This window comes from Camelus dromedarius, chromosome 18 (assembly GCF_036321535.1).
Source record: "Camelus dromedarius isolate mCamDro1 chromosome 18, mCamDro1.pat, whole genome shotgun sequence".
Lineage (NCBI taxonomy): Eukaryota > Metazoa > Chordata > Mammalia > Artiodactyla > Camelidae > Camelus > Camelus dromedarius.
This window is the reverse complement of record NC_087453.1, coordinates 10174761-10246849: the sequence shown is the minus strand read 5'-3', so window position 1 is coordinate 10246849 and position 72089 is coordinate 10174761. Positions and strand designations below refer to the sequence as shown.

General features: G+C 47.0%; 1 long non-coding RNA gene across 1 annotated transcript; it reads left to right on the top strand.

Moving 5' to 3' along the window:
* The first annotated feature begins 51163 nt into the window (after window positions 1-51163).
* Window positions 51164-55733, top strand: LOC135323417 (uncharacterized). The gene is made up of 3 exons (XR_010385025.1): window positions 51164-51409; window positions 55091-55280; window positions 55541-55733. It is a non-coding gene; the product is annotated as an uncharacterized LOC135323417 (long non-coding RNA).
* Window positions 55734-72089: the final 16356 nt, after the last annotated feature.

The following is a 72089-nucleotide window of genomic DNA, read 5'->3' as shown; positions in this document are numbered from 1 at the left end:
GACCTCGCAGGCCCCTGAGAGGACGCTGGCTGCGGACGGGCCTGAGCAGAGGAGGGACGTGCTCCGGGTGTACTTTACATGGCCCCTTGGAGCGCGTGTGGGGACCGACTCTGGGGCCGAGGGCAGAAGCAGCTGGACCTGTGAGGAGGCCACGACGGGGTGGGGCAGGAAGGTGCCGTCAAAGTCACCTCGGCCCCGCTTGGGGTTTATCTGGGAAGGTCGGGCTGATGGGATCCGCTGATGGACGGGACGGCGGCGATGAGAGGAAAACAGACAGATCCGAGTTGACTCCAGGGATTTGGCCTGAGCAGCTGGAAGAACAGAGCTGCTGTTGAGCCAGGCGCGGGGTCTCAGGATGAGCAGGTGGGGGCCGAGGAGGGGCTGAGATGCAGAGAAACGTTCTGGAAAGGACTGGGGGCCTGAGCGGACCTGCCCTGGGCTCTAGAGCTTCCTTCATTTGAGCTTCAAGGACGACCACCTGTGTCATCACGGAGCTGGTGAAGCCAAAGTGTGCATGTGACTCCCTCCGAGGGACAAAGGTCAATGTCACAGCAGTCTGCTCTGAGGCTGGCTTCAAGCCAAGACCTTAATATTCAATGAGAAATCTGCATTGATGAAATTTTCATTAAAGAAACATTATCCCTTTCACTCCCCTTGTTATTCTTGGCTTTGAGTATTGAGCTAATTTGGGTTTGATTACCTGATGATCTGAAGAGCGGAGCATTATTAAAAATTTAGATGAGCAATGATGTGTCTGGCCTCCCCTTCCTCTCTCAGCCAGAGCAAGGGGCTCTGCTAATGATCACAACGAAGTTGGGGCCGACATGGCAATTAGAGAATTATCTCTAGTTTGAGGGAGCTCTGACCCCTGCACCTTCAACGGAAATTAGCTGCTTGGCTTCCAGGGCACCCAAATTTAATCGATGAAATGCATCAAATGGAAATTCCAGTCCTGGATCCAGTTTTAGGACTAACAAACTATATGCTTGCAGGTCTCCTCCCTTTTCTGTGCCCCGAATATGCCCCCGTCTGTAGAGAAAGGCGGTTGGACCGGGGCAGATGCATAAAAATGGTGCCTGTGGGCTGAAATCAGCTTAAAGAGGGAATCTGTCCTGCAGACACTTTCATTTGATTAATGAACCCTCTCCCAGACTTACGATTTCGGATTCTACACGTTTCATGTATATTCATGTGTCTAATTCTCCCACCCACCCCATGACATGGAACTCTTACCACTCCCAGTTTATAGACAAGGAAACTCTGAGCAGGAGGGTTAAAGATGTATCCTGGATTCCATACTCAGGAGCAAAGGCAAGATTTGAACCCCGTGTTCTGGCTCTAGAATTTAGTTCTAAACACTACCCCTCTGTGCCAAACTGCTTTTGTTATTATCACCATTTTGGGAAGAATAGTGTTTAAAAAGTAATTAATTGCCAGAATTTTTAAAGTGCATATTTGATATAAAACATAGCTTATGTTAAAATAAATTGAGCTCTCTTAATACTCAGTCCATTTGTTCACCTTGCCACAGGGAGCTAGGACCAGTATCCTGTTAGGATGGAGCATTCCTCCCCTGGTCTACCGTAGCCCCACCAGGCCCACAGTCGCCCCATCTCTGAGGCTGAATGTCATTTGTCTTTGATGACTGACTTTGCCCTTTTAAAGATGGTTGGACTGCTTCCCTATGTGACTTAGCTGCCCAGTGCTGGTAGGCATTTAGGTTTGTAGCCTCTAAGCTAGATGTTGTCTTAGTCTTTGTCTGTTGCTGGAATCCTGCAATTTTTGGTTTCATGTGAAACTAGCAACAAAACCAATTTACCATTTATCTAGTTAAGAGACCTGGAAAATCTCTTCAGCTCGCCTTTCTAGGTGTTTATATGTAGTTCAACCTGCAGGACTTCTATATTTAGATATAATGGAATAATGTATATCCAGCCAAGGGAACACTGCAGAGCCTAATAAGCCAAAAGAAGGAAAGAAAGGGAAAGGAAGTTATTTGGAAGCATCAGAAAGCAATCCAGCTGCCAGGACTTGAGGGCCCACAATTTCAGAGAGAACAGAAATATGCTGCAATGAGCCCCTATTCTCATTCCTTTTCTCTGTGAGCTAGTTGTCACCCTGGAAGTGGGGAGAGCCCAGAAATCAGAAAGTGGCAATTCAGAGCTCAGTGCTAAGATCTGGAGAGACAAAAGTTGATATTCAAGGCTACCAAGAAAGCCAGCATTCGAAGACCCAAGACATCTGAGAAAATAGACCTCCTGGCGATGAGTCTGACTCTCTGTAGTGTTTTTCCTCTTGAGGTGTTTGCTGGTTCCTAAGCTGTACGGAGTGAGATGCCCAGAAGCCACGCTGAGCATGGGCTGCAGAGCAGCTAAGGAACTAAGCAGAGTTTTCGCCAATGTCATGTTGCCATAACAATAAAATTAGAATTCAAGGCTCAAAAAACAGGGGTCCTGGAAAATACGCAAGTCTTTCAGCTGAGATTCTCAAGGGGACTGTGCCTGGGAGTCAGTTCAAACCAAAATAAAGCAGGTCTTATAAAGACTGGAAGTCAGCCTTAAATGATCTTAATCCCAGATTTGTTTAAGGAAATTTGCCCTGGCCACAGTGGCTGTTGGAAGAATGTACCCTTTAGGAAAAGATAGTATCACCAGGAGACAATTTTCCAAATAAAATATCCAGTATTCATAAAAAGTTACCAGCCATAACAGGAGCAGGAGCCAGTGACCAAAAACTGAGGGGTGGAAAACAGACAACAGGAAGACCCCCACCAACAACTAGGTGCTAAAATGATCAGAGACAAACCTTGAAATTATTATTCACATGTGCATTAAAAAGACATACAGTGGGGCCATTTATAAAAAAAAATCAGAGGAATAGTCTCAAACTAAAAAATAAGCAGAATTAAAAACACAAGAGATTGGTATGTCAGCAATTTAGACATAGAAGAAAATAGGTTTGTTGAAAATATCCATGTTTTAGAAAAACATTTCAAGAAAAACACTGAAAATATGGAAAAACACATTTGAAAATATGGAATATTGTGAAAAGTTCTAAATTTATAAATGTATAATTTAAGTTTCAAAAAGAGAGAAAAGAGGGTATATTGCAGAATCACTATATGAAGAGATGTCAGTCAAGGATTTTTTCCAAAGTAGATGAAATACATCAAGTTGCAGATTCAAGAACTCCCGGCATGATAAAAATGAGGAAATACACTTAACTACATCCTAGTGAAACTACCAACGGAAAACAAAGAGGAATTCCTAAACACAGCCAGAGAAAAACCATGCATTTCCCTCAAAGGAGAAGAATAAGAGCTAATTTCTCAATAAGAACAATGACACCAGAAGATAACGAAGTGATTGAAGCACTGAAAGAAAACTGCCAATTCCCAATTTTATACCCATCAAAAATACACTTTGAAAAGAGATGAAATAGAGGCATTTTCAGACAAGCAAAAACTGAATTTCTAACTACCAGATCTGCATGAAAATAAACACCGAAGGGAGTTATTTAAGCAGAAGGAAAATGCTTCTAAATGGAAGTGCAGAAATAACACGAAAGAATAAAAAGCAGTAGAATGGGTACTATGTGGGTATATTTAATGAGGTCACAAAACAATAGTAACAATGTCCTGTGGGGTTTATGATATATACAGAATTAAATTACAGGACAGTGATGACACAGATACCCAGAGGGATGTGAAGCAGCCTTACGGCGTTCATTCACCTATTGAAGGATACCTTTGGCTGCATCCGAGGTTTGGCAATTATGAATAAAGCTGCTCTAAATGTTCGTGTGCAGGATTTTGCAGAAACTTAAGTTTTCATCTCTTGTGGGTAAAGGAAAAGAGCATGATTGCTTGATTATAAAGTAAGAGAGGTGTAGTTTTGTAAGAAAGAACCCAACTGCCTTCCAGTCTCCTTTGTCTTTAGCAGGACTCAGAACACATTCCTGGAATGAAGCAGTGCCTTCAGACTTCTTGGGAAATTTACTCCCAGTGTGGATTATAAACCACAGCCACTGTATAGGTCAAGGGCAAGGACAGAATAAAGACACTTCAGACCTGTAGGATATTCTCTGGGCCCTTTCTCGAGAAGCTGTGGGAGGTAGGATTTGCTCCACCAGCAAGGGGCGGGTCAAGAACGTAGACGCCGTGGGAGCCACGGACGTGGGAGGTCTTCCCGAGGGAGAGGGGCAGAGTCTCCAGGATGAATCCGGAGCTCCAGGGGAATACTGGGATCACAGCTCTGAAGCAGATCTTGAGGGCGGCCGTTCCCTGCAGGGGTGCTGCCCAGAAAAACCATAAACCTGTCCCCTCGTGCGATGGTGTGATCGTATTGAGAGGAGGGTTAGAGGCAGGGCCAAGAATTTAGGGATGGATTAGTGACAGCTGCGTAGAAAACTAAGGCAGTGGGAGAAAATCAAGGTAATTACTTATTGGAGAGAAAAAAAGAAACAAAAACTTTAAGGAGAAGCAATTACATTTCACATCACAGAGCTCATCTATGGACGCTCTTCACCCCGTCACGGTAGCGTGAATGCTGCACTTTTTTTATGTGCTGTGAAGTCTTGATGTTACTCTCCCAGGATGATGAGGGAGAGGGAAAGTGTGAGCAGGGCTGGTCTAAGGATGAAATCCTGATCATTTTGTTTCAAAGCAGAAAGGCAGTAAATAGTGAGTTAGGAAAAATAAGTGGCAACAGAAACATAGTACTTAGAAACACGGAGGTAGAGAAAAAGGTGTAGCTCAGTAGTAGAGGGTGTGCTTAGCATGCACGAGGTCCTGGGTTCAATCCCCAGTACCTCCATTTAAAAAAAGTTAAAAAATAAACCTAGTTACCCCCCCCCCACCAAAGGTACAGAAATACAGAGGTAAATCCTTATAGAAATACTAAAATTGATGAAAATGGTTGCTTCTGGAGAGCAGGAATGAGGGGAGGGGCAGGGATCTGCAGTTTTATATCATCTGCCCTCTAATCCTCTATGGCTTTGATAAAAGCTATAATAAAATAAAAAATAGATATTTCTCGGTGTAGTTTTTGCATATGTTACCAAACCAGGTTCATTTTGCCTGGTGTGCAGCAAGCCAAAACGCCAAGGTTTAGTAGCAAAAAGAGGGTTTATTCGCATGGTCAAGCGAGGAGACAGGAGAACCAGCCTCAGCCCTGCCTCCCCGAGGGTGAGGAGCTTGGGGGTATTTAAGGGATAAGGAATAAAGCAGCGGGGCGGGCCGAGCGTGGGGAGTGTGGGGAAAGGTGATTGGATAAAGTTGCAGTAATTGTCATTCTGGGCAGGTGCAACCAAGCTACAACCTCTGCACGTTCCAAAGGGCACGGAGCGTGGACACTGGCGCATGCCCAGTTGGAGGGCCAGTGGTTCCATCCAGCCTTAACCAGCGCAGCTCAAACCAGACACAGCTGATTCCAAGTTCCTGGAGAGCAACTCAGGCAAACATCTTATTTAGGCCAGGTGCCACTTGGAGGAGCTGCAATCTTAAAATGACCTTAAATCAGTGAGGGCCGGTGAAATGGATTTAACCCGAGTTTCACCTATAAATTAAAACATGCTCCAGTGCTTCCATAATTTCTTTCCTCGCTCGGTGTTTTTGAGATTCATGTTGATACACACAGCTTTGAATTTTTCTTTTGTTCACTGTGTAGTATTCCTTTGTCCTACTATCACTGTCATCTTGTTTGATAACATATATTTGGGTTGTCCCCAGGTTTTCCCTCTTAGAGACAAGCCTGCCATGAGCATCTTTCTGTGCGTGTGTCTCTGTGTGTTTGCCCCAAGTTAGGCTCCTAAGACTGTCTTTGCTAGAGCAGAGGGGGTCACTGCTTCGTTTTAATGAATGATGCCAAGCCGCCAAGCACTTGTCCAAAACAGCCATAATGACAACAAAACACATTTAAAAAAATGTATTGGACTCAAGCTAGATTTTCTTTTCTTTTCTTCCTTTTTTTTTTTTATTTTATTGGGAACTTTATGGTTGGTTGCATCCACCAGATGTCTGCTCAACCTCTCTGTCGCCTCCATTTATTTCTTCCACAGACATTGAGGAGTGAGTGCTCTATTTTCCTGGTCCTGGCTGTGACACCAGCCACCTGGTGACTGAGGGCACAGGGATCGTCCTTGAAAACCCAAAGCTGGGAAAGAGATGTGTCAAGAGATGATGAAAGTACAGGACAGAGAGGGTCGTGGTCGAAGAAGGAACAGCTGTGGGGTCACACGTCTGAGTGATCGGCTGGCCTCTTTCTCAGAACATCTTTATCTCAGAACTCCCTCCTTCCAGAAGCCTCCAAGCCAGTCATCCCTTCTTCCACTCCCTCTGTCCCTCCCCAACCCCAATCTGGCCACAAATCCTGTGGGCTCCCACTTCAGAAGCAGCCTGCTGGTCAACATTCCCGCCTCCACCACCGTGGCCTTGCCCATCACTGCCTCCCATTGGGTTCTCGTGGGCACCTCCTCACAGGCTTCTAGTCCCTCCCTGGCTGCCTGCAGACTGCTCCCCATGGGCCGCCAGAGGCCCTACCCACGGCTGAGTCATATCCCCCGACTCCTCAGCTCGGGGCGGCCAATGACTTTCCATCTCCTCCAAGTAAAATCCTATGGCATTACAAGCAGTTGTGGACTGAATATTCATGTCCCCCCAAACTCCCATGTTGAACCTCTACCCACCAACATGATGGTGTTGAGAGGTGGGGCCTTTGGGCGGCAATTAGGATTAGGTGAGGTTATGAGCACAGGGTCAGTGCCCGCCTCAGAGTCACGAGAAAGCCGGCCTCCCCTCTGCTCCCTACCAGCCAGGATGCAGGGAGAAGTCGGCAGTCTGAAACCTGGAAGAGGGCTCACACCAGAACCTGACCAAACTCATCCCCTGATCTTGGACTTCCAGCCTCCAGAACCGTGAGAACAAAATGTCTGTGGTTTGTAAGCCACCAACCTCTGGTGCTTAGTGACAGCAGCCCAAACTGACCAAGACGCGAAGGTCTGCAAGGCTCAGGATGATCGCCCTCTTTCCCCAAAGTTTTTCACCTGTCCTGGAGTCTGATGCCAGGTCAGGGCCGAACAGAGACAAAGAGAGACATTCTGTCGCCTGGAACACAAGAGGAGCTTGCCGCTCAAACACAGGAGAGCTGTGGCTCAGGGCAGAGCATTCTGCTTCTCAGTGACCAAGTGCAGTGGGCGGTACCCGCCAGCGCAGTCACGGTGAATGAACATCGTTACTCTCGGACAGTGAGCAGGTGGGACATCGCTGGCTGGTTTGGAGTCTGGTGCTGGATTACCGTACTTTTTGAGTGGCAGCTTTATACACGGGACTCAGGTTCCAGCCACTTCTTCTCTCCCAAGGGTGAGACCTTTTCAGCTTCTGCGTTGCACGTCTGAGTACCCAGTCTGCCTATTGCCTTTCAGTTTTCTTCATTTGTTAGAGGATGTTTTGTATTAATTAGAGCCCACTTAGAGCAATGTGAATATTTTAGATTTTTTTCCTGTTAATTTTAGTTTCACAAGTAATATAAAAACATATTCTTACTGAAATTGAAACAGTTTGGAAGTGTCCAGCGTATGAATACTCTCTTTTTCTACAATCCCACTCTCTTTCTCATAATAAATGCTGTTATTTCCATGTAAATTCTTCTGGACTATGTTCTATGCACGTATCTCTGTAAACATGGGCACGCGAATATATATATATATATATACAGTGTGTGTAAGACATGCATACATATAAATATTACTCTTTACTTTTTTCACAAAAATAGATGTCTCGGGTATAATTCTCTGAGTACATACTAGCCTACTTTATTCCTTTAAACGATGTCATGGTAGGTATATCGTATGGATGGGCCACATTTGACTTGACCATTGTGTTGTAGTTATGTGGATAGTTTCCATTTATCTATTGATTCATTCACTCACTTTTGCTGTTATAAACATTACTGTAGAGAACATCTTTGGGCATATGTCTTTAAATTTTTTATGGCATCCTTCATTATGCTGAAGTTTTTAAAGTTTAATGTAGTACTCTCACTAATTTAGCCAAAAGTAAAAAGTATTGATTTCTGTAGCAAAGGACTTAGGAACGGCTCCAGGTGCTGATGGATTCAGGGGCTTACATGATGTTACCAAGATTTCGTTGATTTCAGCTGTGTTCATGATCGTGTCATTCTCGGGCTTTCAGGGGTGTGAAGATGGCTTCTAGTAGCCCTGGAAACATCCGTATTTTTAGTTCACTTAAAATAATTTGACTACAATAATAAAGCCTTAGTCTAGAAAGTGGCTTAAATGCTAGTTACCTCCCTCTGCCCCACCCCACCCACACACAGAACAAGCAGACTAAAGGTAGGGAGTTCTGAGAGGACCGAGGAGAAGTCTGGGTAGATTTCGTTGTGACTCTCTTAGTCCTCCTGGTATGGTCTCCACACGGCTGCTCTGTCCCTGGGTATGTTTATACTCACAAGCCACATCCGGTGGTGTCAAGCATGTCACTCTTTTCCCAGAAGGGTCAAATCTTTCCCGGGACCCTCTCCACCTCCCCAACCACACCCTGCAATAGATGCCCCCTCAGATCACTGGCAGGGACTGGGTCATGTGCCCACAACTCACTGCAGAGGAGGACGGGAGAGTAGGTATTGCCCTCTCTGCCTCTAGACTGGGGACCGGGCTCTGCTAGCAGGGATAATGGCTGGGGGAGCTGGTGGGTGGACATCCAGCAGTGCCTGCCCCAGAGAGCATCTCTCCTAGTCACTCCCACCCCAGAGACAGGATTCACTCTGCTTGGACCAACTTGTTATGTGCTCATCCAGAACCACTTCCGGGGGTGGGGGATCTGCTAGCTGATTGGCCAGGCCAGCTCACACGCTCCACCCTTAGACCCAGACACGGCGCTCATCCTGAACCCCATGGATGGAGAGTGGGAATGTGATTGTTTATGTATCAGGGTAGGGTTACCAGAAGATGGGGGGGAAACGTGTGCTCAAAACTCAAAACTGAAAATTGGTACTCAGAAGCCACATGAACATATAATACTGATTGCTCAGAATGATGTCAATTTGAGAGTGAATTTCTGGTGATGCTGGACTCTCGCTCACTTCCTCTCCATTCTCTCATCCTCTTGAAGTGAACGGTGAGAAGGACTTGTTAATGAACTCTTTTCCTTTCCCTCTGTCCTCAATCATCCCACCTGTGCCAGTCGCCCCTTTGAAAATGATTGTCTTTTAGGTGAGAATCCAGGGAGCCCTAGCCTGGACCATTGTCACTGTTGGCTAAGGTAAGTGCCCATTAAAGCCAGAGATGTCTTTACAGATCTCACTTCCAGCCTGTGTCTCCATAGAGCCTCACTAGAGGTAGGTGTCCCTCTGAAGGCGAATGACATCTCCCCATCTTCTATGGGATGTTCTGTTTTTACCACCCTAAATGGAAGACATCCAACCTCGCCTTTACGCTCCCCACATACCTATGAACAGCGTATGAAGAATCCGAGGGACACAAAGGCTTGAAATTATTATGTTCCCGCACGAGTTCAGCTATACAAATGATTTGAATGTTCACAGCTTTAAAACGACTTGGCAGTCTGTCTATAACAAGTCCTGTGGCCTGAAAGGGAGTGACAAGTGGACTGATGCCCGCATAAGTTAGTGATCCATTGATTGTTGCTGGAGGTAGGTAACCTTTGCGAACAAATTGAGAGAACGGCTCAGACCTGAGCCATCAAACCAGCCATTAAGACTCCTGCCTGATCCACAGGCCTGCTCTGTCTCGGGTTCCTGGGGAGCAAAATGAAAAGGGAAGGGCTTTAGCCATAAATGCAGGGAACATGCAGACAGGCTGGACAAAGGTTGGTGAGGTTGGGGAATGTTCACCGCGCTGGTGGTTTGTAACTTTCCCTAACCCCCTCCTGGGTTCAATGCAGGGGAGCAAAATGCAAAGTGACATTGGGGCTCTGACACCCAGCAAGGTGACTGTCCTGCCATTTCCTGCAGCTGCAGATCTAAATGCAACAGAAGGGGCACGTTTGCCGATGGTCAGGGCAAGTAGCGGGCAGGGGGTTGGGGGTGGTGCTCGGTTCCTCTCTTCTCAGCAAGGGGGTCTCTGTGAGTTCCTTCAGGCCAGGTCTGAGGACTCTCCGTCCGTGGCCAACACCTGTGCCCGATTCAACATAAACGTCCTGGGGAGAGTGGAGGGTGGTTACGCGGAGCTTTGTATTAAACTGGGAGGGCCGGGTAAGTAAGCACTGTTGTGCATTTAATCTCAGACGTTTCAGAAGTTTTCAATGACATTTTCTTTAGCAGAAAGCATATTTTCACTCTTAAAAAAGATAACGATTTTGCAGGAGGCATTCTTGTTTACAAATCTAAATCTGAGGAGCACCCACACACATCAAAGCGCTGTGGGGAAGGAGGCTCCTTGAAGCCTCGTTTGTTTTACAGAAAGCGTCGGGGGGCATATCAGTTTCCTATCGCTGCTGTAACTAATCACAAGCTCATCGTCTTACAACACGATTGTATTCTCTTACAGTTGTGGAGGTCAGAAGTCTAAAATCAGTTGGCTCGATGGGAGAATGCGTTTCCTTGCCTTTTCTGGCTTCGAGAAGCCACCTGCCTTCTATGACATGGCCCATCCCCCATCTTCACGCCCATGGTGGAGCATCTTCCAGTCTCTCGCTCTCCCTGTGTGGTCACATCACCTGTTTTCTGACGCTGATCCTCCTTCCTCCCACTTACAAGGAACCTTGAGATTACATTGGGCCCATCTGAATAATCCATGTTAATCTCCTTATCTCAAGACCTTTACCTTGGTCACATCTGCAAAGACTCTTTTGCCATGTAAGGTAGCATGTTCACAAGTTCTGGGGCTTAGGATGTGAATAGCTTTTGTTGGGTGGGGGGTGGGGTGGCATTTTTCAGTTGACCACAGAAAAATTTGCATCTGTCAGGACAGACAAGATGCTGCTGCAGTAACAAACAGCACCCAAACCCCCAGGGCTTAATTAAACAGGCAGAAAGGCTTCTCATCATTGTTGTTCCACTTTTACAACCAGGGAAGGGTCACCAAAGGCCACACATCTGGAGAGAGGGCAGCTGGACTTCAACCGAGTCCACAGCCGTGACTTTTCCTCAAACCTGCTGCGTCCTTCCCATTCCCACCCATGCTGCTCCATTGCTCTAGAAAAATAAATGAGTCAGGCTGAGCTGGTTGGACGCCCTCTGCTCTATTTTCCAGCATCTGCTTCATAAACCATGGGATGTCCACGTTCATTTTCCTTATTGCTGTTAACCTCACCTTCCAATTATGCAAACTGTTCCAGCAGAGTGGCCTTCTCACAGAGCCCGCTTTGGCTGACATTTGGTGCTGTGTATCTTGGCCTTGCCTGACAAAGGCAGTGGCTTCTCACTTTGGCCTCATTTTCTCCAAAGTGCAAACAACCCCGGGACCAGACAGGCATCTGGGGGACCCTGGAGCTCTAGTGGCTGCTGGGCAGGCACAGAAATGCTTATTTTAAAAAAAGTCAAAGCTGATGAAACTGTGTTTACTTGGTTTCTTCCAAAAAACATAAAGACTGGGAGGTACTTAAAAAGGTTTCATAGAACTCTGTGGTTTTGGCTTTTTCTTTTTGTGGACACTTTAAAGTTCATGTGGCCCATTTCACTTGGCATTTGGGGCTCCCACGACTGCTCTGTTCTGCCTGGTTTCCCAGCGAAACCCTGGATCATTCATTCATTCATTCATTCAAGAAGTTCTTGAGTGTCAGTTGTAAGTCAGGCACTGTTCTGGGCTCTAGGGGTAAAGCAGGGGATGAAGGAAGGTCCTGACACTGTGGTGCTCACCTCTGGTCAGGGGACCATGGACAAAAAGACAAAATGTATTTGGAATGAACCAGGAGGTGGCTGGTGCTAAGAAGGAAAGTGAGACAGGAAATGGTGGGGTTGGGGTGCAAGGGGGCTCCTCAGAGGACATTGACATGGAGCAGAGACCTGAAGACTGTGAGGGAGGGACACAGGCTAATATCTGGAAAGACAGTGTATTCCAAGCAGCGGAAACAGTAAGTGCAAAGGCCCTGAGGCAGGAGCATGCCCAGCATGCTTGGATAGCAGAGCATGAACAGTGTTGTCACAAGAGTGAAGGAGGGAGTTGGGTGTACAGAAAGGGCCAGAATGCTGGGGGAGACCAGACCATCCCTGGCTTTGTAGGTCATTGTGAAGATCTAGGTTTTATGCAAGTGAGGTGGGAGTACTTTGGAGGATTTTGAACAGAGGAGAGGATTTTCTTTTTCTATTACTGTGTGACAAGTGACCACAAACTTATTGGCTTAAAGAAACAAGAATTCATTATCTCATAGTTTCTGGGGGCTGGGAGTGACGCATGGTTTAGCTGGGCCCTCTGCTCGAGGACTTACAGGCTGACATCATGATAGTGGCTTGTTTAGTCCCCATCCATAGGCTGCCCTAAGACAAGACCCCCTTCCAGACCCCTCAGATTGTTGACAGAATTAATTTCCTTCTGACTGAAGGACTGTAGCCCTTGTTGTCTTGCTGTCAGCTAGACACCAGTCTCACAGCTCACAGAGGTCTCTCTCAGGTCCCTGCCATGTGGCTGGCTCCACAGCTCCTTCAGGAAGATTTAGTTCCTTCAAGGGGCTCACCCGATTAGGCCAGGCCCACCCAGATACTGTTCCTTTTGATTCACTTAAAGTCACATAATCAAGGGGGTGAAACCCATCATATTTCCAGTTTCCGACCATACTCTAGGGGAAGGGATTATCTACAAAGGAGCAAGAATCTCAGGGCCATCCTAGATTCCTACCTGTAACAGAGTGAGTGATTGGACTTGCAAAGGATCACGCTGACCATTGTGTCTAGAATAGACTGGGGAAGAGATGGGGCTGGGGGGCAAGTGCAGACCCTGTGACATCAGAGAGGAGACAGTTTTAATAGTGGCTTTGACTCAAGTGGTGGCAGTGATGGGGTGGGGGCGGTGACAGAAGTGGTTGAAGCCTGGTGAAAGCTGTCATAAAACTGATCGAATGATTTTGTGAAATGGATTGAATGAGAAAAAGAAAACCTTGACCTGGGTTCTCCAGGATGACTCTGTCCTTGCTGGTCTGGGGAACTCGAATTTTGAGCTGGGACAGCTGATCAAGTTTATCAGGAAGTGTACAGATATCCAAAGAAGCAACTCTGTGTTTGTGGAACTAAACGTGGACACTTTGTCCTGCTTTGTGGCTTCTTTATAAAAATAATGATCTCTTATCTACGCAGAGGAAATGTGCTGTCTCATCAGGGTCCCACGTTGCCATTTTCATCTTTTAAGAAGACAATAGAGAAAAGAAAATAAGATCTCCTTCAACTTTATCAGTAATTTTTTCAGCTGTTGGTTCCTGAAAGAAAAAAAAATCTTAGTGTAGGCAAATCAGCAACAGTAATTTGTGGAACAGTGACAAACAGGCTGGGAACTGGCTCGCTTTACTGGTTTTGACTTGAATTAGATGGAAGACAGATGAGAGGAGCCAGGCTGTTATGCAGAAGAAAGTATTGCAGTGTCACACGGAGCAATAAAGGTGCAAAAACTGAGCAGAAACATATGTTCTTCAGAAATTAGCTGTTAGCTACGCGCCTCTCTCTTGTTGATGTTATCGGTATGAAATCCAATATTATCCCAGGGAAAGGAAACAAGGCCACTTAACTGTTGGATGACAAGCTGTCTTACACTTCATCAAATCCACTCGTTAACTTGACACATGGCTTGTACGGCTTGGGAAGACAAGAGAAACTGTATCTCTGCTTTCCCTCGCGGCGCGTTATGGAAGAGATGCCAGTTCGGTGCGCGGACCACAGCACGTGTGGCCGTTCAATGCAATGGTTTGCATTTTTTCTAAATACAGAAGACACATGAGTATCACCACCACCACCCCCCGATGGACTCCAGCGCCTAGGGCTCCCTCCAATGACCAGGAGAGGCTCCTGGGCAGAGAAGTGGTGCCTTTGCTACCTGACATCTTTCTCCGTTTTGCAAAATGATGCTTCTGTTTTAATTTTGAAGTGAAAGTTGTCGGGAGTGCACCCTGGTGATCCACTCCATCAAAAACAGGACTTATCAGAGTGGATATTGCCTGAAACCCCTCTCCCCAGTACCCCACCCCACCCCCCGCCGACCACCCCGCCGGAGTGTTCAGTGGGAGAGGGGGAGGCAGGCTGAGCCTTGTCTTTTTTCCATCCCTGCCCTCTTCTTGACCCAAAAATGATGGGTTTCCCTCTCTAAGCCTCCTGGGCTGAAATTCTCATCATAGAGGGACAGAAAGCAGCTCAAATAGTAAACCACAGATGGCCTGCCGTTTGTACGTGATGTGCTGGAGTTTTTCAGGAAATGCTGGAGGAATGGAGGAGGTCAAGTCAGTTGTGCTCAGCAATCCATCACCGCCAGGTTTTACTGAACAAAAGCAAACATGGAAAATGTGATCACAAGTCAAAGGGGCAGCCGAGCAGGTGAGCCTCACCTGTGGTCCTCCCCCCAGCATCTTGTGCCCCCACTGTGGTTTTAGGTGTTCGTGTCTCTTACTAAGGCAGTGAGCACCGCTAGGGAGGGGCCTGTGCCTTCGTGTCTTATTCATCCTGGGATCCTCTGGGCCCACCTTAGGGCCTACCTCTTAGGACGCTCAGTACTGAGGACGAGCCAGTGTCCTGGTCTGAGTGGGGAGGTCCCCGAGCAGGCCTGTTTACCTCCTTAATTTGTTTATAGCAGCCCCTTCCAAACTTCCAACCTCTCACTAAGCCTCAGAACTGCCCTCTAGCTAACAAGCAGAGGAAATTCATTGCAAGGATACAAAGTGCTTTTATTTGGAGGTAATTTCTTGCCTAGGGTGATGAAAAAAACTCAGTCATGAGTGGGGAGGGCGTAAGTCCCATCTGGCTTGTATGGTCCTCCTTTATGCCCGTTCTGACGTAATTGTGGATGGGGCCCCTTTTTGCTCTCACACGTGTCCTCGGTTGGACAGTAAGTCATCTTGGGCACAAGCCAGGCCCGGCTAAATTCAGACATCAAATGCAGATGTCATCAGAGCGTATAGGTGTTGGCTTAACTCTTGGGGACAAGATGGGAGTGAAATAGCCCCATTTTATGTTTTCAAACAACGGGCTAAGGTCACCGGTCTTCCTAGAAAGCACCGTCCAAAATCTTCCATCACAAAAGCCCGAGATGAACTCTAATTGGATCAGGTTAGGTCACGTGCCCACCTGTAATGAATTCCTGTTGTCAGAGCAACGCTGGCGCTGTTAGGTTTAACCTGGATCGTAGGTGCCACCTCCTGAGTTGGGGCTTTCTTTCCCTGCGCATCATCTCAGCTGGGTTGGGGAGGGCAGAGTTTTCTGAATGAAAATCAAGTTGTTGCCATAAACTCTGCCCCCTCCACCCACCTATGAGCTCTTTTGAGATGAAAATTTTTGTCCATCTTGTCCAATGCTGTATTTCGAGCATCAAGAACAGCATCTGCTCATAACAGAGGCTCCTTAAATATCTGTTGAATAAATAAATTGAATAAATAAATACTGAGGAGACAAATGGGAAGTTTTCCTGACACAGGCTCTAGTGTGAAATATGATACACTTCATTCCTGCAAATGCTCCATGAAGCAGCCTCAAAATAAAGGTAAGCACAGTGACCTCGCTGAAGATGATCAACCTTTGGTGTTGGAAAACCATATCTGAAGTCGCTGTCCCATGGCTTATGTCTCCCCTACACTGATGACACAAACCGTCCCGATATGTCGAGCGCTGGACTCAGTCAAGCCATGTTTGTAGGAATTCTGATGCCTGCCTTGTAAGGAGGGGGTGTTCCTTCTCCCAGTGAAATCAGGGTCCCGGGGATGAGGGCTCCCCGAGGAAGCCGCGTCTCCCACAAGCCGCCACAGGACAGATTTAGTTTCCAGATGGAGCCTTCCTTCCTGTGTGAAATGTACGCAGTGGGAGGATTTTCTCAACTGAGCCAGTGCTGATGGACTCTGGTCCCCCTTGGGAGTTTCGCTGAGTCATTTACTAGAAGCTCTTCTAGGGCGGGTATTACATCATTCTCTTCCTAGCATGATGCCTGGCGCCCAGAAGGGGCTGACAAGTGTGGCTTTGTGTCTGAGAATGGTGAGTTCTCCTAGCTGGGATTTGTCCATCTCTGGAAAGAGCCCTGCCATGTCCCCTCTCCAGGGTTTGGGCTGTGAAAACACTGGGAAAGAGGACGGGGAAGGGGCGGCCAGGCTTGTCTCTGATGCAAACCCACCTACACGTCATCTGTGGCACATTCCATGGGTGGGCTATACGGCTTTGGTTGTGAGCAACAGAAGCTGGCTCTGGCCAGCCTTATCCAAGAAGGAATCTATGGAAGGATGTGGGGTGACTCTGGGAACAAAAGGAAGGGCAGGGGGACCAGGCTCTGGAGGGATAAGACTAAGGTCTGCTGTGGGGTGTAGGGGCCAGAAACTCCTGAGAAGTCCCTTCAGGGCTTATGTTTTGGGGCGATAACCCATCAATCTTATTTCTGATGTTACTCATCTCAAGATAAAATTTCCCAGGAGAGATCTGAGTTTGAGTCTCACGTCCACCTTCTAGCCAGAGCATCCTGATCATCTGCTCTATCAAGATGACAACAAACTGGGCATGGAATCCTCAAGGGAAAACTGAAGTTCCAGGGGCAGAGCATGGGGGACGGGTGCTGGCCAGCTCACTGCGCCAGAAGCCCAGCCCAGCCAATTTCCACACGTTACCCACCCAAGGATTTTTGCAGCCTGGGGTGTGTCTGGCACTTGGTAGGTCTTCAAGCGATGTTGAACTTGCCTAGCTTACTTCCGTTCCCCACACTTGAGCTGCTCCCTCCTTCCCCTCTATGCCGACAGCACTTTGCTGTTACTTCCAACAACCCAACGAACATACCTTGTTACAGTTGATTTCAGATTTTTTTGCCTCTTTGGGTTAAATTTACATCTAGTTTACTTCTGTTTCCTCTGTGGCCAACTGAGTTCTTGACACAGAATGGAAGCCCAAGAAATGTGTTGAATAGACGAATGATTATCAGGTATGTGTATTCAGAGGGGAGAAAGCCCCGGTCAAACCAATATATTCACCTTTGAGGTAAAGGAGAAAATTTCGTAAATGTTCAGAAAAAAAATGTCCAAAACTTTGAAATAAAGTATAAAAATGATTATGAGACGTTGTAGTGTCAGGGTAGAGAGGGTAGTGTAGCAAGCCCACGTCACGGACATCTGACTCTGTTGGGCAATGAAACTTTAGCACCCTGGAAAGTTAGAGGTTAACACAGAGGAAAATCGTAAAGGATGATATTTTTCTTTTCCGATAGGACTAAAGATAACTCCAAAGTTAGAGGTTTATTGCCAGTGCAATACTGAAGTTGTGGTGTCTCACTTAGCATGGCATTCCTTCTTTTCCACTGGCTGCATGGAATCCTTGTTCTCAAATCCTATTTTGAATCAGCTTAGCCATCCTGTTAGCTCCATCATTAATTAGTTAAACAGATTTGACTAATGCTCACCATCTAGTTCATGAGAATTATGCTCTCAACATTTTGAGAATTTTACTTTGATATACCCACACACACACACACGCATGTGTGCGCGCACACACGCACGTGCGTGCACACACACACATACACGCACACTCACCCCTGGGAAACTAGCTTTCTTTTCTAAAACAGAATGTTTTTCATTACATTAAAATAGCAAGTTCATGCCAGAAACACCTTTTCCTGGAAAAACATCTGGAATTTATACTGTGACTTTTCTCAACCAAGCATTAGCTCCCCCTTCCCGACTTCTCCATCAGGGAGTTGGGAATTTAAACACTGCATTTTTCATACCTCCTTTGCCAATTTTTAAAAGTGATGTAACTGTGGTCAAACGGAGGGCTAGGATACCTAGGCTGAGAGAATAACCGGGTAGTGGATGTTTGTCGTGATTTGTGGTCTTTCAGAATCTTCTGAAAATCCTTTACATTCAGGGGCATTTCTCCCCTTATGTGTCTGCTCCTCCTCAAGGAAGTCAGAAACCCACCTTCCTGGTCCCCCTCACAGCTAGAGAGCAGACACGTGGCATGGATCCCACTGGTCAGAGGGAGACAAAGAAGATTCAACGCAAAAGAGAGGAATGTGTGAAGCTGACAGCACGCCAGCTCATTCAGAGCAGGGGACTGGGGAGCTGTGGGCCTTTCAGAGCCACAGTGTCAGGGACTCAGCGTTACTGGGACTCAGTGTCAGCGGTGGGAACTGCAGGATCTGTGCCCAGCAGCACAGTGATGGGCCTGCTTGTTCCTGATGATAACCTCCAAGTCTGATTCTCCGGTCTTGTGGAGGCCCTGGGGCCACTAAATACATTCTTATTTGGCCTAAATAAGTTAAAGAGTTTCAGAACATGCCACACGCAAAATATCCCACATTGGCAGTTGCTTCTTTTGAGTTGAAGGTGTAGCTAAGCAGGTCCCTATTGTCATCAGTGACCATCTGATATCTGTAATGGTGTTTGCAACTGCTTAATTGTGTAATGGGTTAAAGACTTTTTCTCGTGCTGACCAGGATTGGGCTGGAGAGGAGGGAGGCTTGGATAGTTTGCCCAACCCCCTCCTGGTGCTGGGTATAGGGATCATGCTCAGAGCCCTGGTTTTGCCCTGCACCTGACCCCAGTGCCCTCATCTTGACCCCTTGTGGTTTCCTTGTATCCTGTTGTTCAAGCTGCAGGCCTCAGCCTGCTTAAAAGGCTAAAAGCATTTATCAACCTGACTTTAAACTGTGCAAGTCTTTCTCTAGGGCTCTTTTCCATGGAGCCCTTTCCTATCCATCCTTTATTCTGGGTACAAGAATATTGAGTCCCAAAGCCTGAGGTGAACTTCATACCCAGCAGAGGGAAGGGGGCCATTGTTTCTACAAACACAAGAACAACTTGCAACAATTTGTTACCCTGTATGTGATCTCTATGGAAACTAGCTCTGCCCTTTGAGCTCCTGAAATTTTACTATAAAACATCCTGCCTTCTGTCCCCAGCAGGCTCAGTCTTAGAGGCACTAGCCTACTGTGACCTCCCTTGCCTGTCAAAGAAATAAATCTGCCTTTTCTACTTCATCCAAAACTCTGTCCTCAAATCTCAATTCAGCAGGTGGGGTAAGGAGGCCGTGTTTTGGCAACAAAGGCACTTAAGAAACTGCAGATGCAGGAAGGACTGTTTGATGTGCCATTTCTACCTAAAAACAGGTCATAACATTTCTCAGGAGAAAGGTGCTTTCCCTGCACCAGGAGGAGAAGTGCAAACTTATCTTCAGAGACTGGGAGTCAACACCAAAATGGATCTGTACCAGCAAATTCCTAAAATAACCCGCATCTTCCACTGTTTTCACCCACATATTTCCTAGTCATTGTCCCATGTGTACTGCCCCAGCCCAAGCCCCTGTGTCGTGTCACATCCCCACCGTCTATCATTCCTTGTTTAAAAAGGTAGATGAGCTTTGGGGTCTAGCAGCTTCTTCAGGTTTTTATTTTCCTTTGGAAGACTCCAATGTGCACATGAAAATATTAAATAAAATGCGTATGATTTTGTTTTATTAATCTGTCTTATGTCAGCTTCATTCTCAGGCCCAGCCACAGAATATAAGAGGGTAGAAGGAAGTTTGGCCTCCCCTCCATTAGGTTAGAGTAGATTCTGTTTGCAGTTCAGACCCGTGCCTGATCCAAACTATGAATAATCGGGGTGTGGGGACCTCAGAGATGTTTGGATCAGCTGCGTAGAGGGACAGGAAACTCACTCTCCTGGATGTGTTCTAGAATATCTGTAGTTTTTCACAGGACTGAGCAAAGCTTTGCAGAGCCCACAGATTACTTTGCTGACATCATCTGCAAACTTTTGTCCTGTTACATAAGCAATATCTCAACTCTAATTATTCTTGAAGTTCCATCCAGCTTTGATTTCCTGATTCTGTGATGCTTCTTAAGAGGGGCATACAATTGAAGGTTCTCTGGAGTCTGACTTGCATCAGTCTTAGAAAAATAACAGTGACATCTCCAGGGATTAGCATACTCACCAACTGGCATGCCAGAAGGGGTTGCAAATTAAAAAAATATATATCCAAAAATTTGATGATCAGTAAATTTCTCCTGAGATGAGCTTTCTTGTTATGGACTTCAAAGGAGGTTTTTGTTAGTATGGTGAAATCAAAATGATACCTTATAATGTGATGTTTTTCATGCAAATGGAAAAGTAGTAGAAATATCTGTCATTTGAGTTCAAGGAAGGGCCCACCTGGAAAGAGGAGACATATACACACTGTCACATCAGGGGGTGGTTGAAAAATAAATTTTCTTGAGGCTAGCTTTGGCTGCAAGATATAGAAACCCCCAACTCCTTCCCGCCTCTTAGAAGTTTATTTTTCCTCATGTTAAATAAGTCTAGAGGCAGTTAGTCCAGGGCTAGAATATTGGATCCATGATAAAATCAGGGACCCAGGTTTTGCATGGCTTTCCACTTCTCTATCTGTATTATTGGTCTAGCCCTCCTGCTCTCAAGATGGCTGCCAGAGCTCCAGCCAACATGAAAGGCGATGGGGAAGGGCACCTGCTTGCTGAGTCACCTTCTTTTAAAGAGTTTCCCTGGAAGCCCCACCCAGCAGCTTATGTTGAGTAGCCACTGGCTAGATCTATATCACAGGAACATTAGAAGCAAGGGAGCCTGGGAAATTTTTTTTAGCTGGGAATGACAACTTTTTAAAGCAACATCAGGGTTCAGTGAATAAGGAAGAAAGATCTGTCTTTACATGGAGTTTCCCTGAAGAACTGGCAGAGCATTTGACTTTTCCCTTTCCTCCTTGCCAGTGCTCCTTTTATCACCTTCATTTAAAAAAAAAAAAATTGTCTTTCAATTTCTATCAAAAAACCCCCCCAAAACAGCAGCAGAACCTATTCCTGCCTTACTGCCCTTCCTCCTTCCATCCCTTGAACGTTTATGTTAAATAGGATCTGGGTTACAGAGACCCCATGGTCTCCTAACTGAGAGACACATCAGGACAATCATAAATACTGCAGAAAAATTGGAAATTTTAGAGTTCTGTGATGGAAGACCAGCCTGAGAAATCAAGCACCTTTATTTTTGAAAATTGCATTTCCATATTTTCTGAAACCTGATTCCTTTACATATACATTTAGTTATATAAGTAAATATTTTTAGTCACTCAAATTGAACTAAACCCTTAAATGAATCATGCTAATTGGCTGGAATGCCATCAGAATCAACCCTCTGCATGTTACATTTTATTCTCTGATCCCCTCCAAAAAAGAATCAAGTCACTCAAGAATTGAATATGCATATTTTCTTTCACAATTCAGCTTAACAAAATAGCACCATCACTAATTATCTTCCAAAGAGCTTCTGATCCAGAAGATTCATTTCAGAGTCTTGGAATTCAATTTAAACCAAATAAGTTTTGAAAAAAAAATTATTTGATTAAAAAAAAGATCATATAATGAAATAATCTTTTCATGGGTGTATAGGTCTATGGATTGTAAGACACATGGAGATCTGTGTCCACTATCATGATCAGGATATGAAACAGTTTTCTCACCCTCAAAAATTCTTTGTGTGGCCCCTTTGCAGCCAACTTCTCTTCTTTTCCCCAGCTGCTGGCCACCACTGGTCTGACCCCCAATCTCTACAGTTTCCTTTTCAGGAATTTCATATAAATGGTATAATTCATATTGACTTTTAAAGCCTGGCTTCTTTTGCTTAGCATCATGTGGGTGAGATTCATCCAGGGGATGGTATGTACCAATAGTTAGTTTGTTCCTTTTTGTTGCTGAATAGTATTCCTCAGTATGGCTACACCACGTTTTCTTTTCTTCTTCTTTTTTTTTTTTTTTTTTTTTTGAAGTATATTCAGTTACAATGTGTCAATTTCTGGTGCACAGCACAATGTCCCAGTCATGCATGTACATACATATATTCGTTTTCATATTCCTTCTCATTGAAGGTTATTATAAGATATTGAATATAGTTCCCTGAGCTATACAGAAGAAACTTAAAAAAAAATCTATTACACTACCATTTTTTCTTTGTTTGTTTCTTTAATCCATCCACCAGTTGCATGGATATTTGGACTGATTGCACTTCTTGGCTATTATGAATAACACTGCTGTGAACATTCATATGCATATCTTTGTGTGGACATATATTTTCATTTTTCTTGGCTTCCAACTGCAGGGTAGGCAGTGGTCTCATGGAAAATATATGGGGAATATTTTGTTACTAAAAATAGTATAAGTGTTGGTGGGGCCAAAATCAATATTTGTCTACTATACTGAGCCAAGTTTTTTTTTTTTTTTTAAATAAAATAAAGCCAGTTTTGGTGTTTTATACTTGCAGTTCATCAACTTTCTCACATCTCTTTAGAGCTCATTCTTTACAGGAACAAAAGCAATTGGAGTTCTTTTGATTTCTGTGCTTGTGGTTAAGACATGTTGACCAGCCTCTCTTGAAGAATGTATTTCCTTTATGTTGTCTCCTCCACTTCTTAATAGATTTAAGATGAAGTATACTCACACCATGGATGACAATCATGTAGCTCAAACAATCTGCAAATGGCACTGAGCACCCAGGTCCCAATGATCTCTTCCTACCTGTCACGGGACACTTTCTGTTTCTAAATTTGGATCTCCTTTGACATAGCCACTCACACATCCACCCCTGATGCCAGCACTTTTAAATACTTCTTTCCCTTTCATCAGATCCAATACTCGGGCAGTAGTTCTGATTTGCTGAAGGCAGCAGCTATCTCATCTGAAACACTTCTGATTTTTTTTTTTTTTTTTGGTCTGGATGAATTTGAACGCTAATATTCTTTTGTATGTACATTTAGAGGCAGTCATGGGCTTTTACTGTGTCCGTTTATAGGACATCATGGTGGAAGATGTTCGGTATGTTCGTCAGGACTGCAGTTACAAAGAAGACAGAAATCTCCATGGCTTAACACAACAGAAGTTTTCTCACTCGCACTTCCTGTCCAAAGGTGGGTTGTCTGGGGGGCTCTGTTCACTGCAGTCACTCAGTGATCCAGTCTGACGGAAGCTGCACCATCTCAGTACATGCCCACCCTGACCACCATGGCATGGGAAGGGAACACAGCAAGTCACACCCCAGCTCTTAGATGCTTCCACTTGGACACAGCGCCTGTTCACTTTCTCTCGGATTTCATTGGTCGGGAGTGGTTGTTATTACAGAACAAATCTGACTCCATGTTGGATGTGTCTGTTACTTTCACCTCTGTATTCTATTGCTTTTGCTACAAACTAAAGGGATGCTGTCTACAAGCTTAAATTATGCATAATGGCCCATCGCTGGGAACCCTGCCTCCTAGGTAAAGAGCATTAAGCTAAAATACCTTTGTTTAGCTCACAGGGAACATCCTGACCAGGCCCACCTATGAATGACTGCAGGCAGGAAGAAATGAACACATCCCCTTAGGAGGCTGACCGGAACCAGGAAATGTTCGATTTTACTCCCTCCCTTTTTAGTGTAAAAGAAGCATGAATTCTAGCTCAGGTAAGATGGTTCTCTGGAACACTAGTCTACCATCTTCTTGGTTTGCTGGCTTTCTGAATGAAGTCACTATTCCTTGTCCTAACAACTCATTTCTCGATTTATTGGCCTGTCATGCAGAGAGCAGTGCGAGCTTGGACTCAGTAACATGGTCACATGTCTATGTGTGACCCTAAGGGGTGGGGAGGTCTGATCCTCCTGTGGGATGAGAAGAAGTGGGGAGCTAGGGACACTGGTGAGCTCTGGCAATGACCAAGCAGAAGAGCAGGAGTGTGGGGAGGGAGGAAAAAAATTGACTTAAAAAATAACTTGACTCATGTGATGGTTTTCCCTTTGACTCTTTGGATCTCAGCAAATTATTGGTTCTCCCTGTTGATGGATTAAAGAGAAGTATCATTTAAGGTTGGGCATTTTTTTTTTGCACTCAATCTCCCTATAATCTTATTTTCGTCTGCATGAAAGCATTAGCATACATTTTCTGGGCTCTGAGCCAAGATGAGTCATTTTGTCTATTTCCACGTCTCCATGGTGCCCTGGTCTTTGCCAGAACCAAACAGCCGCCTCAGTCAGAAACTGCTCCAGGAATTCTGAATTCCCCCAGGCCTGGTGCCCACTCACCCCTCCTGTTCATTTGTTGGAGCCCACCTTCAACAAGTGGCCCCAGCAGGGCAAGGCACCAGGGACGATGCCATTTGCAATCTGAGAAGTAGTAACACTTGGTGCCGTGCCCAGATCAACTTTTCATCGCTTTAGGAAAGAGATGGGCTCGGGACATGTCAATGCCCAATGAAACCCTCAGGCATGCCTTTGTTATTACTGGGTGGGATCATTGGAACTCTGCTGGATGGACACACCCCCACCTTGGGTTGTGTGAGGATTAGAGAGGGCGAAAAAGCAAAATGAAAATGTCAGATTTCTATTAAGGATTAAGAGGCACTCAACACTAGCTAAATTTTATTTTTTCCATTCTAAAGGCGGAAAAAAAATAGTACACCCTGAATTTTCCCGCTGTCGCAGCATGCTGCAAATGCACGAATCAGAAAGAAAAAAATTAAATAAAACCTTGAAAAAAAAAAAAAACCCAATGACCAACCAGCCAAAGGTTTCTTTGCCTGAAATGTTTTAGTTTTCTGTAACTTTGAGGTCAGCACACTCAAGCGTTTCTAAGACCCATCTCTGGTGTGCATGAGGCATGAATCCCAGAGACAGGGGCCCCCTAAAAAGTGGGAAATAGAAGAAAATACAGTCTATTAACCAGCCACAATTTATTCTATCAACTAGAACAATCTGGTCAGAATATTTGCTGAGTACACTAAAAAGAATGAAATAAGGCCATTTGCAGCAACGTAGATGGACCTGGAGATGATCATACTTAGTGAAGTAAGTCAGACAGAGAGAGACAAATAGCACGATATCACTTATACATGGGATCTCAAAACATTACACAGATGAACTTATTTATAGAACAGAAACAGACTCACAGACATAGAAAACAACCTTATGGTTACCAAAGGGGAAAGGAGGGTGGGGGAGGGACAAAGCAGGAGTTTTGGATTATCAGATACAAACTACTGTATATAAAACAGATACACAACAAGGTCTCATATAGCACAGGGAACTATATTCAATAGCTTGTAATAGCCCATAATGAAAAAGAATATATCTATATATCTATAACTGAATCGCTATGCTGTACACCAGAAATTAACACAATATTGTAAATCAACTATTTGTCAATAAAAAAAGAATATTTGCTGAGTAAAATAATTATGTCGATGGTTCTTCTCAGACTGAAAAAGGCAGTTTTGGATCCCCATAACTCCTGTCTAGAATCAAGTAGTCATTCTTAACTATTTCTAGGTATAGACATTTTCATCAAAGAAAACCTTTCATAAAAACTCAGTTTGTAAAGTGCACCAGAAACTGAGCTGGTCTGAGGGTGGGCCCTGCCCTCAACACACCTCAACCATTGTCCCGGAATCTTGCAGGCACTATTCACACATTTTAAGATCCCCTGGTACAGACTGGGACAGTCTCGCTCATCAGAGAGCATTTGGAAACATGTCATAATAACTTATGGCTGGTGTCCTTTCTAGCATTTAGTGGGGTCAGGGATGCTACTGTATGACCTGCAATGGATAAGACAGCCTCACAACAAAGAATTATCCTGCCTGAGTGTCTAAACAGCCCACAGGAAGACATCAGACCCAAGACTTTAGCTGCCTTTCAGAAGCGGGAGCTAAGGGTCACCAACCCAGCCTTAGCTCCCATTTCCCTGCCCAGAGGAGCATGAGACTCCTCCTACTGTAGAGCACGAATATGCCAGAAATTTCTTGCCCAGCCTCCCCTGCAGCAAGGAGTGGATGGTGGAATCCAAGTCTGACTAATGTAACAGAAAAGTATATTTATTCTGGGGTCTGGAGAATCTTCTAGAAAAAATGCTCATCTTCCATAAAATAGATGAACAAGAAGAAACTATTTCCTGGCTTTGAAAATAGTTGGTTGAGGACAAGAGGCTGGAACCAAAGCAGCTATTATGTGAGCATGAGGAGACATGCTTAAGGGCCAAGCCAAAGCAATGAGAAAGGCAGAGCAGAGAAATGGATGGGGTTGAGCTGAATTAATCATCGCTTCTGTTAGAGGCAATAATGAATATGACTGTTTAAGTTTGTTGGGTATTTGGTTACTGATATCCAAACACACTTCAGTGGACATACTTCTTCCCTTCAGATTCCCCTAGATGCAGAGAGCAGAGCTCTGAGGAAATATTCTGCACGTACATTGACACTGATTTTCACTGGGGTTTTTCTTGTTGACTCAGAGTAAACCTTTCCCTCCCTTGTAATTCATCTTCCACTTGTGCCCAAGGGCGATTATCTGTGTTCTGTGAGTAGAGCAGGAGCTTCTGGTTATTAATGGTCATTCTACACCTAAATGCTTTAGAATCATTTATCTGTTAAGTCCACCCCAACTTAACCAAAAATACTCAGTGATAGGAGGTAACATTAACTATTTGAGATAAAGCAATTCTCCCCCTGACCACCAGCACAGACTTGTGTGAGCTCCCAGGAAAACCAGGAGGATGGCAGTTTGTGCAGCATCTAATACAGAGCTTTCTCCTTCCTTCCAACCCCTGCCCCCCACCCTGACTCTGCCCAAAGTCTTTCCAACCCCAGAGATAGACCCACATCCAGAAGCCCTTGCTAGTCTATGCAGACATGGCTCTACCTGCCATCCCACCAAGAAGGGAAGGGTAGCAAACCTCGAAGGATGGAATCTCTGAAGATGGAATTCCAGCTGTGAGGTAGGCAGGTGGGCTGATGGGCAACCTTACCCACCCCATCAGCCTCTGTGAGGAGGACTCAGGGCGGGAGATGGAGATGGGGTAGGGGTACCAGGTCCCCACCTGCACCTCTCATTGTAAGTGTCAGACCTCCCGCTTCCTGCCTGCCTATTCTTGCCCAGACTTGCGGGCCCACGCAGATCCCAGCACAGATCAGACCTGAGCATTGATCGCCTGGTTCTGTGCAGCTAGATGATGTCCCAGTCCCCATGGGGAAATAGCTGTGCTGGCAGCTCCTTCCTGATTCCTGACGGATGATCAATAAAGAAATTACAATGAGACGCAGTGCCGTGGGGAGGGGGGGGCATCTTCTCTAACGACACCGAAAAATTCCAAAGGAATCCTGAAAGGTGGAGCTGGGGAGAGCCGCCGCTGAGTGCAATCAGCGAGACTGCTCACATTTCTGAGACCATCTAAGAAAACGTTCAGACTCAAGGGTCAGAAATCCTTTCAGGGCAGAGCAGACAATGGCTGGGGCATGGGTTATACACTTACAGCTTGATTTTTTTCTCTTTAAGGAAGCATCTTATACATCAGGAAAGTATTAGGTCACGAGCATCTGGGTACTCACCACTCTATCATCAGAAATCTGACTCCAGATGTGCTTTTGAACCTTCCTGCACCCCTTCTCCCATATATTTCCTCCCTCCCCAAAAAGTAATCACCCCCTGTTTTCTTACCATGCTTATGCATATTATCCTTTTAAGAATTTGTTTATACTCTCAAATATTATATAGATATTACTTGGCATTTTAAACATTTTTATATTAATGATATTTTACTGTATGTATCCTTCAATATAACCTGCTTAGTTCCGTTTAACATCACATCTTTGAATTTGATTCTTACTGATGTCTGCTTTTCCAGTTTATTTTAACCTTTGTAACCATGTAACTGTCCCCAGCGGAAAGATATTCTCGACGCCGCCCTGCTTTTCACTATCACAGACAAAGCGTCAGTGAGCATGATGGGGTATGGGCCACTGGGCGTGTGTCCGAGACAGTCTCTCAGGTCTCCGGATTAGGACTGGAAGTTGCAGAGCAGAGATGGGGAGCTGGGGCACCGGGAGGCCACTGTTTGCCCTCTTGGATGCTTTGCAGGTCAGCTAATGGGCTACCCCCTCTTTTGATAAACACTTGGATTTCCTTTCGGAAAATTATTCTTCCCCATTTAGGTATATCCTTGGTGGGACTATTTGATTAAGACGGGCTTTGTGTCCCCACCCTGGCCAGGGTGGGCTTGAGATCCTGGCTGGACCAGTCATGGTCAGTCTGTCTGTCTTTCTGCCTGTCTTTCTTTCTCTCTCTCTCTAGGGAATTTGAATCTGGGGAGAAATAAAATGCAGACTGGAAGGCACTGTGGTGCCCTGGAAAAATTGTCTTTACTCAGTTTTTGCCCTTCCTAAGGCTGGTTCCTCCTTTTATTGAGCTAACTTACGTCCTTCCAGAAACTCTCTCCTACCCCCCTTTTTTTGCTTAAGTTGGCTGCACTCAGTGTCTATAGGAGGCAACCAAAGACCCTGGACTCATGCGGCCACCCAGGGAATATGCCAAAGATGGCAGGCGGGCAGGTTTTCAGGGTACCCAAGACAAGAGATGCCTTTCCTGCTCTCTCTCCCAATGTGTTCACACCCCCTGCCTTGGATCATCTGACCCTGAAGAGGGTTTGGGGCATGGCTGTTTTGTGTGGTAGCCAACCCCAACATTGGAATATTCATTTTTAGCCATCAATTCACATTTATCTAGCACCAATGTCGAGCAAGGCACTGTGCTGACACGGAAGACATATTTTTTACCCTTGAAGAGTCCCCGGTAAAAGCTTGAATTCCCACAAGGGACCACAGTTCATCAAAATGGACGTGGTGGGAAAGCTCCTTTATGCATGCATTTTATGCAAGAAAGAAATATGCATCTCAGTCACTGTCTCAATTTTTTTCTCTGTAGAAGTTTTGTAGAAGACTTGGTTTCCATTGAAGGATTATTCTGCACCCTGGCCTGCCCCCAAGAACTGGGGAGAAGGGAAAGTCCTGTCTTTTAAGGCAAACAAGATATTTCATAAACATGTGACTTGACCTCACCAACACATGAGCTCACCAGCAGTGACTGGTGAGTTCATACATCCAATGAATCAAGAGACCCCATAAACAACAGGTCAGTGATTTCAAATCCAAGTTCCAAAGACAAACAGATGAGTCTGAAACATACAGATGACACTCGGGAAGAGGTCACTGTGGGTTACACACATTTTGATTGTTTCCAAGGAATGTAAGTGAAAAATGAACTTTTCTCCCAAAGCAGCCTCGGTATTGTGAATAGTTATTCTTAACCCCCTACATCTCTACTCCTTTATTTTGGAAATAGAATACTCCCACCCCCCTTCCCCATTTTCATTTGGAAACTTTTCCTTCCCCATCTTCAATCCACATGATCGGGGAGTCAGAGGGTGGATCCAAGATCCAGAGCTAAGCCAATCAGCGTGTGGTGCTCTCAGCAACAGTGATTCGTCAGGGGTGAGCTCATAACCTCAGGTGACCCAATCAGAATGAGTCTCAGGACTTGCCTGGAGGCTCCTGGCTCTTTTCTGCCAGGTTGAACTTGGAGGATAAGGCTGGAGGTGTGGCAGCCATCTTGCCACCCAGAGCCTGAGAATGAAGTGAACACAGACAGGTGAAAAGAGCTCCAAGGCAGGAGAGAAAAGTGAATCGCATTGAATTGAGTTCAGAATCTAGCTATGCCTGAAACCAGTACAATTTAGGAGCCAACAAGTTCCCTTCTTGCTGCAAGTTTAATTTGTATTTTCTGTCACTCGCTGCTGAAGGGAGTTCTTCCTCAAACCGCGGTGGGCAGAGGAGCCAAAGTATGAGGTCTCCATTTCCCCTTCTGTCATTACGAGGGAGTTGATCCGATAAGCTCCAGCATCCCCATCCAGCAGCACCATCTTGGTTCTCTGGTTTGGGTGATTTCTCAGTATGTTTTCTGAGTGAGCGAACTTTGGGACAGACTCTCTGGGTTCAAATCTCGGTGTCACCAGCACTAGCTGTGACTTTGGGCAATTTACTCCTGTCCTCTGTGTCTCAGTTGTCTTATTTGTAAAATGGAAATAAAGATAATATGACCCTTGTACACTTGTGAGATGTGAACGGGTTAATGCACGCAGAGTGACTGCAGCAGGGGAAGCCCGGTGTCAGCGTAGCTTTCGTTACTGTTATGTTGTTGTTCATACTGATGATTCCTCTCTAGGTATCTCCCTCCTTCCTGCAGGTTCCCACTGTTCTCTAGCTCCTTGCTGCCCTGGTTAGTACTCCGCCGCGGGACCTTTTTATTCCTTCCTACAGGCCAAATTCTCCTTCTTTGTGTCCTGACACTAAGGGGATTTCTCTTTCCAAGATTATTGTAAGTCAACTCAGATAAATAAGTTTGTGGGTTTCACCTTTGGTCAGAAGGAGAGTGAAATTTTCTGTGTATCCCCCCTTCAGTTTATAAATCTCTTTAATGAATACGATTTTTATAATGTAATTTTTTTGGCTACCCAGAACCCATTGCACCACCTTTTGCTATCCAAACCCCAATTCCCCTGGGAAACCATCCCCCGACTCTCACCCAAATGGCTTGACCAGCCCTCCATGGCAGGTAGACCAAGACATCTGGGCTTCCCTTTTCCTGGCAACTCTGATTGGTTCAGGGATGGACATGTGACACAGTCAGGACAGTTGGGGAGGGAGAAATGTCCCCCCTAGTTCTTATGAGTTCTTGTGGTTGGTCTAATAATTAAAACACTAGACAGATTAAGAGAAGAAAACCAATTTAATTCCTATGCACAGAGGTCTCATAGAATTGGACCCCCGAAGTGACCAAAGCAGGCTGTTTATAAACCATTTTTAGACATAGAAACAATTATTTGTGAAGATTTAACACAGGGGCTGGGGCTTGGGGTGGCAGACTAAAGGAGGAGTACCAGAGCTAGTTTCCACAGCTTTCTTAGCCTGAGTCCCCTGACTCTGGTGATAAGGGTGCTTTCTCTCCTCCTGGGATGGGGAGGATGCCTTCACATGGGAGATTTATTTCCCGCTTTTAGGAGGTAAGTAGAGGTTAGAGCGTTGTTTTCAAAAAAAAATTTTTTTCAATCAGCTGTTTCTCAAGTAACTTCAAATCAAAAGAATCAATATGCCACTGAAGCATATTTTGGGGCAGCCTGCCCTGGGGTCCAACAGGTCCAACGAGATGCAACGAGACTGTTGTCATGGCTTCTGGGAATGCAGCAGGGACTTGTTCCCACTGTACTTAGTTTGTCCTGCAGCCACCACAGGAGATTCTCTAAGCATGGACCTGAGAGTGAAAGGAGGAGGTGAGAGACCAGGAGACATCAATGACATCAGGACCTGATGACATCATTTGAGCCTCTGGATCCAGCTGGGCCTGAAACTAACAAAGTAATCCTTGCACTTCTTAGTTATCTGATGTTATAAACCCTTTTAAAGTTATCTAACTCAGGTTTTCTGTTGCATGCAACCAAGGGTCCTGGCTAATACAATCTTCCAATATATGATGGTTGCATCTAAATAGGCAGTGTCTCAGTGCAGAAGGAGCAGTGACTATAGGATTGCAGACACCTGGCAACAGGTTGGTTCCAGAGGGTCTCTGATGTCATGCTGGTTGGCTGGTCACTACTCAGTCTCTAGATTCAGCTGGTTCTGCAAGAGGAGCCCTCAAGTTATCAGTTCTCTCCCTTCATTCCTCCAGACGGTGTCCTTCTGTCCCTTTAAGGCACCACACAAATAACTTAGGATAGCTTTAATTATTCCAACAGTGGTGAGATTGAGAAAAAACTGAAATCAGAGCCATTGGAATGTGATGACGTGTGGTTTAAGGATTACCCAGGTGGGGCTGACGTCATTCAGGACTTTGATGCTGGGTTCGGTACTGGTTTCCCTCAACTTTTAAGAATGTTGAATCCCTGATCTGCCAAGACCTCAGATAGATGGGGAAGCATTTATATGCATGGAGGGGAAAATCTCTTTCCAGTTACAAAGTGAGAATTTCAGTTGCTTGACTACCATTGATCCAGAAAATCATTGTCTAAAATGGAGGTTTAAAAAAATGTATAAATGAGCTGCTTGGTTGACTTAAAGGAGCAAAGGGTTCCCAGCAGCCTTCAAGGCTGGCCTCTCATCAAGTGACCTGATGGGGTCCGAGTCTGCATGTGCTTTAGGGAAGCAGCGAGGGTCACGCCCTTTTGACTCACTAATCAGTTTTCCTGAGTTTTCTGGGCTAATAAATCACTTTCTCGGGTCTCCATTAGCTGCACATGGTGTTTCTGTTGGAAAGACTTTCATGTTTACATTCTTCTTTGATAGCAAATGTTGATGGACACCAGGCCTCCTTATTGACGAGAGCCTCTGACCCTGGGTCAGAGCAGGAAATGGGATTTTCGAGAAATGTCACAAGGGTCGTAGAAGGGCAAGAGTAAGATGTGGTCACAGAAGCAAAGCTCAAAAATCTATGGGAAGTAGCAGAAACCAAGAGGCTGGTTGTATTAGTCGGGGCTCCCCGGAGAAACAGAACCAGTAAGAGATGTGTGTGTGTGGGGGGTATGTGTATAAAATTTATTGTAAGGAATTGGCTCACATGATTATGGAGGCTGAGAGGTCCCGTGAGCTGCCATCTGTAAGCTGGAGACCCAGGAAAGCCAGCGAGGTACTTCCAGTCTGAGCCCAAAAGCCTGAGAACCGGGGGAGCCAATGGTGTAAGTCCCAGTCCAAGGGCAGGAGAAGACAGATGTCCCCGCCCAAGCAATGAGGCATAAAGAGCAAATTCTCCCTTCCTCTGCCTTTCTGTTGCATTCAGGCCCTCGGCAGATTGGAAGACGCCCATCCACATTAGGGAAGCCAGGCACTGTGGGAAGACTCTGGATGGGTGAGGATCTTACCTCTTCTTCTTAAATGGGAAAAGCTTAGTTCTGCAGGGTCCTGGGAAAGGAGGGCAGTGAGAATGTGTTCAGCGGGGTCAGTGTAGGGAATGTTAACCTGCAGAGTTTGAGGGTCGGTGCCCTCGTGCTCCTGGGACGCGCTTGTGCCTGGATTTGAATACCCTTCCTCTGCTCCCCGACTCGCCGCTCTGGCTGCCCTCCCCCTGCTTGCACAGGAATAACTTATGCTGTGTAAGGAGCACTGGACCCTTCCCACAGTATTTCTCACACCACATCTCATTTGTCCCCTCATGGCAAGGGTTTGAGATGCTCAGAGCAGGAACCAGTCTCCACTGCCATCCCACCGTGTTGCCGAGGGTTAGATATATTTTTGTTTGCTCTCAGATATCCACACATTGCTCCTTCCCTGCACCTCCCTTCAGTCCCCTCTCCTTCCTCTCCAGGACCCCATGTTCTCACCACTCCCCCCTTCGTCCCCTCTCCCTTCCTCCTCTACTCTCCCCTTTTTCTCCCCCTTCCTCCTCTTCTCTCTCTCTTCTGTTCTCTCCTGCAGTCTTCTTTCTCCTTGAAATCATTATCACAGACCTAAGCCTTGGATGTTATTTGCATAAACCCATTACAAAAGGGGCCTGAGTGACATTTCTTTATGGGCCTGGGTCCAAGCCTTTGACAAATGGAGCTGGTATCAGAGAAAACAAATTGTTAACATTATATTGAAATTTCACTGCGGGCACTAGATAGTTGCATGGGGGAACCAAAATATACGAGGGTCGAAGCAGATAAATTCCATCCCCAAACCACTAAGATGAAAAGGCAGCTGCAAATTAGGTTTGAAATGGACATCCCTGTCCTCGGAGATTTCACAGTGACAAATGAATGAGGCCCCAAGTGGAACACAAACCTATTTTGCTTTCATAGAGGCAAAGAAGACTAATAAATGCCGTCTCTCTCCGCAGCCCTGAATCAGCCGGGGCTCGATCAACCTGGTTAACAGCCTGGTGCTTCTCAACTGAGCTTCTTAATTAAGTCGCAATGAGTCAGCCCTTAAGTAACCCTTAAACACCTGAGTCCTTGAGCTTACTTATTAGTTAATTTTTAATTTTATTTCATTTAAAAAGAAATGTGTTGAGGTGTTATTATTTATTATTTTAAAATATATAGCAGTTCCAAGAACTAGCATGGGAGAGACAGTGCCCTCATGACATCTGTCAGTGCTCTCAATGCCATCCATATAATGCTAAGAAAAATATTTGCAAGGTCAAGAAGAAGCATCTTTAGGAAACTGTTTATTATGATTTATCTGGGACGCACACTCCAAGTAGCAAGTGTGATGCTTTGCACAACTCAACACAAGCCAGCATTCTAACCTCGCTCCTTGTCCCCAGCCTCATATCAGTCAGGAAAGGCTGGGCTCGGTGACAATCACAAATAACCCGCACTTCAACACATCAGGATTTATTTTTCTCTCTTACGCAAAGTAGACTGCCGGTCCAGGTGACCCTGGAGGGCAGCGTTTCTGTGTGGACTCAGCCATCCGGGGGCTTCCATCCAGCAGTGTCAGCCTTGCCACACCTGTTTCCACCTCACAGGGCAGGGCTGTGAGCCCCAGAGCCCCTGCATCTGCCGTGAATCCTTCAGTCTGAAGTGACTTGTGACGCCCCTTCCATCCATGCCAATTATCTAGAGTGTGTCCCATAGCCCCACCTAGCTTCCCGGGGACAGGAAGTGGCATTTGCCTGTGCTTTTGGAATGGGAGAGAACCAGATACGCAGGAATGCTCCAAGTTGCCATTATTTCCCCTTCCACAAAATTGCCGCCTCTAAGACCCTCCTGTAAACAAATTCTGCAGCCACTAATGCTTCTCACAATATGGAATACAAATTTTCCAAAAGAAGCAAGCAATTCTCTTTTTCTCTTTTTCTTTTACATAAGACGGGGCCCATGTCCTCTTACTTGAAATAGTGCCTGGCAGGTAACAGGCATCATAATTATTTGTTGAATGAATTCATGAGTTCTTGACCGGCTGGATGAACGAATGAATGAGGGCCTGCAGTGCCTCCCCTGTTTTATCAGTACCCCCCTTGGGAACCTGCCAGTTATTGCAGAATGCAGCCCTGGGAAGATGGGAGATCCAGGTCCCTGCCCTGTCTCTGCTGATGGCTCTGTGAGCAGGAGGAGGATGCGAAGCCCCACGGGCGTTGTGCATGAAGGAGCATGCGTGCTGTGCAGACACGGGCCTGGAGCTGCTCTAGCCACTGGATGCTTGTATGGAGGAAATTAGATGGGGGTAGCGCCCGATGGAGGTGGGGACTTAGAAGGGCAGAACAGACCAGAGAGAAGCACCAGGACATTATCTGGAGTTTGGAAGCTGGGGAAAGTCTAAACTTTTTATTAGGCAAGCAGGGAGACAGAAAGGTCTGGCTTGGTGTCTACGGGGGATGTCTGGATTACACAAATAACATTATGTACAAACACGAGAGACCAGGAAACCAGCTGGGAAGGCATGACTTGGCTTTGCTAATAATGGTCATCCCATCTGCATAAGCTCACATGGATGGGAAAAGAATAACACCAATAGCACATCCTTGCACAGGACTCTACAGTGTGCAAAGTGTTTTAAAATATGGAATCAACTCTGATTATTAATATGACATTGGACAGACATAAATACCATACAGATATTTGCTTAATCTTCATGGCAAGATTATCCTCATTTGACGATGAAGAAACTGAAGCAGGATGATGAAGTATTTTGCCCAAGGTCCTGTGGTTAGTGGCGCAGCCAGTGTCAACATTTCAAACCCAGGCATGAGGTTCTAGAAGCCACACACTGAACTCTGCATCCTGCAGCCTCTGAAGAAAATGAAATAAAACTCTTCTGATTATACCAGTGGCTGGAATCCTGTCACTTACAGGCAAGGATGGGGCTGGAGATTCTCAGAGGGGATGATCTCTGTTCGAAGGTTGTTGAGGGGGAAAATGTCCAAATTTTGTCTTGATCTGGTCTTATCTCATCGTGTAAAGACATTTTGCACTATATATATTTTTCTTTTATGTATTTATTCTCCCCTGAGCAAAATTTATTTAGCACTTATTATGGGCCAGGTAGTGTTTGGAGCTTTCTACATGTTACCTCATGTAATTTGTCTTAATCTGTTCAGGCTGCTGTCGCTCAATGCCATAAACCGGTGCCTTAGAAACAAGAGAAATTTATTTCTCAAAATTCTGGACGCTGAGACTGGAGAATGAGGGAGCGGGGAGAGGATGGTTCTCTCCCAAGGCTTGGAAAGGAGGCGGCAGAGAAGGGCAGAATCAGACTGCACCAGAGTGAGATTCTACAAGGAAATCAATGCAGATGAGAACCTACCGAGTTATGGTATCTTGAAAACTGTATCGAGCATACTTAGCACATAGTCAGCTGGCAATAGTTATTTGCTGAATAAAATAAAGGAGGAATGACGGCATGAATAGCACCCAGAGAAAGAAGAGAAGTAGTTTGGAACAGTGGCTAAGAATGGGTGCCAGAATCCTCCCATCCATATCTGTGTATCTCAGACCAATGGCTAAAAATACTGCTCAACAAACATGGGCTAGAAATATTACTCCTACCGCTACTGTTGTTGTTCTTATTGTTCTGGGTGAGAGTAACTGAGTGTCCACTGGTGGATCTCATTGCACATGAAAAGATTCCAGGATTCATAAGCCCTTGCCTCTCTCTAAACTTCCCTGGCAAGTTTTCCTTCACATTCTCAGATGCAGTTCAGCGCTCCTTCACATCCTCGGTCAATCTGTTCCTCTCGGGCATCAGTTGTGATCACCTTGATCCACAGCAGTCTTCCCCTGCTCTGACAGCACATTATCACCTTGTCACTGGGCACTGGCTGCAGCCGCCCTGTGACATCCTGTGAGGATTTTTCCTTACTTCCTTCCTCATTTTCCCAGCATTCGATGGGCAAACGAGACCCCTCAAAATATCTGAGCCTTGCTTGATTCTGCAGGCTCACCTCGTAGCATCTCCTCCAACTTTCAAAATTGTGTCCATACTCTCACCTTTAAGCTATCATCTAAATTCCGTATCATAGGTTTAAATATGTATTTGGATACAATGATGTAAATTATACAGAACGTTAATATTTAAGCGTATATTACTAAAATAGAATATGCATTTATTTTATATGTAAGTATAGTAAATAACATATAAATGGATATAATTTTTGACATGTAAATATTGATATTTTCAAACTGTAGTGTAACTTTCAAAGTCTGTCCATTGAAGCTCAATACCACTGTGGTTTGACACCCACCATCACGGATTAAAAAATATATATATATATGTATGTATATATAGATATATATATATAGATAGATGATAGATAGATAGATACAGCTTTACTTTAATTGTTAGTAATTCTGCATTGTTTGTTTGTTTGTTTTCTCCATGAACTTGCACTGCCCTGGCAGAAATTTGGTCCTAATCCATTTTTTTTAAATGGAGGTACTGGGGATTGAACCCAGGACCTCATGCATGCTAAACACGCACTCTACCACTGAGCTATACCTTACCCCCTCCTTAATGCATATTTTTATTCTTAGAAGTCTTTTATTAATGAGTTTATCATCTATCACTGCAACAAAAATGTGCTCAAAAATCGAAATTAAATTTTTTTCATTGACTACAAGTCCTTAAATTGTAAAATGTGATTTTTTTAAATTCAGTGATCATTATAGTGGTTAGTAGACACGTTTGATCAAAACAACTTAAATACATCATAGCTCGTGATAAAGAATGATCAATCCTAATCAAAAGTAAAATACTTTGGGATATACTTCTCTTAATATGAGAAGCAGGACCATTTTTCAATGAATGTATTCTTGAATGAACATTGTTATTTTAAAGAGGCAGGCTCCAGCATCCATTCTATTCACACTATTTGTTTTTCTTAGTGTCAGCACTGAAAGCCCTTCCACAGAAACAGACAGATGGGCGTGGAAGAGCTTCTGTTGTGTGCTGTGCAATTGTCCTGGCTCCTTTCATGTTATATGCCAAAAATTACGTGGTGATCTTTGATAAGCTATGAGCTGACATCGGCACTGGGTTCTCCACTTTCAGTGACAGTGAAGAACTGAAAACAGCCTGCCTCGTAAAAGGGTGTGGTACCCAGTTATCAGACATTTGCGTTCCCCACAAGAGGGGAATGTTTCAAAATGTGCCTCTGCTTGGTGCTCTGAAGGGCTTTTCTGCAGCAGGGGACCGCACCTTTGTAAGAGTCACAATGGATGGGTGATGTCTTTTCAGTGGGGAGTCCCCACCCTCGCCCCCTCTCCGCTCTCCTTCCGCCCTGGGAGGGATGCTGACTGCGTGGACCAACCACTGGGCTCCCTTCCTCTGGGGCTTCCTGTTGGGTTTGGCCAATGGGGAGCCCCGGCACTGCTGGAATTTCTCAGGCCTCATTCGCGGGGTGACCCAGGGCGACTGTATCTTCTCCAGAAAGCCACAGAGCCTTCACATTTTCCATAGCCTCTCCCTCCCCTCACCCAATGTTGCACCAGCCCAAAGGGACTGCACTCTCCTTTGTAGTTTTCTTGATCCCACCTACACCTTTATAAATATTTCCTCCATTAAACTCTCCTAAAATTACCAATCTGAGTGCATTTCTTGTTTTATATTGGCACCCTGACTGATAACCTATTGTTTATATAGTGGAAGAAGGGCATTTGTGAAGGAGGAAGTGGCAAATATGTCAATGGAGGGTCTGGAAATTGATTCTTTTAGAACTGTCTGTGCCTATGGACCCTCAGAAAATCTTTATGCCGCCGACCCCCCCTACCCCTGCCCCAGGTCTGGGTACTCCACTTTGATGATGGTCCATCTGGTACCTGACCATCCATCTCTGTCCCCTGCACTGTATGATGGTAAGGACACCGCTGGGAACCGAAGAGGCATTAAAGAAAGCGGGCAAATGCTTTTTCACGAATGCCAGCAGATACAGGCGAATCCTCTCCAGCTGTGATGTGTGTCCAGCTCCTTCCAAACTCTCCTGCTGCCCAGCCCGACCCACCACTGGCCTCCCCAGAGGGAGCGAATGTCCTCCTTTGAGCTGTAGTACGTGGTGGGAGCCGGTTTCACAAAACCAGGACCCCATGATCGCCTGCTGGTCTGGCATCGATCACCCGTGACGGGGAGCCTGCCTGATTTATCCGCCAGGCTCTCTGCCGTGCTGATTTAGAAATTCCAGACAACCCATCGAGAGTTGTTTATGGCAGCGGCGGGCGACTGATCTACAATAACATGTAAAAAGATAGGGGTCCCAAGGCAACAACAGCAGCTGCCGTTTAAGTTGAAATTGGAGTTAAAATGTGCGCTGAGTCCACCTGCTGGGGGTGGAGTGATGATCTGGCCCCTCCCATCCCTGAATTGGCTAGAAGCCCTTGGGGGCAATTGCCCCTTATTCCTGGTGCCACTGAGACATGGGGCTGCTGGCAGTTGGCTGTAGGTGTGTTTGCATTAGCTGCCACTATGTTTTTTCCTCCCCTTTGGGAGGGTATTTCAGATTCTAGTATCTGTCTGTCTGTCTGTCTCTATGTTTAGGGCTACGGCTCATGTGATAGTTTGAATTCTTGCTCAGCATATCTTCACTCCCTCCCCTTCACATTGTGAGCGGAGAGCGCTTTGCCCCGCTTTAATGTGGGTGTCACCCCTTACCTTGCTTTGCCCAGTTGAACGTTCCTGAAAGGGACAGAGCAAAGACGTTCAGTGTACTCCCCACAGTCCGTTTTGCTCTGCTCTGCAACGAGGGAAGTAGTTTTCTTGTCTCCACTCAAAAACAGGTTTCATTCACTCGGGCATTTATTTACGGACGCACTTGTTTATTCTGCAAATGCTTTGATTACCCTGGGTATCCAGGACGGCTCTAGGGACACTCATACATCTCTGTGTATCTGGGCTGTCCCTTGATCTTCATGAGAGAAAAGAGGTTGTGCAGGTGCACATTCGGAAAGTGCTTTGAAAGGCAGGGTATAAATCCAGCCCGATTCCTGGCCCGTTTCTCCTGCTCCGCCTGGCTGCATGACCCTCTGAGGCCAGGCTGGGGGCGGGGCGGGGCGGGGCGGGGCGGGGGGGGGGCGAGTGGAAAGGAATCCTGTCCCTGCCTGGACAGGCTCAGATGAGCCCTCTGCATTAAATCGGGGGCTGTGGGAGAAAGGGGGGAGGGAGGCGATGCCCACCACCTCCCCTGAGGGGAACAGGTGTTCTCACCTCTCGCCTGGATTAATGGGCTCAGCCACTTTGTGGATGGCCCTGTTTCTGTTTTCAGATAAAGAAACTGAGACTCACGGAGGGGCAATAACTCACCCAGTATTGGCACAGGGCAGGAGCAGCGTTAATTATTATTATGCCAAATCCCCATGATTAGAGAAGTGAAAAGATTGAAACCTTGAACACCTGTGCAGAAGAGCGTTGCCATAGCAGCCCTGACTGCTGTCCTTTGAAAGTCGTGACTGCAGGGTTGGCCCTTGGCTGGAGGATGGGGATTTAGATTTCAGGAGGTTTCTCAGGGAACTGATCAGGGAGGCTCCCTGTGCCTGAACTGTTTATACAATAACAACATGGTTTCTGTTGGACACCTGCTTTCCTCGTGGGGGTCTGGGATTTTGGTATATGCTAGTCAGAGGTTGCCACGTGACCAGCCTCCAGTGAAAATCCTGGGCACCGAGTCTCTAATGAGCTTCTCTGGCAGGCAACATTGCACACATGTGGTCACATCTTGTTGCTGGAGGCATTAAGGGAGTCTTGTGTGACTCCACTGGGAGAGAGGCCTTTGGAAGCTTGCTTCTGGTTTCAGCTGGACTTCACAGCATGTACCTTTTCCCTTTGTTGATTTACTTTGTATCCATTCACTGTGATAAACTGCAGCCAGGAGTATGGTTACAGGCTGAGTCCTGTAAGTCCTCCCAGTGAATCAGCAAACCCAACGCTGGTCTCAGAGACTCCCAACACAAGACTCCTTCCCTTTTCTTGACTCTAAGCTTTGGCTTTGGCCCCTTCATCCCACCTCCAAGACCATCCTTGACTTTCAGGATCATCTTATGCATCCACAGGACTCTGCTGTAATCTCACCTTGACCAAGAACTGTGAAGGGTTTTCACCCTTCTTGAGATTCTATGGTGTTCACTTTCAGAATCATCCATCAGGTGCTGTGTCTTAAAGGATCATCTATTTTCTTCCTAAGAACTATCTGAGTTTTGAAGTTTGTGACATATGTCAATTTATCACAGCCCTGAGCCTAGAAGCCAAGATAAAATGATATAAAATGAATGTTTTGACATTGGTTTGCCTTGTCCTCCATGCTCTGTGTTCACTGCAAAACTTTTGTAGAATCTTAATAGATACCCAATTACTACCTAACTTCAAAATATTTTGACAGTTCTTCATAGACACAGCTATAGCAAATATGTCTCTCAGTTATGGTGCCTACAACTGGAATTGGCACTAGGACTGTGAATCCTATTGTTGAATGTAGTTAGAATTTTATTCCCTATAGCCTGATTGTCTTAACTTGTTAATCCAGTCATCAAAAATTGACTAAGTGCCATTCAATTGTGAATATTGTGGAAATTAAAAATGGAGGAGACCCATTCTCTGCTTTGGAAAGACATGGGTTCTATGTTTGGTGTTTCTATAGATATTTTTCACCCCCACCCAGTATCTGGCCACCCATATTCCTGCCATGCAGGGCCAAGTAACTGATGTCTCCTAGGGAAACTGACCCCACGCCCAACTACAGCAGTAGAACCTGAATGTTTCCAGCTAACTAGCTGGAATCCCACCCTCTTTGCCACGTGATTGGTTCAGCGAAACCAGGCGAAAGCCAATCAGCATATAATATTTTCCTAGGCACAGGGTGGCCCACAGTGCAGAGCTCATTTTCCTTGGAAGCCACCCTCCGGATATGGGAGAATTGGTGATTTGAATCCTGGAACTACTGGACCATTTGGGAAACCAGGCTGAGGAGAAGAAGGGTACATTACAGAAAACAAAAGATAAAATGGAGAGGGATCTTAAGCTACTCCTGATGTCTGAATCTCTGAATTTATTGCTTGTATGAATAACAAATCATTTAAAATAATTAAGGATGAATTAGTGCTTTCGATGTTTGCATTCAAAATTAACCTAAATGATTTCACTTCTTATCATCTATCTATCCATCTCTCCTTTCTCCCACTGTTTATACTCTGATTTTCCTTTGGGAAAGTTATCTCTCCTATATTCCCAGATGTATGTTTGGGATGGGACTGATACCACACTCAGATACACAGAGGAGCTTATGGGAGCTTATGCCAAACATCACACTCCACCATTTTGTCTTTGATATTTGGTTTAGAAATAGATGCATAACCCAATTTGGGCTAGCAAAAGGATAAAAAATTTAAGACTTATGTAGTAGATACTATGAGAACTCCTTTCTTCCCCTAGTTTGTTTGATGTGAAGACCTGCATTCTAGACACCCAGGAGCGATTCCACTGCCACCCAGTGAGGACCCAAAACTGCCATGGAGTCCAAGGATGAAGCCAACATACCAGAAAGCAAAGATGAATGAGAGAAGTCAAATCACTGAAGATCCTGGTTTGATCTGCCAGGAGGCATGCTACCTCTGGACTTCTCTGTCATGGCACCCAACCCAACCAAACAGCAACAGAACTGTTTATTAATCAAACTAGCTTGAGCTGGACTTCCTGACATTTGCTACGCATGATAAAAATTTGCTATATCGTTAGCCATTAGGTAAGTGCAAATTAAAGCCACGAGGAAATACCACTGCACATCTGTTAGAATGGCTATTATGAAATCCTGACCATACAGGCACTAGAGAGCATATGGAGCAACTGGAACACATATGTTGCCTTTAGGAAGACAAAATGGCACAGTCACTCTGGAAGGCAGTTTTTCAGTGCCTTATAAAATTAAGCATATACTTACCAGATGACCTAGCAATGCCATTCCTGGGTATTTTACCCTAGAGGAAAGGAAACTTCTGTTCACACAGAAACCTGTGCACAAATGCTTATAATGGCACCTCTCTTCAATTGCAAAAACATGGAAACAACTCAAGTGCCCTTCAGCAGGTGAATGGTTACATAGTCTGTACATCACATGATGCAACAGTGCTCAGAACTAAAAGGGATGAACTCTTGACATGCAAACAGCAACTTCTTTGAATCTGGAAGGCATTGTATTGAATGAAAGAAAACAGTCTCAAAGATTACTGTACATTTCCATTTATATGACTTCCTGAAAATGGGGGGAAGTGAGAGAGAACAGTACAGGGCTGCCAGGGGTCACGTGTGGAAAGTTGTGACTGTAAGGGAAGAGCAGGAGGTTGGTTTTTTGGGGAGGGGAGGTGATAGCACATACATCCTAATTGTGATGGGGATGACAACACATATACATACGTTAAAATTCATAGAAATGTACATCCCAAAAAGGTCAGTTTCACTGTATAGTATTTTTAAATGACATTTAAAGTCACAGACACAAAACTGATGTCTCTGAAGGCATTCGTTGGATTTCCCTTTAAAAAGAAAAAAAAAAAAAAAAAAAAAAAAAAAAGACTCTCCTACAGGTCCTACTCTCATGCAGGTGTGGCCAGACTTTCCAGAATCACATCCCAAACCCCTGCAGGACGATGGGGCTGGAAGCCCTTCCCTCAAAGCTGGTGTCAAACACTGCCCATAAAAATATGGGACAGGCAAAGTCTTGGTGTGAAGGCTCAGTTTTTCCCTCTTCCTCCTCTCAGCTCTGACTCATGGAAATAATGTTAGAAATGTAAACACTGAGCATGAATGGGAATTTTATTCATTCCACATTTTTTTTTCCTCTTGGGTTGAAACCTTCATTCATATCCAAATAAATTATCTGAGGGTGTTGATAAGAGCATACATCTTAGAGGCTTTTCACAAAGGTCTGTATTCAGAAAACCAGACCTTCTCAGGGGTGACCTTTTTATAGGGAGTTGGGGGTGGGCGGTGCGGGGGTGGGGAGTGTCTGGTGATCCAAATTTGCTGTGCTTTCTTTTCCTTTCTATTTGTTCACAAAACATTCTAGATATCCCGCAACCGCAAGTTCAAGGTGGGGAGGGAGATAGGCTTCTCTGGAGACAATTGCCTTTCAAATCACACACCCAGATTCACCTTCTTTCTGGAGCCCTGCCAAAGGCGACAGCAACAAACCAAAACCTTAGTTTGCATTTCACAAGCCAGCAACTGGGAAATATCCGTAGAAAAAGAGGGGACACCTGTTGTCCATCTTTGGCTTCAGGTTTAGTAGCCAGGGACTCTGTTTAAATGGCTAATGGTTAGAATGGACGTATTACATGGTAGGGAGGGGGGAGTGTTTTAAGGTTTTACACTAGGACTGTGGTTTTTAATTTTCTATGTTTCCCTCCAAATTTTGATAGCAGGTATGCGTATTAGGCTCCTTCTTTCTCCATCTCCCTGCTCTGCCCTCCTCCGGGCTCACCCCCAGGGTCTGGGGCGATCCTCCCACTTCCAAGGCCAGTGGAGAGAGCCCCCCCCCCCCACCCCAGGCCCCACCAAGTTTGTTTTTTGACAGGTATCACAGAATTTCAACTCACTGTCTAAGAGGGGGTTAAAAACTCCTTTCTGGAACTTGGGCTGATGCCCCAGGAAACTCAAGTTGCTAAGGGTTAGGGTGGTAGCATGGCCAAATGGAAACCAGGCCACTGTGATGCAAAGAAGCAGAGAGAGAGAGAGAGAGAGAAAGTGTGTGTGTGTGTGTGTGTGTGTAGTATAAAAACCGTTCTAGTTCAGGGGCTGGACAAGAACAGCCTATGGGGACTGGATTTGGTCCAGGGCGCTTGTTTGCAAATCCCTGATCCATCAGAGAAGGCAAGACACAGACATGTGAAGAGAGGGCATGGACAGCCTCGTGTTGCCCACGCTGGCCCCACGTATGTGTCTGCAGAGGCCACAAGAGGGGTGGGCGTGGGCATCGAGAGGTTCCTGGAGGTGACACTTGAGAGTGGACCCAGGGGCTGGAGTGGACCCTGTAGTATTTCAGCCATCTGGAATCCGTTCATCTTCCTGTTGGCAGGACCAGATGTTTCTCTGGAGGACCACTTCTGCCCCCTGCTCAGCTCAGACCTCAGCCCACCAGGGTCACCTACTCCCAGTCTCGGTAAAGATCCCGGAACGAGCATGTGGTTCCCAAAGTCCATGAGACTCGCTGCTGCCGGGGGCCCTTTGGGTGCAGATCAGAGCTTCTCACCCTCGCTCTCCATCCTCCACTGGCCGCTCATTCGCGTGTAGATGAAAACTCAGCTCCTCCCATGACCCGACAGGGCCCCTGCCTACCTCCCCAACCCCTTGCACCTCTCCTCCTTTACTCTTATCTCCAGCCACCCTCATCTTCTGTTCTCCCACTGACACACCCAGCTTGGTCCCTCCCCTGTGCCTCTGTACTTGCCGGTCCCTCTGCCTGAAACGTTCTTCTCCCCAGGACTCACAGAGCTCACTTCATACAGATTTTCTCTAGAAACTGACCTCCTCTTGAGGCCTTTCTCAGTCACTCTGAAATAGTCCCTCTTTATCGCCTTGCACTATTTTTCTCCATTCTGTTTGTGTTCACCATATCTGACATCTTTCATATGTTTATCTCTGTATTGTCAGTCACCCACTTGGATTGTAAGCTCCAGAGGGCAGGGATTTTCATCTGTTTTGTCTCAGATATTCTCAGCACCTAGAAAATAATCTGGAACAAAGCAATGCTCCCTAAATATTGGCTGGGTGAATAAATTAATGTTGGCCCAAAGATGTTCACTCTTTCCCAGAAGCCCTGAGTCTGAGAAGAGGTAAAATATGCTACAGCCACAAAGGGAAAAATCTACTTGAGAACAGAGCCAAGAGGTGGAGAAACCAGAGCTTGATGGCATCTTTTGAACAACTTGATCAACCTATACCTGAAGCCAGACCCACTGCTGCTGTTTTTTCAGTTACAAAAGCCAATGCATTCTCTTTGTGTATAAACCATTTTGAATTGGAGGTTTTGTTGCTTGTAGTAAAGGAAGCCTTAGAGTATGATTTGGCTGGTCAGAGAGGACGGAATAGAGAGGAAAGGAGAGAAGACAGGGCATGCTGAGAGGTTAAGTGACACATTGGGAGATGGAGCAGTTCCAGCCGCTAATACAATGAAGTTGTCTGTGAGCCTCAGAGAAAAGCCCTTTACAAATGCAGCAAAGTAGGAGTCAAGGAGGAATCTAAAGGGAAATGTAAAATTTAGGATAATTGAATCGGCCTACTTGGAATACATTCTCACTGTACAGAAGGGAGAACGCTGGGGGTCAAGCGAGCCGTGAATCACTCTCCACTCGCTCGAGTCCCTTTCCTGCAGTGTGGCCTTGGGCAAGCACCTGAACCTCAACTTCCCCAACTGAAAAATGGGATGACAAACACCCAACTCAACAGTGTTGTAATGAGGGTTAAATAAGAACACATACATTAAAGCGCCCGGCGTAGGTGACCCACGGCAGGTTGTTCAATAAACAGCCACTGCGAGGAGTACGATGGGGTCTGGAGTGCCCTGCCTCAAACTGGCACTTGAATTTGGAGAGTCGCTCTAACTCGGCTGCCACCAGAATTGAGCGTCAGAAGCAGAATTGCTCCACAGAGAAAGCAGAGAATGTGGCTTCCCCTGAGTCTGGGCCCTAGTCCACTCCGTCAAGCAGCAAGCAATAAGGATCACAGAAAACACAGAGATTTGTATACAATGTGTCATCCTGAGGGGCTTCCTGCAAAAGCTGGAGGGTGCTCACTCTGCTATCCTCCCTGCCCTTCGTCTCCCTGCGGTTTACAAAATGCTTTCGAGTCCACTCTCACAGGGCATCCAGGAAAGAGCTCAGATGACCGTGGATTACACAGCGACAAAGCGACTGTCTTTCCTCTTCCCTGTGCACCCTTCAGGTTAAGCCAAGGAGTCTCAGCTGGGTACTCAGGTTGCCTTCTTATCCCTCCAGGGCTTTCTCATCTCCAAAGCTACCTAGGGACGATCTCGGGACAGGAATCCGAGTCACTGGCCGGAGAGCCAAAGCATCGTTGAGCCTTTCTGTGCACATTCACATATCACATTAGTTAAGCCTTAAGAACAGTGTTTTCACTGATGAGATAAAACACAATGCAGAAGTTTTGATGGGGAGGAATGCAGGAAACGTCCATAGGCATGCTGAGTGGTCAGGGTCAAGATGGTGATGGTCTGGATCAGAGCGGATTTGATGGGGTGGAGAGAATTGGACAGTGCTGGGATGGGAAGCCCAGATGAAGAGTCAAAGGCTGGGTGCCCAGGCACTTAGAGAGCAGGGAGGGTGGGGCTGGTCAAAGACCAAGGGAGTTCTGGGAGGTGGCCGCTGGAGAAGTGTGATGGGGACAAACTGAACCCACAGTCACCCCCCCCTCCATTTTTGAAGAGGGAATTGCAGAGGGACATCTAGACTCTTCTAGATGCTTCTGTTCAGTAGAAAGGTGCTCTGTGGGCACTCATGCCTGCCCCGTCTGACACCTGAACACCTCCAAGTCTTCTGCGGCTGGCGAGGTCTCGGCTCTGATCACCATCCATCACAAGTGTGTGCCCAGAGCTAACAGAGCCCATCTGTGCGGACTGCCTGGCGCCGGAATGCACGGGCCTGAGCAGTGGGGCCAAAGGGTCTGGCAGCTTCTTATGTTTTCCCTCCTGTCTCACATTTCTCCATCCAGGAGCAGCAGACAGTGCGGAATGCACCCCTCCAGAGAGCTGGGAAAACTGGCAGCCTCTGAGCCCTGTCCCCTCGCTGGACCCACAGAAATGAGCCCTGAGGAGAAGCCTGGAGAAGAAGGTGGGCATTTATCAGGGTCCCGTTCACCTCTTCCTGAGGACATGAGGTGACTCGTTTAGCCCCTGCTAAGAGACCTGCCCATTCCATTGGGAGAAGCTTCCAGAGGATGTGCTTTGGCCAGCTGTCCATGACTCAGGATCAATGCCCGACTGCTCACAGTCCTTCCTCCTGCCACCTTCCAAGGCATCAGCAAATCCGTGGCTCCACCTCCACAAAAGACCCTGCACTGTCCAATTCTCTCCACCTCATCGAGTCCACTCTGATCCAGACCACCACCATCTTGATCCTGGACCACTCAGCATCCTTAAAACTTGTCTCTTCCATTTTGCACCCTCCAATCCATCCTCTGCATGATGGCCAGAGAGATCATTTTAAAAGATACATCAGACTGAGTCACTTGCCTATTAATATTTTCCAGGGGGTTGTTGCAGCTAGAATAAAATCCCAGCCCCTTCCCTGGTTCCAACTCTGTGTTCCTGCCCCTGTTCCCATAATACACTTGCAACAGTCCAGCTGGACTGGGATGCTTTCTGTTCCTTGAACACCAAGCTCAGTCCTACCTCAGGATCTTTTCACTGACTGGATCTTTTCCCAGATCTTTAAAGGAACTGCCTCTTTGTCATTTACCCTTCTAAGTACCCTCTCCATGTTCTTTTCCTCACTGGACGCTAGAACTTCATAAACTTCTGCCCCAACATCAGAGCTCCTCTCCAGCTGCTACCTTACCATGTTCTTGCCCCAGGGCTGTGCCTGCTTAGGTCTTGATGGCTCCTAGTGTTCTGGCCTGGTGGAGACAACCCAGGACTGGGGTCAGAAAATACAGGTTTGAGCCCCAACTCTGCACCTTAGTTGCTTTGTGCTCATGCCTCATTTTCTTAATCTATAAAACTGTAGAGTATTGATTTTCTTTCCCAGTGTTTCTGGGAGGAGGCAGGAGCTAACAGAGGTGAAGTATTTTTATAAACCGGGACGTCCTTCACAGACATTTATTAACATTCAACCTTCCGTTTTGCAAGATGACAGAAGTTCGAGCTGGATGGTAGCGATGGTTGCACAACAATGTGAACATACTCCATGCTGCTGAGCTGTCCACTTTCAAATGGGTAAAACAGTAAATTTTATGTGTATTTTACCACAAAAATGTAAACTAAAAAATTTAAATGTATAAGCTTAAAAAAAGAGAGAGAAGGCATTTAGAAATGCAGTGCCCTGCTGTACATTACAACACTAGTCTTTGGCAGCTGTGGAATTGTTTTAGGGATGGGTTGAAGGGGTCTCAGCCTCAGACAAAAAGGAGGAAAGGGAGTGAGATACAAAGCGGGAAGAAGCTGACCAGGGGCTGAGGAAAGAAGGCTGGGCTGGTGCTGGGGTGACGGGCCATTAAAACGGCAGACCCAGTGAGGTGGAACCCAGGGCCGGTAGGGGACGCCCACAGTGATGGGAACCCCAGCCTCTCCCTGTGCCCTTGACCCTGTGGGCTTCTCTATGGATCCAGAGGCAGAGCCATAAGCAGAAGCCTTTCAGTTTCAAGCAACAGGTGCAAGCCAAAAAGGAACCCTTAGGATCAGGGGAGGAGAGCGTCAGGGATAAAATGGTCCAGCCGGACTCAGGAGTCTACCATTTGCGTTCCGTCTCTCTGCTTTTCTTCTGTCTCTTTTGGCCCATTTATAGGCAGGGTTTTCCCTCAGCGGGGCAGAGAGTCTTACAGGTCAGCAACCCCAGAAAATGGAACATGAGCCCCAAGGGCTCCAGCAAACCTGTCAGCGCAAATTCTCATCGGCCGGGTCTGGTCATGTGACTGTCCGCATCTACGCCGCGCCCAAGAGAAAGGGATTCTCCGAGTGGCCAGGCCTGGGTCACGTGTCCACGTGGGGCACAAGGTGGGGTCAGCCCCGCCCCAGCTGCAGGCCGAGAACTGGGGAGCGCTGAGAGGTTCCTAAAGAAAAAGCCAGCTGCCGAGACTACGGGGTAGGAATGCCTTCCCGGCAGGCAAAGACGCGAGGCCCATTCCACGGGCTCCTTCCTCCAAGCACCAGGTGCCTGAGCTCAGACCCAGGAGTGAGGAGGCGGCCAGTGGACAGTCAAAAACACATTCTCGGTAGTATCCAGGGACTGAGGGGCAGGGTGCCTGTGGGCAGATCCCTCTGCAACCCAGCATTGTCCTGAGCAGCTGTCCTTGGAACAAATTAAACAGGCGCTCTGAAATCAGAGGGAAAGGCTTTCCAAGTGAGGAAACAAAGGGGCTAGACCCCAGAGGCATGTGAGCTTGGCATGACTTAATATGAAAAAGCTTACAGTGACCAGGGTTAACGTCGGGTACTTCCTGTGTGTTTCCACTCACTTAACCCTCACCCTAGAGTTAGGTCCTGCTGTCAGCATCCCTGTTTTACAAAGGGTTAAACTCAGACGCCGGATAAACTTGCCCAGGGTCTTTGCCGCTGGTAAACAATGGAGCCAGACTTCCATCTCTTCTTTCTCTCCCCTTCCCCACTCCCATTTTACTGCCAAACCTTAAATCTTGCCGTGGGTTGAAAGTGTGGTCAGAGTTAATGAGGACAGGACTTTCCTAGGCTCTGTTCCCCCCACCCCCCATCCCTAGGCTGCTCTCCTGGTGTAATAAATCATTACCCAGTGAATACAGGGGAACACCCTTGCTTAAAGGAGGGCTAGGGACACAGAATGATTCTTCCTTTTTTATTTCTCTAATGGAAGCGACCTTCTGGCAGCTCTAGTCCAGCAGACATGGTCATCCCATGATCAGCAGTCACTGGCCTAAGGCAGGTCAGCCCTTATGCCAAGACCCGGGGATTAAGTGGTGAGCAAACCACAGACCTCAGTCCCCTCAAGGATCAAGAAAAGCAGTATCTGAGCAGAATAAAGGCTGGCTGGCTCAGGAGAACATTCCTGTTCCAAAGCATTCAAAAAAGACCAGTGTACCATGAGCACCATCCTTAAAGCACCCCCAATCCCTTTCACCCCCACTTCCCTCCCTGAACCCGGCCACCCTCAAGATAAGCGTCTTTCCCGACAGCATTGCTTTTGCCTGAGTAGAATCATAATGCTCTCAAATGCTGGCTGTCTCTTTGGTTCCACTTGTGTGCCCCTTTGTAAGACCATTCTCACATCCTGCTGATTCTACCTCCTAAATATGTCCCAGGTCCACCCCCATTTCTGCATCTTGGCCACCACTGCCCGCACCCAAGTCCCTGTCATCTCTCGCCATTGTGTCTGTGACTGAGCTGGGTTCACTTTGCCCGATGCTCAGCAAGTCAAAATGCTGAGACGCTGAGGTTTGCAGGAAAGAGAGGGTCCCTTTGAAAATCAGCCAAGCAAGAAGACAGAAAAACAAGTTGCAAGTTTGCATCCCTGAAGGCAAGGGAGTAGGGGTATTTATGGGATAAAGAATAAAGGAGCTGGGCAGTCCGGTGTGGGGGGCGTGGGGAGCGTGGGGGGCGTGGGGAAAGGTGATTGGAAAGAGGTGTGGGCAGCACCACTCTGCGCAGGCGTAACTAAGGTACAGCCGCTGCACGTTTGAAAGGTCACCGCGGGGCACTGGCGCATGCCCAGTGGAGGGTCAGTGGTTCCATCCAGTCTTAACCAGCGCAGCTCCAGCGAGACACAGCTGACTCCAAGTTCCTGGAAAACAATTCGGGCAAACATCTTATTTGGGCTACGCGCCGCTTGGAGGGCATGTGAGTCTTTTGTAGACGACCTTGATTAGTGAAGACAGGTGAAAGGGATTTGACTAACGCCCCCACGGTTTCATTTCCTCGTGGCCTCCCTGTCTCCAGTCTTGGCCTCCTAAAATCCCAATTCCAGGCTCCTGCTGGAGAAATCTAACCACAATGCAAATTGGACCATGGAAGGTGTGTTGGAGAAGGTCTGAGGCTGCCCAACACCTTCTGAATGCCCACCCTGTGTCAGAGTTTCCCATGGTGCAATTCCTTCATCCCCAGATGGCATTCGATGGCATTCTCCCAGCCTCCTTGCTGCTCGGGGCAGTCAGATGACTTTGGTTTCTCTGATTAGATCCTCCCATTTGAGACTGGCTGTGAAGGGAATCTGCGGGGACAAACAGAATTGAGGTTTTGCTAAGCAAGGCCGTGGAGGCATCTGGTCCTTCTGGGGGAGTGGGGCGCACTTTCTGGTGTCCAGAACCCTGTGTTAGGGTGCAGTTCCTGGCTGTGTTTTTCCTGATCTCAGCTTCCTGGCTCCTTGGAAGTGTCTCTGTGCTGCCTGCTGTCTTGAATGAATTGGAGTTTTGCTTAAACTGGTCAGAGTGGAGTTTGCTGTTTGCAGTTTAAAAGCCTGATGGATACAAAGCACATCACTCTCCTCCCTAAGTACTTTTCATTGGTTTCCCTGCCCCCCAGCCCCAGCCCTGCTCACCCCTCCAGCCTCACATGCAATGCCCCCATCTCACCCTTTGTACCCTAAGTACCAAGTATGGACTCCTCGCTTGCCTCTCCTTCACGCTGTCCTGAGCATGGAATTTTTACCTTACTGTAGCCAGGACGTGCCCACTTCACAGAAGAGAAACCCGAGTCTCAGCAACGTGGTCACCTATTTGTCCCAGAGCCAGAACCAGAACTCGGATCCCCATGCTCAGGCTGAGACCCCATCTCTTTTCAGCCGGAATTCAAGGCTTTCTTAAACTTTCCCCCTTATGCCCCTTCATCCACATCCCACCGCTCACCCCTCCGTGCTCAGTGCCTCATTCTCCCCTAGCCTGTGCAGGCACCATCCACGTCCCCACCTTGGCCCTGGGCAGCTTCCTCTCCCTGGATCATCTCTTCCCTTTGGCCTGGTGGTGGGGTCACAGGCTCTGAAGCCAGACCTCCCTGGGTTCAACTCATGGCTCTGCCTCTTCCCAACAGCCTGAGATTTGGCACGTCACCAAACCTCTCTGTGCCTCAGTTGTCTCACCTGTAAAATGGGTAATGACAGGGACTCTCATAAGTCTGTTGTGTGGAATAGCTGAGCCAACTCAGATGAGTCGCTTAGCAAGCGCACCGCAGATGTTAGCAGCTACTGTTACCATCATTGTCGCCTTCATGGTAATGCCCTACCTGCCCACCTCTCGTGCATGACTCCTCTTCCCTTTGGGCGGCCCCTCCCAGGTCGGGACGATTCATTGCTTCCTGCTCAGGGCACGGACAGCAGAGTGGCTGGTTCAGAGGCTGGACCCTGGAACCAGAAGGCCCAGATTCATACCTGGGCTCTAGCCACCTACTAGCTGTGTGACCCTGGACAAGTGATTTACCCTCTCTGTTTAGTTTCCCAGGGGAAATGCTGATGAGGGGACCCACCAGATGGAATAGGTGCGGAGACCAGATGTGTTAATACTTAAAACAGTGTCCAGCACACGGGGAGCGCTCAGTAGTGTTGGCTCTTGTTCACTGTTTCAGTCGTTTCCACCCATCTTGCTGTCTAAATCGCGAGCACCTGGAGAGCATGAACCGAGCCATATTTATCTTTGTGTTCTTGGCACCGCGTTCAGGCCTTGGACCTGGTCAGTGCCCCATTAGAGCCCTAGGCTTGCAGTCTGGTTCCATGTCAGCTGTTTTTTTCCATATCTTCTGCCTAGGGTACTGTTCCAGCTAGGGGAGTGGGGAGAGTGCCTCCCTCCAAGCTTGGTGCTCCTGGAGGCTGCTGGCCCAGGGCACGGGGAGCCTGTCAGCGGTGGGGACCGGCATGCCTTGGCAGGGGACTTGGGGACCACCCGCCCTCAGCAGGGGGCATTTGGGGTCTCATTTGGAGGCACCGCGAGGGATGTGTCAGGCAGAGGGCCACAGCATATGCTGTCTCCCGGGCGATGCCAGATGGTGGGGATTTGGCCAGGCTCCCTCTATAGCTGGGAGCCCGCCGACCCCTTCGGAGGCTCTAAAATGCGAAGGAGAAGTTATAGCGGTGCTTCGAAATGCCTGGAGCTGGAGGCCGCGTGGAGCCTGGCAGCGAAGGGGCACGCCGTTGTTGCTGGGGCCTGGCCGTGTTCGCGCACCAGCGAGGCAGGATGGGTTCCAGCGGCTTAATGGCCACCCTGGCTAGCTGTCTGGTTCATTCAACCTGACCCACCATGTAAAGGATCCAGAATCGAGCGGTGATTAAGAGATCAGGCCCTGGAGCCCCACTGCCTGGGCTCAAATCCCAGCTTCTCCGCCCACCTGTCGTGCAAACCTTTGGCGAAGAATGTCATCTCTCTGTGCCTCAGTATCCTTACCTGTGAAAATGGGAATATTACTGCCGTAACAGCAGAAAAACATTCCGGATGAACAATGCTCTTTGCCTGTGTACCAATGGCAACAGCTAACCCTCACACAGCACTCCCCACGTGCCGGGGCTGTTCTGTACACGTAGTCTCTTCTTTACGCCTTACAACCGTCCCACGGGGTAGGCGCTATTATCGTCTCTGTTTTTAAATCAGCAAAGGAAGGAGAGTTCAAACAACTCACCCAAGGTCCTAAAGCTAGAAATGGGCAGAACCAGGATTCAGACTTAGCCACTCTGACCCACAGACCATCAAGCTGTGTGTGTAGGACGAACACGCAATCAAAGGCAGATACAGTCTTGCCCTGAAGCGAGCACTTACGATCCACTCTGGAAGGTTAAAGAAAGCCATGTAGGCAGCAATTCAAAGCAACCACACACTCTCAGCTAACTGATGATGATCGATCTTTTTTCCCTGGAATGCAAGGCGTTAGTGTGGATGATTTTTGCTGCAAGTAATGGTCAACCCAACTCAAGTGCTTCCCACAATGCTGGCTTCAGTGGTTATCATTATTCACAGAGGAGCTGAGATAGCTGCAGTTTGGTTAATCCAGGGGCTCAAGGAGGTCATTGAGGAACTGGGGTCTGTCCTACTATCTATTCTGTGAACTTTGGGGTGTCAACATTGTCCATGTACCAGCCCCTCTCTTGACAACAAGGTGGCTCCCCACAGTTCTACGCAGTTCCGGGTGCAAAAAATCCGATGGGTGAGGGGAGTGACCATCTGCTTTTGGGTATTTTCTTGGGGGTCTGAAAACATTCTCTAGAATCTTCTGGAAGACTTCCTATCAGGTCCGATTGGCCAGCAGTGGGTCACTTGCTCCTTCCTAGACCGACACTTGCAGCAGGGGGTTGGGGGCACCTCCCTGACTGTCAGCCGGAGCTGACCCTGTGGTGGAGAAGCCACAGCCCTGGTCCCTGCACAGACCCTGTCCTTCGCCACTTGACTCGCTTCTGCCAGTCCTCCTGCAGGAACGCCTGTCCCGTTCCTCAGTGTCATTATGACAAACTGTTTGTGTGATTTAGGAATCATTTCAGTTGCCGGAACAGGAAACCCAACTAAAAATGACTTAAATGGAGATGCATTTGTTTTTCTCGCATCCCAGGAAGCCCAGAGGCCGGCGATGTGGAGCTGGTGCCGTGTCCATCATTGAGGTTCCAGGGAACGGGCTCTTTCTGTCCTCCACTTTGCGGCCTCTGCGTACTGGTTTCCATCCGCTGTGGGCTGGAGTGGCCGCATGAGCCCGATTGCCAGCCTCTGACTCTAGAAACCCGAGAACATCGCTTCTCACTGTGGTGAGAACATTAAGCTCTCAAGCGGGCACCGTGCCTTCGACAGATGCGAACACACACATGGAACATTTTTCTCCTTCCTTTCCCTCCCCTGAGTTCTGCTGGGGGCTGGTTCATGGGAAGTTGGTTAATTGGAACTGCCCCGGCCGCCCCAGTGAGAAATGGGAGGTTGTACGCCATGTCCCCGGGAGAAAGTCTCCCATCTGTTCACTCCGGGAGGATAATTACGTGTATAAATTACCTGCCTTCTCCTCCCTCTCCAGCCCGGGTTGGCAGGGGGAGTTGTGCTCATGATGGAGGTTCCCGAGTGACCTTTGAGATGCAGGAATATGACGACATCGCCTTCTGGATCAATCACTTGCCCAGAGCACGCCTGCAGTATTGATTTTCCATTCTAGGGTGGAAAACGGCCATTTATTTTGAAACATTTTTCGTAATAAATCTGTGATTTGAGAAGGGTGCTTCTACAATTATTATTGTTGAACGCGGCATGATTTCCAGCACCAGAGAAAGTCACCAGCTGTCACTGGGCTTACTTTTACCTCTTATTACCGAGAGGGAAGACCCCAGGCTGAGCAGCTTAGGAAAATGAACCAAAAGCTTCCCGTTGCCGGAGTGCAGTAAACCTCTCTCTGAATGCCCCGGCTGTGAAACAGATTACAGGGAACTTTCTCTTCCTGGGGAATCCCTAGCCTGGGAGCGAGGATTTACAGGTGGAGTCTGGTCACTGCCCTGACCACGGAGGGTCCTTGGGCAGTTCACTTCCTCTTTCGGGGCCTCAGTGCTCCCACCTGTGGAATGGGAGGACATTAGGTTCCAATTACCCATGTGGTAGAGCAGAATAACGGCCCCCCAAGATGTCTGTGTCCTAGTTCTCAGAAACTAGATACGCGAGTTACATGGCAAAAGGGAATGACGGCGGCAGATGGAATTAAGTTTGCTACTCAGCTGACCTTAAAATAGGGAGAGGATCCCAGATTATCTGGGTGTGCCCCATGTGATCACAAGGGTCCCTGTAAGTGGACGAGGCAGACGGAAGAGGGAGAAGCAGAGAGATGGCCGCTTGAGAAGGACTCAGCCCGATGCTGACTTGGAAGGTGGAGGGGAGAGGCCATGAGTCAGGGAACGTGGGTGGCCTCCAGAAGGTGGAAAAGGCCAGGAAACAGATCTCTCCTAGAGCAGCCCTGCTGAGACTGTAGTTTCAGACCTTTGAGACCCGTGTGGGACCCACGGTGATGAAAGCCAGTCCTTGCAGATTGCACACTGCATGCCGGGTACAGTTTTTAAATGCGTCACCTCATTGCATCTTTAGAGAAACCCTGAAAGGCGGGGATGATTATTGCTCCCACCAGCAGACAAACAAGGAAACTGAGGCCCAGAGAAAGCACATAGCTGGACCAGGGTCATGGAGCTAGGAATGGCAGAGCCTGGGTTTCAGCCTTTTTGGATCATCAGCTTCCTTGTTCTTGGTGCAGACAGTGGGCACTCGCTCCATTTTCTGTAAAGTGCTGTGCACACGTGGTGCCAGTGAGGATGCCCACAAGTCCCAGTTTGTCTGAGACGGTTGCCATGTCCTGGAATGATTATTCATGGTGCCTCCAGTCATGCCGAACGAGGATCTAGTTTGGGGGATGAATCATGCAGTCTCCCCGTGAACCCTCCCTCCCAGTGGTGACCGAAGCCTCACGAGACGGGTGAGCAGAGCTGGACCAGCTGCGCTCGGGGAACACGTAAGAAAGCCCTGGCATTGGGTAACTTGCACTTGAACCTTGGTTCCGAGACCATTTTGTTCTGTGATCCTGGGAAACGAGCCCGCGTGATCAGCCCCCACCCCACGGCCAACCTTTCCTCTGCCCTCTCTTCTCCCACTTAGCACCTTCCCTGAGGATCCCCAGGCACGGTCAGGCACACGTCTGGTCCGGGGTCTTTGCTCTTATCCACAGAACTCAGCCTTTTCCTCCTCTACTTCTCTGCTCAAACACCAGCTTCTCAGAGACACCTTCCTGTTTAAAAATGCAAGTGACGTGCCGGCAGAAACACATCTCCTTCCCCTCCTGTGCCGCTCTTCACCCATCCAAACCCTCTCTGACTTGCTTGTATGTTTCTTATTTATCCTGTTTATACTCCGTCTGCCGCAACAAGCTCTCGAGGGACAGGGTTTTTGCCCTTTAGTTTTCAAACTACTGTATTCCTGGTACCACCAACAGCATCTGTCACCTAGTAGGCCCTGAATGAATGAGTGAGTGAATGAACTCAAGGAATTGAGACAGGAATGAATTTGAGAGAGATGAAGGAAGATTTCTCTTTTCACATTCAGCAAACTTTTCCTTTGTGCTTTCCACATTTATTGTCATATTTTCACATTCCCTGATGTTCATTTGTTTTCTACCAGGACTTTATTGTTTTCCACTTAAATTACCAGTGCGTCTAGAACGTATTTTGACATGTGTAATGAGATATGGATCGGATTTAATATTTTTATCTAGATCATTAGGTCCTTTCAAAATCATTGGAATATCATTTATTGAATAATCTATCTTCCTCCAAGTAATGGATATGCAAGTTTTATCACACTGTGAAATCTTACATCTTTCCCCAAACTTTCTATTCAGTCCTGTTGCTCCGTTCCCATCAGCCCCACACTTTCCTTATTGTAATTCTCTGTGTGAGAATACTTGGTAGAGCTAACTTCGTAATTTCTCTTTTTTTTCCAAAAAAATTTTTTTCCAAATTCACTTTAGACCCTTTTTCCTCGTGATAACTCCACGGAACATCACATTTTATAGTTTGAAAGAAAGGAAATAGATATCTAGTCGATATTCACTCTCTCTGGGAATATGCTGTGTTTCTTTAAAATAATATTTTATTTTTATTCTTGTTTTAGGGCAGAGGTAACTAGGTTTACTTATTTACCTATTTTAATGGAGATACTGCAGATTGAACCCAGGACCTCATGCATGCTAAGCAAGCGCTCTACGCTGAGCTAGATCCTGCCCCCCACCATGTATCTTCTTATTTGGTTCTTTCTTTTCATTGTTTTATTTGCATGGCTCCCAAGGCTGTGTTATAACAATGTCTCCACCCCGTGTATTGCTGCTGTTGACAGCTGGATTTGTTTCTGTTTGGGGTTTCACTTGCTTATTCTTGATACATAGGGTACAATCATTTGTGCGTCTGGATTCCCTTCCATCAATCTTTTTCTTTATTCCGGTATCAATACCAAATTTGGAAAAGCAAGTGCCTCTTAGAATTCTTTCCTTTTCAGCAAACTTCTGGGTTGTCCTCGCTTGTTTTTCCCTCTATGGAAATGTCATGATTGGCTTGCTTAGCTCCCGAAATAGATGCGGAGTTTGTAGCTTCCGGCACAATCGTAAGCTCCGAAAGTTCTAGTTGATTCAGTTGGGTTTTCCAAGAGAATGTCCATTGATACTCCTTGTCCAAATTCCTCTGCCCCTCACAGTCTGGCCAAGTGTCTGGCCAGTGACCACTCACTCCCCGTCACTGCCCTGCGTGGAGCTCCCGCCCCTCTCTCTGTTCAGCAAGTTGCAATGTCGTGTCTAGGCTCCATGTCCTTGTTGTAAGGTTCTCTGCTTCCAGCTGGAGCCTCCCCTCTCCACCCTGCAGACATCCAGTCAATAACCATCCGCTTAATCTGATTAAAGAGTGAGAAGGGAGGTGAGACATGCGAGACCTGAGTTCTTCCTCTCCTGTGCTGAGTTCTTAGTCCAAATGTGTCCCAGGTGGTTTTTCAAATAGTAGGCTTGAGTTTGCCTGAGGGATCCGTCCTTCCCAATAGCAAGCTTCTCTCACGACTCCCGGTGCTCGAGGCATCATTCTAAATATGTGTTAACTCGTGTAATCCTGAGAACAATCCTGTGAAGTGGGGGCCATAATTGCACCCACTTTTCATATGGAGATTCTAAACACACAGAGGTTTAAGTCACTGGTCCAAGGTGACACTGTTAGAAAAATGACAGAGCCGGGATTTGAAGCAAGGGAGTGTCTCCAGAAGTGATGCTCCAGAGACCACTGCTCCCACCACCTATGGGCCGGTCCCCCGTGTTGGTTCCCTTGTTGGGCTTGCCAGTACAACAGGCTGCCTTTGACCTCTTGGGTGCCAGGTAGTTTTCAGTGCAACCCAACAGACCCTTCCAATCTATTCTAGTCTCCACTGCATTCTACCCTCTCTGAAAATAGCCTACATGACCTGGGAACAAAAAACTCCCCCCTTGTCCAGGGCCCCATCTCTGAGGGACCCTCAGCAGACACTGTGTCATTAGGATAGATGTTTATTTGCTCCACTCCCACGGGGCCCTGCCATCCTAGAATGTAATGGACATGATGACATTTACGGGGCTCTGGAGGTGAGGAGGAATGGCAATGGTCTGCTGATGGGGAAGAGGATGCCCAGCTGAAGGGCCCTGACTGCAACTCTCCATGTCCCTGCTGCTGGATGAGCAGGTTGCAGACCATCTCCTGGTGACATGACTGCAGAGCTGGCGACCCAGCCGGCTGCTCCAGTTCTCCTGAGACGCCCAGGGGAACTGATTTTTTTTTTTAGCAGTTTCAATTTCCTGTTGTAGAAAACTGGAGCTAATGAAGGGCAGGCTCATTTCACAGCTTGAAGAGCTGGGGACAGGTGACATCTCCCTCCAGGGCACGAGGTTGTCGCTGAGTGCGGTGATAGCCAGCCCATCCACATCTGGGTCTGGGGATCAGCACTGACGTGGAGGACAGCGCCCTCTCCATCTGCCCGCGCACCCTAGGCAGCGGACCGTCTAGAAGACCCTCCATCCCAGAGCAGGTCCGGATCTGGGAGATCAACTGCTTCAGTCCATATTTGTACAGATGAGCCAAAGGCCCAGAGGTGAAGGGACTTGCTCAAGAGCACTCAGGAAACCTGCGTCCAAGATTAGGGAGGGACTCTTCTTGAAATCACTCATACTCTCTCCTTGGGAGATCTTCTCCCGGGCGAAGGCTTTAAACGTCTATCACCTGACAGTGCCTGAAACTCTGGCCTGAAATGCCCCTGAATTCTCAACTCCCAAGTCCTGCACTCAGCTGCCCAGACGCATCAACCCGAGCCCGTCCAAAATGAAATTCCTTACCCCGCCCTCCCACCTGCCTCTCCTCTGGGCTTCCCCTCCTCAGTCAAAGGCAAGGCCAACCTTCCGGTTGCTCAGGACCCAAGCCTGGAAGTCATCTTCCGCTCCCTCCTTCCCCTCATATGCCACATCCAGTTCCTCAGTGGGCTGTGTGGGCTCCAGCCCCGACTATATCTGAACCCCACCGCGTCTCACCACATCCACTGCTCCCACCCTGGTCCAAGCCGCCATCGTCCCTCATCCGGTTTTTGCAGTGGCTCCTCCCTGGTCACCTTCCCCCTCTATCCTCACCTCCTCTCCTCATCAGAGCAGACTGGGGGATACATTCACACACAGATCCACCCCTAAGGGTCCCTCTGCTCAAAACCCTACACCAATGGCTCATCTTATGCAGAATAAAAAGGTGGCGAGACAACAGTGGACCAAGAGATAGCTTCATCCCTGACTCTAGAAAAATGGGCGGCTGTCTCCTGTTTTCAATGGTTAGCTGTGGCTATTTTAAGAGGTAAAAGAGGTCAGCTGTTCACAAGTCCCCTGCACTCCCTCCCTGCCTCCCCACCTCGACCTGCCCCGTTGGACCCCCACTCCTGGGGCCCTGGCTGGAGGGTCTGCTGCCCTGGCCCCTCATCCCTCTCCTTCCTGTCTCAGCAGGACCCTTCCTTCTTTGGAGGCTGTTCCCGATATACAGCTTCCCAGAAACTGTGGCACCAGCTACATTTGAACATTGAAAAATCAGAAAAAAGAAAGTTTTTCAAAAAGGAAACAAGTGCACCAGGAGAGTGGAGGGGAATTCTCGGGTGGGAATTGGTTGGTGACTGTATTAGCAAAGGATGCAAATTTATTTTGCAGCCAGGCTTTGGAAATGCAGAAACCGAGCCAGGCAGTGAGCTCACAACATCCTAAAAGTCACATCTGCCTATGTGGAAGAGAATTAAAGTATACAGTTACCCAGGACCCCTCCCCCACCACACACACACAGAACCACTTGCTGGATTTCTCTCCTGTGGCCTCATTCCTCAACCCCTAGCCAATGGCTCCCAGCACCAACTTCTCAATTTCTAGCCTCTGTCCCAAGCCCCAGACCTGGTATTTGCTCTCATCTTAAGCCCAGAAGATTCAACAAAATCACCATTTTCCTTAACCCACCCCCAATACACTCCTGGCCCCGACTTCCCTGTTTCTATTCAGGCCCCTGTTCTAGTCACTCTTCCAGGTTCAAAACCATTCTAGTCATCTTTGGCTCCCCCTGGGCGTTGGTTAAGATGCTTTAGGCCACATGTCACAGTGACTCCAACAAACAATGGTTCATAAAAAAACAAGTGTTTTTAGCACAAGATTGGGGAGGGCAGCTGAAGGCATCACATATCCCCTTTCTGCCCAAAATCAAGGGAAAGGGGCAGGCTCTTTACAAGGAATAAAACCTTTCCCTGGAGCCCCATCACTCAGTCCCCTGGTCCAGAGTGAGGTCGCAGGGCAGCCCTCACTGCAAGGGGGTCAGGGAAAGCACACGGAACGGTCCCTGGGATAGTCAGGATTGGTTTTGACCAGTCATGATTCATTGCCATTTGCTCAGGAAAAACAACCAGGGTTTGGTTGGCAAGAAGGGTGGGGATGGCTGTTGGGTAAGCCAACATCAGTGCCTGCCACACGGTCTCCACCCCACATCTTATCCAGGGCACAGCCTTGTTATTCCCTCCCCACAAATGGCTCCATCATCTTTGTTTCAGTCCCATTGCCGGCACCTTTATTCATACGGCACTGCCTCTCCCTTTGATCACAATAATTGCCTTTAACTGAACATACCACATTTGATCTGTTCTCTCCCAAGAGACTGACCTCTGATTCCTCAAGTATAATTTTAACTTGTTCACTTCAGAGTCCAAGTACCTTTGGTAGCTCCCTGTTATCTACCAAATGAGATACAAGCCTCCTCACTCAGATAGGTAAGGCCTTCCACAATATGACCACTGATAAAGTAAGATCAGTCCTGTTTGCCGCTAAACCAGGAGGGGAACAAAGAAAGAGAAAAACAGTCCTCCTGGCAGCTGGCAGCTAGGCTGTGGCGGTCCATCAACAGGAACCAGTCTCATGGACTATAATCACGTGCAGACAAGGCCACACCAGGCAGAGAAAAGACCGCCCTGCAGCTACTGAAACACCTGAACGTGCCCCTTTCTGCTAACGTGACTGATGGCTGTCTCTGTACTAAGGACAGCTCTAGCCCTGTGTTAATCTTCTTACCTGCAAGATAAAAATATTTAGGCTATCCCATCACAATATAATGTTATCTGTCAATTGTATTTCAAAAAACAAGAGATACCCAATGACCAAATTGCCCCCATTTCTTGACCCTCCCTCCTTAATTCCTTAGAGCCGTTCAGTGGAAGCCCCACTCCTGTACGAAGCTCTTCCTGGCACCGCTCACTGAGACTGTCCTGAGTTGCCCTGGGTGTGATCTCCTTTTTTGCGACAGACTAGCTAAATGTAACTGTGGCTGCAGGGAGGTTCTGCTGGGCTTTGATTGGCGGGCTTGGGCATCACCATCCAACCTACTGACTTTCTCCCCCCTTGGCTTCCCAACAGCATCTTTGGAATTCAGAACCTTTTCAGTCTCACGCATAATTCTGACCAAGCCTCTGGATCCAGCTGCCGTCTTCCAAGAAAGATGGAGGACAGAGAGAAGGAGGTGTTGACTGCACCACAAATACGGAAGTACCAAAGTCCAGACTGTGAGAAACTCTAAGGTTACACAGCCCAGGCACTGCCACAGAGAAATTCTAAGAAAAAGAGTCATGGACAGGAAACCCGAGGACTTAAAAGACATACCGAGATTTACCAAGTGGGTAACACTGGGGTGACGACACCATAGTTTGCAGGGAAGTGTTAGCTGTGAGCATCAGAAGGTTGATTACTTTGGAGGGAGGGCTGGGCTGTGCCTGGGATGCAGCCATAGAGGGGCTTCTGGAAAAGTGCCATTTCTTGACTTGGTCCTGAATATAAGGATGTCGTTGATAATATTATACATTTTTCTTGGTTTGGGGGCACCTGTGTTTAGTTTTTAAATGGAAAGGTTAAAAAGTATAGCCTGGACAAGACTGGAAACAAAGAGCCCAGATAGGGGGCTATTCCAGCAAACTGGGAAAGACAGGACAGATGGGGCTTGAACGAAGGTGGGGAGCTGTGGTGGGACTCTGGGTGCTTTTCAAGGAAGGACCAACAGGACTCACTGCCACATTGGACTGAGCGTGAGTGAAAGAGAGGCAAAGGGACGCCTTTGCCCCTCTTTCTGCCGTGGGTGCCTATCTTGGTGAGCACGGCATTTGTGCAGACGGGATGAAGGCTTCCCAAGGTGTTAAAGAAGCATTTATTGCCTGTGGGAGGGGGCTACCCATCAGGAGGGAACAAATGACAGTAGGGGGATGTTCTTTACTTTAGAAGCATATGATGCCTGTCACTGAAGTTCCTGGTGGGAAGTGATCACCAGATGTGGACAGTTACCGGAAGCAGCAGAGCCCAGAGGCATTTCATGACCTTGAGGGCTTTGAAGAGGGCAGAGATTGTCATCTCAACAGATCAGATCTGCACTGCCTTAGAAACTAGGGTCTGAAGGACCACCCTTGCTCCTACCCACAACACAAACATCTCCCTCTCTCATTTCTGAAATTCAAATTAAATAGGTTGTCCCACTACCACCCATTTGTTGACTTAAATAATGTATTTTGTCTCCTTAAAATGTCAAGGTCATAAAATAAGGAACCAAGACACTTAAATAATTAAAGGGAAAAGACTGTCAAGAGACAACTCTTTTACATTCATTTTGGTGCCCACGCACCTAGATTTGCAAACCAGTAACGTTCGGGTGTGTGTCTTATGAAAATCTGCTTTTTGGCAATTAGCGTCCTATTCTCCTTTTGACTTCTGTTGTGATTTCTGACCTCTGTTAATTACCTAGGGTTTCCCAGGCTCTCCCCCTGCTGTGCAATACTGTCTTTAAGCCAACATTTCCAAGGACCAAAGGAGCTGGTGGAGTCTAGGCCCTTACCAAGTCATCTGGGGTCCTGCTTATAACCGGCATGCATTTTGAGCTAGGTTTCTTTGCAGGAAGGCTGCCTGCAGATTGAAATGGGTTCCCCCCACCTCGGGTTCTGGGAAGTCTGCCGCCAGCTGCCAGGAGTGAGTGATGATGTCAAGATTCCAGAATTCCGGATGAATTCTCCTGAGCAAAAAAATGCCATTCCTCCGCCTCCTCCAAAGTCACATTTCTGATTGATGGATGAGCAAAGGCACAGGAAAATCTATGGCTTTGGCGGAATGAGGAGGAGTGAAACCATTTCTGCTTAAGAAATCACTGTGCCCCAATTATTTTACTTCTTAGGAAAAAGGGATTTCATTTTCCATTTATTTCCTCCTCTAAATTGAGATTCAAAGCCCTCCTCCCCACCAAACACTCTGGGACCTGTTTTAAATCCCATCTAGTTTACAGAAAATAAATCTGCCACCCCCCTGGATAAAAGTCATTGCCTCCCGCCTGCAAAGAGGCAGCCCTGAGTGAAACTGTGCTTGGCTGAGCCCAGCCTGACCCCTCCGTGGCCCTTCCCGGCAGGGGTGCAAGGACCTCCCCCAAGCCAGGGCATTCTGCCCATCCATGGGGGAGAGTCCCTGGGCACAATTACCCCGCTCCAATATTGATGCCTTTCGTGAGGTTGCTCAGGCTAATTAAAAGTCACGCTGTGCATGATTTTAATTAGGATTCACATCAGGCTGGGGAAGGCTTTCAAAGGGAGAGGAAACCACAAGCAGAGCATTCAGAGGGTGGAGGGCAGCAGGGAGGGAGGGAGGGCAGTTTATTTATAACCCTTCCTGCCACGTGCACACTGTGGAGGCCAACAGACATGTGTTCCCATCCCAAAGGGCAGAGGAACTGGAACTTGAGAGTCCAATTTGGCTTGGTCGATTCACATCTTCATAAGCTGGAATTTCTGCAAATTTCTGAAATTTTCCCTCATTGCAGAGGAGGCTCATACACTCCATTTCAGTAAAGATGAGAGATGAGATAGTCAGGGATTCAGACCCCAGCCCATCGACCCTCAATGTCGTCACATCTTTGAAGTTCAGCCTCCAGACTCCAGCTGGACGCAGGGTTGATTAGAAACAAGAAACAGGAAAAAAAAAAAAAAAAAAAAGGAAAGAAAGAGACAGAACCACTAGTGACCAGCAAGGCCAGTCCTGTTTCAGCCAGTTTTGACTCCCAGGGTCAAAGTGTTATGACATGTCCAGTGCTCAGTGCAGTGCCATCTGGGTAGCAGTTATTATAAATATGACCACTTTGCATGTTTCCTCTCTTATGTGTTCAGTTTTTGGTGAACTCAGAGACTGGGTTCAATTCCTCTTTGTATGCTGAGTGCCTGGAAAATTCCTGGCCCATCATTGTAGCTGGCTGAAGTGTTTGTCGATTTTCTCCCAAGGAAATGAGACAGAGCCCACTCTAAACAGGAAGATGCTTATAGCAACGGGAATGCACTTGGCTGCACTTACAGAGCCCCTGACTAACTCTGTCTTAGGCTTTAAAGACATCTTGTTTCATACGGATGAGCTATCTGAAGCCCCGAGATCTCAGCACTAGTGTAGCAGCAGAGTGACATCACCACGGATGCAGGTGTCTTTCCACATTTTAACTCTGCCTTTCTCAGCATATTGGCTTTTCATCCTGATGCCCAAATCCTCATGGTCACAAGATGGCTGCCAACCTTCTGCTCTCCCATCCCTGGAAGGGAGAAAGAATCAGGGCAAAAGGTTTTGTCGTAAGGCTGTCTTTTTTTATTTTCAGTGCAGGCAGCTCCCAACATACTTCTCCTTACATCTCATTAACCAGAACAGATTCACACATCAAATCCTGAACCAGTTGCTGACAAAGGGGAAAAGGGGGTACCATGGTGTTTATAGACCATATTAATCCTCTGGGATTGAAGACGGGCTAGCTTTCCTGAGATCTTCAGGTCACTTGCTCCTATCTCAACACAAAATCAGGGATCTCTTTGTAGGGAAAAGAGGAGAGGTCATGACTTCTGGGTAGACAACCAAGAGCATCTGCTATTACTATTACAGCTGTAATTATTACTAGACAATATTGCTAACTGTATGAAAACTTGATCTTATCATCAGCTCTACTCTAATGAAGATGATCCCTACTCTAGGAGTTACATAAGACGTGGAGTAAAGTCCTGGCCCTTTTAGTGAGTAGGTTCCACATTGCCGGTGGGGGTGCCTTCTCTCTTTCCATTCAGCATCACTAGCTACATGTGCCTCATGAGCATAAGGTGGCTGCAGATGTGCATGCAGCTGAATCTGTGTCCTTCACCTAGTAACATCCAATTATGTCTCCTTGGTTACCTGCTTAGCTCTCCAAGACAGGGAGGCTTTTTACAAGAATGCTATTTAGATATAAACACCAACATAAATCAGCTAAAAGAGTTAAAAGCAGTCTCTCTAGCGTATAAGAAAATTGGTGCAAAGGGAGTGAGAAAATGCCTTTTCTGTAACAAATCTCATTGAACTATTTGATTCTTTAATCTGTGTGCACATATCTTTAATTAAATGAACAAAAAAAAAAAATAAAGGTATGGTCACCCGTGAAGTGGGTCAAACTTGACCTTACCTCCTAGAGAGGGAGGGATGGACAATAATTCTGACCCTGTTCCCTCCCCCACCTGAACCCCTCCTTCTCTCCTCCAATCTGGTTGCTGCTTCTCAGTCGGAGCACAAAGCAAGAGAAGCGATTTCACCTAATCACCTGGGTCATTTTCTCAAAAACTGGTTTCTTTTTAACCGTTTTCCACGAGGAACAAAATAGAAAATGAGAGGCAGCCCAATTGCCGTCCCTGCTGGTCCTCGCTCTCGGGAGGGGGCCGGCCTGAAAGGGCAAATGCCTTTGGAGCAGACTTCAATTTTCAACCCATCTGGACAGACAGCGGCTTCAGGGCTGCTTTGTGAAATAAAACGGCAGCTTAGGGAGAGGCAAATAAATCGGCCTGAAATGCTTCTGACGCACCACCAAGAGCACTGCTAACGGGGGCGAGAGTTCCACAATCAGCTTCTATTAACTCCGGTGGGTCAAATTCTTTTTCAAAGAATTGTCTCTTCAAGCTCGACCCTTGAAACCAGAAGTCAACTCCGAGGATGGGAGTTTGAGCCCAACTTAGGTCCCTAGCTTGCTGTGCGGCCAAGGAAAAGTCACTTAACCTCTCTGGGCTTCATTCCTGCATCTGTCAAGTGAGGCAGAATGGTTTCTACTCTGAGTGCTGAAAGGAGCAATAGGAAAAGCAAATAAAATCATAGTAATCATACCAAATTGTAAATTATGTTATGGAATATTTAAGACATTTTCTTGGGCTTTCTGTCGCACACCCCTTGTAACAGCCCCGTAAATGAGACCAGTCTGCTGTCACCATTCCCTTGTTACAGACAGTGTGTGTACATAAGTAAGGACAGGCGTGAGTGTGATAATCACATAATTTAGGGCAGTGGCTACCCCTGCAGGGAAGGAGGGGCGTGCATGGAGGCTGGGGGCTTCAACTCTCTCCTGATGCCTGCAAGGTAGAGACGTGGATGTTCATTATAGTATTTTTCATGCCTTTTGTCTGTCTATGCCAGACTTCCGCAATTCTCAGCACTGTTGACATTTGGGGCTGGGTAACCATGTGTGGTAACTGTCCTGTGGATGTCCTAGGATGACCAGCAACATCCTTGGCCTTCCTGTGCATCGTAGGATGCTCAGCAGCATCCCGGGCCTCAGCCCACTAGATGCCAGGAGCACCCTCCCCTCCAAGCAGTGACAGCTGTAAGCATGTCTCCAGACATTGACAAATGTCCCCTATGGGCAAAATCATCACCAGCTGAGACACTAGTCTGGATAAAAGAAGACCCCTGTCTCAGAAATACTACATGACTTTCCCAAAGTCACACAATTGGAAAATGAAAGAGGTCCAGCACCCGGGCCTCCTCAATCACATCTGGTGCTCTTTAAAATCTACCAGTGTCCCCCCAGGAGCAGACAGTTTTATTGCTAGGGTTACAATGGCATTGCATCAGGCATAAATACAACTGGATACACTCAACAGAAAACAAAATAAAGGAAGGTTATCTTTAGTTTTACAACACGTATAATAGTAGATGTAATGCTATGGTAATACACACACTGACTATGCAAATGCACGCAAATAATCCAGCCTGCCATGCCTCTGCCTGGGGCCCTGCCTGGTGGGAGGCAGAGATGGCAGATGGATCTGTTCTTCCTTCCTTGGGTCTCAGCTGCCAAAGGCCACAGCAGACGGGCTCTGTATCCGCTCTGAGCACAATTCTGGGGTTTGAGCAGACTCACTGGTTTCTATACCTGATGTTCATTTGTTTAGTAATTTTAGAACCTGAGTCCAAAATCGGGCACCATTGCTACCCCATTGTTTTCCACAGAGGAGGATGCAGCCACCCCTGGGGCTCCACAGCACAGCTGGGTGGAGCCTGGTTGGAACTCATAGGCCCATTGTGCTTAAGAGGAGATGAAAATCCTGTAAGGTGTACCCCACTGCTCACAAATGTAATTCAAATTTCCAGAGGCCAATGCCCTAGATTCAAAGGGGCACCATGTAACTGGCAGGTTTTGTGATGAGGGCGGTTCCTCCGGTGATGAGGATGCTCTGATGCAGGGTCCTGTGCTGGGCAGGCAGTCGGGCTATCAGAACTCTGAAGCCTCCTCCAGCTCTAAGCTTTCTATAAATGCATTAGATATTTTTAAAAAAATACTTCTAGCCCAGAATGTGGCTTGACTTTTCAGTGAGCCCCTGATTACTTTTTAAAACTGATGTTTGCTCAGTACATCCCGGGTATGAGCCAGAGAATAGAGCGGGTACTTGCACCGAACTGCACTTGACTCACCAGCAAATTCAGCTCCACTTGTGGAAGGAAAGGGAAGTGGAGAGAAGGACCAGGCTAGGTGGGGATCCACTTAGACTTTGAGCTCATAGCAGGGGGGGTGCCCCAGGCCCTGGATGCCATGATGTCAGAACAGCCCAGAAAAGCTCAGAAACCTACAGAAAGAAGGTAAGAACAATTTGAGTGTTTTCCCAGGGATAAAATAAGGAGGGCTGCTCATTCATGTGGCTGCTGCAAGCTTTCTCAGGGTCCTTGAGGAGTCATTGACCAAAAAGCATTGGCCAAACAATGGTCAGGAGGACACGGGCTAGAGCCAAGCAGCTTGGGGGTACGTTGCAGCAATATTGAGTACCAGCTGTGCAACCTTGGATGGGTTACAAAACCTCTCTGTTCCTTAGTTTTATTGTGTATAAAATGGAATTATCATGAGGATATATATTGATTTCAACCATATGAAATTGCTGTTCCCTATAGGAAATTGTCAACTCCTGGTAATTTCATGTGGCTCCACCTCATATTCCATAGGATTAGGCTAGGGATTGAGTTAATAATCGAGAAGTTCTAAGAACATTGCCTAGCAAATTGCAAGCCCTAGATAAGTGTATCACTATTTCCAAAAATTTAAAAAGATGTATAACATCTTTTCTATCTGTTTGTGTGGCATGCTGCCCACCAGTGATTTTTCAAACCATATCACAACTGATCAGAAGGTTGTGAGCTGTTGGTAGGTAAAGAAATAAAATCAGTAGGTCAGAATTTTTCTTTAAAACTTTTTTTCTTAATAGGATGAAGAAGACAGCAGATTACAAAGGGAAATAACAGATTGCTTCTCACCTCACAAGGTAAATATTACTTTATGAGGCTTGTCGATCTGTCACGGATGTGTTCTGCCCACACGTGTGTCCCTGTGCACGCATGGGTACTGGGTCACGATGAAAAATACATTTTATGCTATGTGTGGAGTCTCTGCATTAAACTATGTAGACTGGGCTTTCAGAGTACTTTCAGAGATTTTTTAAGAATGATTTTGGCTGTGCCACTCACTGACCTATCTATGGTCTTGGGTGAGTTTCTGGGCCTCTCTGGGCCTCAGTTTCCTCAATCTGGAAAATGCTGAGGATCCTTGTTCCTGCCTGTATGTACAGCTGTGGTCAGAAAATAAGTAGAGAGAAGCAAGTAAGAGACTCAGTATTGCCTGGCACATGATACAAAGCCCAGAAGATGCCGGCTATTGCTTTTGGGGTTGTTATTTAATTCTCACTGTACAACTGACTTCGCATAAGATGGATACAACAGGGAGAAACTGATTTGTCCCCCATTTTAGGAAAAAGTTCACAAGACAGCACCTTCTTGAATAAAATAACCTAAAACCATTAAACAACAAATCCTCATGTAAACAAGTCCATCGCTGCAAGGAATTATACTCTAGAGAGACAGTGTCCTCTGGGGAAAGATCAATCCGGGAAGGCTTCAAAGGGGAGGGGTTTTTTAGCTTATCTCAAGGAGCTCTGCGGGGTGGGATTGGAGGAGAGCTGGGCCAAGGACACCCAGGGAGAAAAAAGGATTGTGGAAAATCCAGCAAGTTGTAATCGGCAGATTTTGCGCTAATGTGATCAAAGAGATGGACCCGTCTCCTGGCAAGTGGCCATCAGCACCTGACAACACCCTCTGGTGTCCACAGGCAAAAGACAAATCAGAAATCACAAGTGCATGTGGTGGAGGACATATTATGATCATGTCAGGGCTGGGCATCTGCCTAAGCGTCACAAATGTTTATGGATATTAATAACCATTTGTTCCCAAAAGACCACAAATCAGTTAATTAGGGCCCTGTCAACCTGTTTATATTATCTATAAATGAAAACCCATCAGCAGCCAAACATGAAATTAAGCGGACCGTGTGTGGGCCGCCACCGTTTCTGGATGGATTACCCAGCCAGCTCCCGCCTGAGCCCCCATCCCTGGCACGGAGGTGGGCATTTCTCTTCCCTGCCCTCGTTTTAATCAAGTCAGTGGTTACAGGAGGCACATGATAGATGGTGCCTCAGGTTGCTTTGCTGCGTTGGGGGGAAGGGGGTGATTTAAGACTGTCGGTAAATTAGCTGCAATCCAGAGTCTTGGAGGGGAGGGAGAATTGCCTATAAATCAATGTTCCATGGACAGGTAATCAGGTCTCCAATCCAGGCACTGATCACCACGGCCCCTGGTCCATCCATCTTTCTCCTGGAGTGATCGGACTGGGATGGGGGCCCCGAGTCACAGTCCCTGCCCGGTTCCCATCCCATCAGGGGCCCAAGCCTGGAATAAGCCTCAAGAAGGCAGAAGCAGAGACAGAGACAGACTGAAGCAGAGAGAGGGAGAGAGTCATTCGACAACCAGCATGTGCTGGGCACTGTGCTTGGAGCCAGAGATAAACACATTAGTGAATAAAACAGACAGAAGGTAGGCGGTACCGACAGGTGCGGAGGGAGAGCTTGACCAGAGCCTGCGTGAGTCTAATGTGGGACAGAAACCCAGCCTTCTGCCTGGTCACACAGGTGATTCTTCTTAAAAACCTCCTTGTTCCCAAGAAACTCCGTCTGGGGCAAATTCTTGGAATTTTTTTTCCTTTGGGCAAAAAGGAACATGGTTCTCTGATCACATTTATTTCAAAACAGCACTGAGTTCCGTGAAGTTGCTCAAACTGGGCACAATTACTTGAAGTTAGGACTAGTGGTCAACATATAACCTAACAAGTTCACTGTCCGTTCGGTGGAAGTCATAGAGAACAGGGGTCTTCTGT